General features: G+C 33.3%; 1 protein-coding gene across 1 annotated transcript; it reads right to left on the bottom strand.

Annotated features, from left to right (window-relative positions):
- Positions 1–26,768: 26,768 nt before the first annotated feature.
- Positions 26,769–48,160, bottom strand: LOC145276609 (uncharacterized). Its single transcript, XM_080127803.1, has 2 exons — positions 44,590–48,160; positions 26,769–26,839 (listed from the first exon to the last, which is right to left on the bottom strand). The coding sequence occupies exons 1-2, from the start codon at positions 48,158–48,160 to the stop codon at positions 26,769–26,771; spliced, it is 3,642 nt and encodes a 1,213-aa protein (XP_079983929.1).
- Between the last annotated feature and the right edge of the window lie 23,929 nt (positions 48,161–72,089).

The raw sequence follows: 72,089 nt of genomic DNA, 5'->3' as shown, positions 1-72,089 counted from the left end.
ATTAAGTTAGATCCATGTCCAAGAAACCTATATCTAAAATTTTAAGTGCATAGATAGACTAGCATTTCAGCCCAGCATTGCACGGGTGTTTGTATGCGTATGTTGAGCAAAAAAAAAGTGGTAGTAGGAAGGCAGGCTCATACCCATACCGCGAAGTAGGAAAACAACGGGGAAAACCCCTCTGAGGTCTTTGCGGTTACGACCACCGCCAAACCTGAAGTGAGTTATGCTAACATTTAGGCTAGACAATCGAAAGGAGAGGATGACTTTCAAAAATATCGGCAAAAAGAACGACCCCTTCCTGTAGAAAAGTGTCGAGTTGAATGTGAAGATATTTATATTTTTAACCAATTTTTCGATATTTGTCGTATGAAAGGTAGAACTTTAAAAAGATACTGATCTTGGTAAAATCCGTCGCCTCTGTCGAAAGTTTTAGGCAGACATGCAAACATACATACATAAATACATTTATATATTGGTACCTAAACTTTTTCGACCCAAACCGATGTAAAAGCTTGACCTATCTCTGAATTACCTTTGTGTAAAATTTCAAATATTTAGGTCATAAATTTTCTGAGTAATTTGGTAGAGGCCGTGGAAGTCAATTTTTTTAAACTTTGACCCTTAAAATTTATAATCTTTGAACTTTGACCTCTCAACAGCAACATTTATTGCCGAAAACGGATCACAAAGATTTTCCAAAATCTCAGTACCCTGTATATCAAGTTTCCAGTCTTTAGACTAAAAATTGACAAAGTTATTGCGGCAGGAAATGTACACACAAACACACACACACACACAGATACACACACAGGTTCACTTTTATAGATATATAGATAGACTAGCATTTCAGCCCGGCGTTGTCCTGGTGTTTGGAGGTTATTAAGTTAGATCCATGTCCAAGGAACCTATATCTAAAATTTCAAGTGTTTAGACCCAAAATTGTCGAAGGAGTTTCGTAGAGTTCTAAATCGTTGAACTTTGACCCCTTAACAGCCAAATTTCTGGCCGAAAACCGATCACATAGATTTTTCCAAATCTCAATACCCTGTATATCAAATTTTGAGTCTGTAGACTGAAAATTGGCAGAGTTATTGCGTAAGGAAATGTACACACACACACATAGACACGTTCACATATATAGATATAATAGATAGATAGATTAAACAAAATATATACGTATAGATAAATATATATGGAAACAATTTCGTGTTTACTGTAAACATTTTACGCAAATATTACGCAAGTATAAATCATGTAAAATATCTGCATGAATATAATTACCCGTAATAGTTAACTCTAGATGATCATCCCATAAGAAAACCGAAAAATTAATACGGAATTAATTAAAATGAATGTTTAAAAGAATATGTAAATTAGCTAGATCTTTTGCTAGTGAATCCAATTCCACAACCCATATATAAAAAAATTGTATTTTCTTTTTAAATAAATAGAAAAGAGGGTTTTAAAACGAATTTAAAGGAGTATAGATAGATATGAGACGATTTGTTTCATTTCACTATTACGTGTAATTCTATTGTATGGTTTCTACACTCTGCATAAGTGCGTGGAATTTAAGATCTCCTCTCCAAATAATTGATCTACAGAGTTGAAATTAGATATATAGGATATTTGGACTTGTAATACACTTTTCATTTGATTTTTAGATGGTAAAATTTGCTGCTCAGGTGTCAAAATAGAAAACAAAACAATTAACCTCGGTATGGTATATCAATTAAAACATTATGCTGCTGTTACTGTTGCATACACACACACATGCATATATATATATATATATATATACATATACTAGCAATTCCATGTTTTATGTACTGTTCATAACTTTATGTGCATATGGATATATGAAAAAAGTGTGAATATAATAGGCTTCCTTAACTACAATAAAGAAAAGTTGGTAGAGACTGCACACGTCAATTTTTTTAACTTTGATCCCAATTTTGACCCCTTAACATTTATTGTGTTGGGCGTAAATTAAATTAAAATGTTTGACTCCTGTCTAAATAATCACAATCTAAAATTTCAAGTGTTTAGACCAAAAAGTTGGTTAATAATTTGCTAATTACCGCAACGGTATAATATTTTGAACTTTGACCCCTTAGAATCCAAATTTTCAGAAAAAAAACGATTAAAAAGCTTACTCTATCTCTGAATACACTTTATGTAAAATTTCAAATGTTTAGACCAGAAATTGATTGAGGTATTTGGTAGAGACCGCAGAGGTAATTTTTTTAAAATTTTGCCCCAATTATGACCCCTTTAACATTTATTGTTTTGGGCTGAAATCAAATTATAAAGTTAGACCCATGTCCAAGTAACCTATATCTAAAGTTTCAAGTGTTTAAACCCCAAATTGGCGGTGAAGTAATGTAGAGTTCTCAAAGATCAAATCGTTGAATTTTGACGCTTTAACAGCCAAATTTCTGGCCGAAAACCGATTAAAAAGATTTTCCCAAATGTCAATACCTGTTAAATCTTCAGTCTGTAGACCGAAAATTGACAGTTATTTGGTAGGGAAAATGTGCACGGACAGACAGACATACACACACAGACATTTTAACTTTTATAATCGTTCGAATACTAATATATATATATATATATATATATATATATTTATTTATTTATTTTTACTGATATATATATATATATATATATATATATATATATATATATATATATATATATATATATATATATATATATATATATATAGAACGATTGATTGGAATCGGAACCGGGAATCGGAAAAATCAGAGCTTTTCGTGTTATCGTATTGGAATCGGAAAATTTTTAGACTATTTTTTCTAAATGAACGTAAATTTATAATTTCTCATGCCAAATGTTCTATAGGTATTTCTACTTTGGGCTATTGGAGGTATTAAAGGATAGAAATAAGATGCATGTCTAAAAAGTATATGGATTGTTTTTACAAAGAAATAAAACAACAGTGAAGAAAATGATAATAGCTACACAATTGTTTGATTCTGTTTCTAAATAATTTTTCTTATACCATGATTTTCGAATATTTATAAGGTTACTTGAAACTTTTATTTTATTATGGTGTGAATTCACGCATCATGTTTTAAATATATCGCACGTACATATTTCCTAAAATCAAAATTTCATTTCAATGAATGGCTGTCTGTGACGAACGAGACCCTAAAAAATATAAAGAAAATAATCTTTGAAGCATGAATGGAGAATTGTGAGATTCAGTAAGAATCCTATTTAAATTGTAGTAATTGTAATGCAAGAAAAATGGAAATAAATGATTTAGCCTTCCTTAATGTTCGTAATATTGCGAACGTTTCCTGAATATATTTAAATTTCGCACAAACATAATCTAACAATAGTATTTAATACAATTATTAAAGCTAATTTTCTCCGCAATGTAAACATTGTTTAGTTTTAAATTTAACTTGGTGAACTTAGAAAACCAGTAAAACGCAAACAAATATTTATTAAGCATAAATACTGCTTACATCGAGGAAAAAACTCCATTAATTCATTTCACACGCGAACCACCTGTTCCTCTGATTTTGAATGTTTGAAAATATAAATATCACCGTTGAAAAAGAAAACACGAACTTTATTTTTCTAGTGCTGTGAGGAAATAAAAAGAAAAAGAATAGTCAAAAACTGATTAAGGCCTTACATCCCCGAAACTTGGGTGATTTTAACCAAATAAATGTTTATTCAAAAGAAATTATCCGTTGTACTGGCTTTCTAAACTTACGAATTCGAGTTCATTGAAGTTATCGTTTTATTTCCTTGTTATATTATTAATTGTTAAAAAAAAACTAATAGCAATGGTCGACTTTTTATCAGAAATATTGTCAAATACCAAACGCATTTATGTTCTGTGATACTCATTTGATGGTCTTAACTGTAATGTCATCAAATCTGAAAGTTCATTCAAGATTATTGCATCGGTATTAACATGACATTTATAATGACTCTCTATATAAAAGTGATTTCCGGTCATTCAATCCTAGTTCATTAAATCGGTTTCATCTTCTTTTCGGAATGTGAATGAAAACAGATTACTAAACACACCCGAGTGCCTTTTGAATGCGACACGCCTAAAATGCGATATGTATGAGGCATTACATGGCTTAAAGTTTAAACAATGCTGAAACCAGAATGGCTAAAAAATAAAGCGATTGCAAAAAATGGGTTCATATTTAAAAAGAACGGTGTGTATAGAGGGCGATGCTGCATTATTTAGGGGGTACCATGATTGAAAGACATTGTTATGCGTATAAACGAAACTTGAAAAATATCTCGATAAACCAATAAAGGTGTCACTTAAGTAACATGGAGATATTTCATTGAATGAAATTTTACAATTAATAGATAACTTTCAGTTATATCGATGTTATACTACCTAAAATGACAATGTTACTTTACAAAGCCCTGCGTAAATCCATGAATGGTATAAGCTAAGCTTTCTAAGGTCGCTGAAAAATAGTTGAGTCATTTTACCGCTCCGAAAAGTTACTGGCACCTGACGCAATCTCCTCGCTATATTAAAGTGAAATACGTTTAAAGATGGAGTACAACAGCCACATCTGGCGAGGTGCTACTCAAAACACCCTTTCTTGCTTTGAAAGAGTACAAAATCGATTCGTTGAGAGGTGTGATCTTCTTCTCCATTGCGTTTCCCATAGAAGAGATGCTGCTAATGTGCTTTATTATATAGTTAATGCATGGTAGGATATAGCTTCAATGTCTGGAAAAACGTTCGCAACTATAAACGACCACTGCAAAGAATCCAGCCTTTCTCATTTAGTAAACCAAAAATCAAAAAGAAAATTCCATAAACAAAGCCACTTTCTAAAATCTCTCATCAGTAGAAAACAATGCCACGGGACCTTTTCTCTGCTGACTACAAAATGATCGGCTTTAAGTCTAATGCAAACAAATATTTGTCAAGTTATCATTCATAATAATTTAGTCCTGCCCTTTCGATCCATTGTTTTAAATGCTCTCATAGTTACTATTCAACTGGCAATCACAATAACCCTTATCCTCTAATGTTTTAGCCTTAATAACTGGTGTCTTAATAGCATATATATAAAAACACGTGAAAAACAGCGCTTTTGGAATAGATATAAAACGGTAGATCATTTAAGAGATGGAATTCTGGTCGCATTCCTCCATTGCATTACAACCCTATGCACTTATAGCATAGGGTTCGAAAAACACTCTGGAAAAAATATCCAGCGCCAATGTCCTTTACTCAATTTTTATCTGTATATTGCAATCTTATGACAACTTTTATGATTGTATTGGAACTATATATCTGCGATTTTCTTTCCAACAGACTATTTCAACTATATGATAAAAGGGTTTGCAGCCAGTGAAACAGGTTCTGCTTCTATTCAATCGGACTTTGCGCTGTAAGCATAATTTCATAGTCTTCTAAGATAATATAGATTAGATAATATTTAGTCTAATGAAATATTCGCCAACAATTACTCACGTTATATGAAATAAGCCAAACAAAAATTAAAACGAAATATTCTTTGTCAAAATAATCAAGGTGCAATTTTTCAGCTTCTTTTTTAAGTATTTTTCCATCAGTCATGTCGGTTTCTTTGTTTTCTTATTGGGATATTTTTTCTGGAATTTGATCTTATCTAGCATAAAAGATGCATCGACAAGATATTCATGTGAACATCCATTTCAAAGACAGCATAAATATGCAGGTTCGTTAAAATAAGTATGCGAGTACATAACTCTGAAGTAATTTTTTCACAAGTTTAGTAATGCTCAAAATCATTTATAATTCAGATATGAAACAATCAATGTGAATGTATTGGCGTACATTGAAAGTTCTTCAAACGTGTTCAAATTTCGTTTTCATTCTTAGGTAATATTAGCTGGTTCATTCCTGGACTTTGAGGATAAGATCTAAGCGTATTATTATTATTATTATTATTATTATTATTATTATTATTATTATTATTATTATTATCATCATCATCATCATTATTTTTGTTGTTGTTATTATTATTATCCTTATTATCATCATCATCATTATCATTTTTGTTGTTGTTGTTAATATTATTATCATTATCATCATTATCATTATTATTATTATTGTTGTTGTTGTTATTATTATAATCATCATTATCATTATCATTATTTTTGTTGTTGTTATTATTATTATAATCATCATTATCATTATTTTTGTTGTTGTTATTATTATTATCATTATCATCATTATCATTATAATTGTTGTTGTTATTATTATTATTATTATTATTATTATTATTATTATTATTATACTATACTTCATCTATTTTGTCCTCAGTTAGTGAATGAGGAATTCTTCTAGACAAAAATAATTTTTATTGCTACCCTAATACACACTGTCTCTTTTGCAAGTGCTTGATTTTAAACACATTGAAAATTGACCGTGTGTTTAACTACTCCTCGTGAGGATGCAAGTAAATAACTATATGGGTCACTTCTTCTGCTTCTTAGTCCAGTGTTAACGACATTCCTTTGATAGCTGGAACATAAAAACCACTCTAAGAATAAGGTGAATGATAAAAATTTACCGTTACTTTAATATTTGGATCGAGTTCCTTAACAGAGAGATGGCATTCACATAGACACTGAGAGGTGACTCAAAACGCCTCCGTCTATCCTTAAGTTAAATGATGAATCTTACATCAAAGTTTATAATTAGAAACAGATTTTTTAATTCCGTAATTTCATGTGATTAATCGATTAACTCCTTGTTATTTATTCTAACTGATTGCAAGATCAAGTCCTGTCAAATGCAATCACTAAACGACTATGTTTGCCTTTTGAAAACAGATTACTGATAACTTACAAGAATCATTGCACAATAAGGTCTATATACTTTTAACTAAAAAACTTAAACGTTGAAGCGCTACGAAAACGAGGTAGTCGCATTAAAACGAGCGACCTTTAGTGTTCCAGAATTCATTTTTGTGCATAATCATCATCATTTTCAATGCACATTTGCCAGTAATGAACGATACCGCGGTCGTAAAAATTCGATCTCGCTTTGCCTCTCACATTTCTGACGAAACTCTGGAATCGACGGACCCATCACCTAACTGTACTGATATAAACTGTATTGGCTTTGAAAACGTTCAACAGGAGGCGACGACTGTTGATGGATTTAATTTTTGCCAGCATGGAGGAATTCAATGACACATTTCTGTTTCTAACTCATGTCCATAACGGAGGTTGCTTTCTTAAAGCTTCATACTGACGATATGAAGGTTTTATCTCTCCGTTACGGATATTAACAATATCTGTAACAGAGAAATAAAAACTTGCCTGTCAAAGATGCATTAGTTCAGTCATGATAACAGCGCAATTTGCAATCCCCTCTGATTCATTCGCGTAAAATAAAAAATAGGAGGAATTACTTTTGAAACGTTCCTCGTAATAGTTTATATTTGAAAGAATTATTAAAGTTTTCTTCATAGTCCATCTTGAGTTCTAAAATAACATCCTCTATTAAAATATATTGAGATTTAAACATATAATATCTATCTATATTTAAAAGAACCCCATTTAAAACTTGTAGTGATATGCAAATTAAGTATAATTTATATATGAGCAGATAGCTCATATTTATCAACTGAGACCAACTAGAACAGGTGGTTGTTGAACGTTTGCTTAGCGTTATGCAGGACATATCAATGGCGTCGACGATAGGATACTCTCTGGTCTTTGAAGACCCGGAATACGTAGATACGTGGATTCGTTGCTTTGCTGCTAATGCGAGAAGCAAAAAGTTGAAAGACAACCAAAAACAAGGAAGAGGGAATGAAATCGCCGACTTGTTCATGGCTAACGTTGGTTGTGAAGCAATTATGAAGGTTGCTACAATGGTTTACCCTTGAGAACTAGAAGAAATGACTTTCGAAGAAATAAGTCAGGTTATCAAGGGAAACGTGAGGCCAAAGAAAAGACTGGAGATTGCAGAAAGGATCAAGTTTATGGCAATGAAGCAGGAAATGGATGGACCGATAGTAAAATATTTGCACCGGTTAAGAAGTGCGAGTAAATACTGTGAATTTGAAAAACTAGGAACAGAAGGACAGAAACTGAAAAGTTAATCCAACTAAGGTTAATTGAAGGTATGCATAATTCGGCACATAGATATAAGCTAATGGAACAGTTACAACTTACAAACATGCCCTTGAATATGTGTCTAGAATTTATACAACAGCAAGAATTAATACATACCTACAACCAAAATAAAAAAAACTCCTACGAAGAAAGAATGGTTGACACGTATACGGTAGAAACGAAAAGAAAAAAATTGTATGTATTGTGGAAAAATTCATGAAAGGAAAAAAGAAAAATGCCCAGCATTTGGAAGAATATGTTCAAAGTGTTTAAAAAAGAATCACTTCAAAGAAGTATGTAAAACGACAAATGTGGAAAGAATAGGGGATGAAAATAGACAATTTTTTAATGTAAGGAAGGATAATATACAAATACTGGATCTAAGAATGGAGATACAAAAATAAAAATAAAAATAAACAATTGTGTCGTTGAAATGCAAATAGATACTGGCAGTGAAGTGACTATAGTACCCAAAGATTTGTGGGAAAAATGGGAAAACCGTTTTTACAAAAAAGCAACGTAAAATTACGTCAGTTTTATTGTTCAATTATAGAAATTATGAGCTACTTTGAAGGTTCAATAGAACTAAAAGAAAATATGAAGTAGTTCCCATTCTAGTAAAAAATTGCCGAAAAACGCATGGACTATTGGGAAATGATGTATTAAAAATGAATTCAACGAAGTTGATTAATAAGATAGAAATGGAAAAAACAGAAAAATTAAAAAATTATGAAGCTAGCCTTAAAATAAAAGAAAATGTCCCCCCTTCTAATATGAAGCGAGAAAAGTACCAGTGTATTTATTACCGTTAGTAATAGCTAAGTTGCGAAAGTTAATAAAGGAAGATTTATTAAAACCTGCCCCTTCAGTAGAAAATAAATGGGCATCACCCATTGAGGTATTAAAAAAAAGACAGTGATTTGAGTAGCTTTACATAAACTTGTCGGAATGAAAGTATTTTCGAAAATAGACCTAAAATCAGCTTACCACCAAATTTCCATGGATGAAAATTTTAAAGAAGTGACGACCATAAACATACCTATAGGCCTGTTAAGGTGAAAAGAGACGCCGTATGGCATAAAAACGGCAAGTGCAATTTTTCAAAAAGCTATTGAAAAAGTAATAGGAAATGTTGAAAATACCATCTGTTATCAAGATGATATATTTGTTGGAGATTTAAATGAAGATGATTTCAAGAAAAAAAAACTGAAAATATACTGAACCGGCTAAGAGACGCTGGCATGACAGTAAATACAAAAAAAGTGTGTAACCAACAGTAATGAAATATCATTTTTGGGTTACTCAATATCAAAGGAAGGGATCTCTGCAGATGAAGCGTTAATAGAGAAAATTCTAAAAGTGGCTAGACCAAAAAATAAAAAAAGAGTTGGAGTCTTTCTTGGGTTTGGTAAATTTTTATAGAAAATATGTACCAAAATAAAATGAGTTGACAGAACCATTTGCGAAGTTAAGAAAAAAATGCGGAGTTCATTTGGTAAAACACCAACAGAAAGCCTTTGAAACTTAAAACATATTCGGCGAAAAACCAATAGTGTACATTTTTTTACCTTAAGAAGGACATAAATATAACTACTTACACTAGCGAGCATTCTGTATCCGGTATTTTGTCACAAGATGGTCATCTCGTAATGTACTTATCGAAGAGATTAACAACGACTGAACACAATTATTCTAATATAGAAAGGAAGGCATTAGCCATAGTGTGGAAAACGGATAGAGCAAGACCGTTCTTAATGGGAAAAAATTCTTGTTGAAAATGATCACAGACCACTGGAATTCATTTTCAACCCGCGAAAAGAACTACCGAAAGTTACAACGTCCAGAATAGTACGTTGGGCGATCAGATTAATGGCATTCAACTTTGACATTGAGTATGTTAAAGGGAATACGATACCGCACGTTGAGTCCTTATCTAGATTGATGTTTTATAGAGAGGATAAGGACAAAACCAACAAGGAATTTGAAGACACATTCCTGCACCTTGTAGAAACTGATGTAATATCTGTAGATAAAATGGCTACTGAAACTACAAATGACCCATTGTTAAACAGAATAGTGTTGAGGATAAAAGAGAATCACTGGGGAAATTGTTCAATGGCTGAAAGACCATTCAAAGAAATAAGACATAAACTGACTATAGAAAACGGGGTAATATGGAATTGAGACTTGGTAGTTTCTCAATAAACACAGAGGAGACAGGTTATAAAAAGTGTACATGATGATGTACATTGTGGAGTGGCAGCTACGCAAAGAAAATTAAAATTGGAAGCATGGTGGCCGGGGTACTCAAGAGATGCAGAGGAGTACGTAAAAAGATGCAAAAAAATGCACAGAACTCAGGAATTTCAAGAAAAAGAAAATACATGTGTGCCCTGAGAAGCAGAACGGTGGAGCAGAGTATACATGGATCATGCCTATGTCAACGAGATAGGACTATTATTGATATTAGTAGACGCATATTCAAGCTAGCCTGAAGTGGTGAGAGTACCTGATAAAAAAGTACCACCGTAAAACAAACATTTATAGTAATATTTTCGAGAAATGGGATACCGAGAACATTGGTGACGAATAATGCGCCAGAAATTGCGGATGCTGACTTGCATGAATGGTTAAGAAGAATAGGATGCAGACCTTACAAGACCCCTCCCTACCACTCTCAAAGTAACGGGATAGCGGAAAGGATGGCCCAGACGGTAAACAGGCATAAAAACATACGTGCAACAGAAGGAGGAGATCTATGCTTTCCTACCAAGACTATTACTAAGTTATAGAACAATTCCACATGCAGGCAGGCCAGAAAGTCCATCTACCTTAATGCGCAGACAATTAAGATCCCCTTTGAGCCTGTCATATGCCACGAATCAAAAGATGTGGTAGAAAAGAAATAGGAATAGAGAAGCTGAGACATCAGAATTTATTATGCAGAAAAGACATAATACTGCAATATTAAATAAAGAAAATGGAAACAGTGTTCTAGCTCATGCTGACCAAATAAGATCACAAGAAGAACAATCAGATGAGGATATGCCTTCAGAGCTGGCCATTATTGACGTAACAGAAGAGTTACTCCAGAATGAGACTGCGGAGGAAGAATTAGAAGAGGAAGAAGTAGAATGAGAGAAGGCAGAAGAGGAAGATCAGAATATACAGGAGGAACACTGTGATTATAGGGAAAGACATAATAGATCCAGATCTCCAAGGAAAAAGAGAGAGATAAAGGAAGATGTTCAGGAGGGTACGAAAAGAAGTACAAGAAATACTCGCTGCATAAAGCCCCTCCGTTATAGGGAGATGTAGTGGTATGCAAATTAAATATAATTTACATATAAGCAGATAGCTCATATTTATAAACTGACATTAACTAGAACAGGTGGTTGTTGAACGCTTCCTTAGCATTATACACGACATATCAAAGCATATTAATTAGAAAATAAAAGTATAGCTTACATGTTTGGGATAAATTAAGAAAATAATATTCGAATATCGCGATATCGCAGTAGAAAATCTGAGTGGGTATACAGTATTAAATTGTGATATAAAAATAATTATGGCTTTATATTGATAATACTTAGATTCGTGAAAGAGTCAATCATTATTCAGTGTTATAGTATAAATATTTGTTTTCTTTTTCAAATAAGAAATGTAGCATAATAGTCGAAACTGTACTGCGACTTTATTAATTCAGTCGTATTGTCAAAACACTAATCGAGATTTTCTAAAGTTTTATTAGACAAAGTTGGCTTATTCATATAAAGCGCTTTACATTACCACGAGATTGTTTCCCTACCGACAACAACATTTGCGATCGGATCTTAAGAAATACACCTTATAAAATGTCGCCACAAGTAATCAAACTCTGCTCATTTCTTTGATCATTTTTAATCATCTCATAATATTTTTCATAATCCAATTGACCATTAATCTAATTAATATTTATACTCGAGTAGATTTGGATCTAAATAATTGGTGATTCAATAGTAAATTAATTTCAACGGGCTAAAATTAGTGTGCATAATAGTGGACAAGAAAGCCTGCACATATAAAATGAGATTACATATGAAGAGTACGGACCGTGTTATTTACAAAACATTTTCAAGTTTCATTCGATTTTCTTTATTAAATTGTTAGATAAAAACGCAGGTTCGTTTTAAAAGACCCCCTCATATGTTAAGAATCGGTTTCTAAATAATGATATCATTTCAGCCCGGTTCGTATTCTGCATATGTACGAAAATACGTTATATCGAAACTAAGATATCGACAATTATACATGAATACATACATAAATATTACATAAATACGCGCGTGTGTGGGTGGGTGGGTGTACAAATGTGTGCGTGTTTATGTATTATTTTCTTTTTATTTCGTGTTATTAGCATTATTTTCATGAATAGAAATCTACATTATTTTTATTAGTTTTTACATAAGTCAACGATTTAATAATAAGGGGTTAAGACTTAGTCCCACGTTGAAACAGAAGTGACAAATTTAATTAATTACTTAACTATCTCAAGAAGTCAAATAAAAGTTTTGAGGTGGTTTTCTATTTACTTAACGCGTTAATTAGTTGAATCTATGCCTATCTTGAAGTTATTCTGACCGCTTCCATAGCAACGTAGGTCAACGAGCTTTGTGGTGTTTAAGGGCTTTGTAATGGCCACAGGATATACGTAATGCCCGCATCTTGATACCTAAGCAATTTAACACATTCTCATCTGGGCTGGCGAATCCATCATTCTTAGACAAGGAGTTAAAAGGCTTCTTGAATCTAATAGGTTCCAACCCTTGTCACATCACCGCAATATTACATCCCTTTGTCTGTTTCACAAAGATGTTAATGGAATGTATTTTGGTGAACTAATTGCACTTATACCATCTTGACGTACACACGCCGGACATATTCGTCTTCCAGTAAAATTCTACCCCTTCACTGTAGACGTAGTAAGATGCTGGAAAACTTTCTACTCTGATAGTTTCTTCTCCCCAACTATTATACTTTGGAATTCCCTTCCAGTGTCCTGCTTTCCTGGCTGTACTAGCATACAGAAGTTTATATGCAATATGAACAGACAATTCGCTCATTTCCTCACACAGTCTTCTGTAGACATGGTTCCAAATAGTAGCCTTTAACGTCCAAGTAGTAATATGTCTTGTTAGGGGGGGGATAAAAATAGTTTTAAAAGAACATCAGAGAATATGTTTAATCATTCATTGATATCTGCACAATATAGTCATTGATTTTTTTTCTGGAAGTTAAATTGAATATTCGCAACATTCTAACTTATTTTGTTGCCTTGTAAGATAGACATTTTTATTCTAATTAAATTTAACCTGAGTGAATCATTAGTATTCATGAGCATTTTTACATCTTAGAGTTATTTTTATATTCTTGTGTGAATATGCACACTTTATTTTTCCCCCATATGTAATAATTGACGTCATGTAATTATATATACATATATATATATATATATATATATATATATATATATACATATATATATATATATATATATAGCCTAAAGAAGCTTTGAGTAAAAACTGTAAAAATAAAGAATGCAGTTTATATTCCCAGAAGAAAAAAAAACAAAATTTAACCTATCGCATGAGCCAAATTCTAAAAAGTTTACAATTACAAAACAGATTTCAACTATATTACGTTATTTATTTGTCTGTTAAAAGAACAATATCTTACATCCACTAGATAACACATGACACGTTTTAATATATCATCTCCTCCAATATAAACTAATATACAACAGGATGAAAAAAAAGAGCAAAAACCTCAACTACAATTGTTAAATAGAAAACGAGGAATATCAGCTACCTTCCATGTTGCTGTTTCGAATATATATATATATATATATATATATGTGTGTGTGTGTGTGTGTGTATGTGTGTGTGTATATACGTAAAAAGACCACTTTTTCTATTTGGCAATTATTAAAACAAACTTTTAATATACTCAGTTATGGCTATCCGAGCGACGTCATGAAGGTTAACTAATTGGTATATTCCTTTAAAAAAACGAGTGTTAATTAATTGATTATTCATTTTTTTAAGATTTCTTATTATGTGATTGGTTTCAGTTCAGTATTACGCTTGGTTCTATTCATGCATGATTTCTACATTCTGCATAATTGCATAGAATTTAAAATAAAAGCGTTGTAACACATCGAAATCTCTCCCTCCCTCTCCCTCTCTCTCACCCTCTCCCTCTCTCTCTCCCTATATATATATATATATATATATATATATATATATATATATATATATATAGTAATTGTCTGTATTTTTGAGATGAGGTGTTTTCATTGATTGAGATTGTCGGACTGACTTCCTCATCTTGGTTGTTATTTTCACAACATTTCAGCCGTTACTGGGGAACCGTTTGTTTGGAGTCTCGAACCCAACCCTTTATTATTATTACGGGGGTACCGTGTTCGGACTCCAGCTAGACTTTGGGACATAGTTGCTGATTCCCTGTTTGACATATCTCTAGTGACATATGGCCGAGTGGTCCTAGACGTTGTATCAAAGTTTACAATTACCCAAAGGTGTTGAGTTCAATCCTGAACGAAGGCAGTGAAAAAGTAACAATCAAAAACAGAGAATCAGTAACTATGTCCCAAAGCCTAGCTGGAGTCCGAACACGGTACCCCCAAAATAATAATAAAGGGTTGGGTTCGAGACTCCTAACAAACGGTTCCTCAGTTCGATAAAAAAAAAACACCTGACGAAGGCCGGAGGACAAAACGGCCGAAACGTTGTTACAATAACAACCAAGATGAGGAAGTCAGTCCGACAATCTCAATCAATATATATACCAAGTTAAAGATATTCAGAAGATAACTCCCAAAAATCTAAAACGAGGTTATGAAGAGTGCTCAATAAAAATAGACAAAATATATTTTTATTTATATAGACAAATATTACATAATCTGTCTGTTTTCATTGGATATATTAACAGAAACTCTCAGATTATATCTCCACTACACCAGTCTTCATACAATATGGATCTTAATCTTTTTCAAGAATTAATTCTGCATTTAGATACCAATTATCATATCCTTTCTTTACTTTCTACATTCATTCTTATGATCTATGTCTCTAAAAGGCATTGCATCTTTAATGTTTTCTCTGTATGTGCTATTTAGCAAAATAATTGCGAACATATATTAGTATTTTGCTAGAATTTTTTATCTGAGAAGATATTATTATATTGAAAATCCATGGATTAAAGACATTAATTTAAACAGTGTATTCTTTGATTCAAGCAATAAATTTTTAATTTTATTTGAGAATTGAACTTTTAAATGAAATTTGAACATATAAACTATAATTTTTATTTGCTCTATTTAGTATATTGAGCAGTTTTATTTGGTTGGAATTGTCTTATATGAATATTTCCTTCTAGTATTTTATGAGACTTGAAACCACCGGATTCTGTGTAATCTAATTCATTTCAATGCCTCAATATATCTATATCTATATCTATATATATATATATATATATATATATATATATATATATATATATATATATATATAGATAGATAGATAGATAGATAGATAGATACAAACAAAATAAAATAGTACACAAGCAAGATTATATGCATTAAGAAGGACACAAACATAAAAGATAAATCGAGAAATTTGGGTCGATACATTCGGCTATATTCATTGGTAAAATGAGCTTTATTAAACAGAACCTAACATTTTATAAAGTGAAGTATGCGCGGAAAATGGACAGGGCAATGGAAATAGATGCTGTATTGTTTGTCTGACGAGAGGATGTAGAAATGCAAAGCAGTGAAAAGGTAGGAGCAATAAGAACTTCAAGAAAACAAAATGTATGAGGCATATATTATTCTTCTTACATATGAACTGTAAAATATCCCGTGTGATAAGTCTGATACAACATTATTCAGTTTACACGTCAATATCTTGTCCTCTTAGCTAAACAACATGCATACGATTTATACGTTTATTATTTGTCTGTTAAAAGAACAATATCTTACATCCACTCGATAACACATGACACGTTTTAATATATCATCTCCTCCAATATAAACCAATATACAACAGAATAACGCAGGAGTGGTTGAGTGGTTGAGTGGGTGTAAATAAAATGCGCAAGAGGTGATGAGAAGTATTGGGGAAAAATAAAAAGACGTTGTACTCAGGGATACTCAGGTGAAGAGAAAAAAGAAAAGTACGAAACATATTTAATACATAAAAAGTACAGTGAAATTATACAAAAATACTGAAAATACATACAATAAAGTGAGAATAGAATAGAAATAAAAACGAACATATTTCTTTTAAATATAAAAAGAATAAAGGTAGTCCAAAGTTTACATGATTGATAAAATAAATAAATATGTATATGTGTGTGTGGGGAGGGGGCAACACTAAATGAGTTACGTATTTAGTGACTCCCATCCCAAAATAATAATCCTTTGTGCAATCCGATCATATTTCATACAAATATCTCTTATGTCTGAGTTGCTCACAAAGTTCTTGTCATAAATATCTATCATTTTTTTAATCACACTTATTAAATAAGTGTGATTAAAAAAATGATAGATATGTGGGGGACACTTCGGTCGTAGTCTTACAAGTCAATTGTGTGAATTAGTTTAACGCCTACAGCAGTGTTAAAACCCTAGATTTTTATAAGTGAAGTTATCTCAAAGATAATGTCTACCATCAGACAATGCCTGAAGTGAAGTAAGCTTCACTGACAAAATAGGCCGTACCCAGGTGCACCTGCAACGCAGAGGTGGATATCTGGAATTTATAATTCACCGCCGAGAAAACAAAAACTCGTTGACCTTCACGACTGGGACTAGGTTGCATTTTTTATGAGTCTCTCTCTCTCTCTCTCTCTCTCTATATATATATATATATATATATATATATATATCAGGAAATCTAAAAAAAAAAAAAATCTTAATCTACGCATTAATATTTTTCTAATAATCTTTCTCCGTGCTTTATTAACTTATCTCTATAAGTTGATATCTATTTAAGCGTCTGTCTAGCAATCAATCAAGCCAATTCGGCGTGTCATCCATTGCTTATCTTCTCATCTTGCGAGTGGCGCCCTTCCATCGTTATCTTCTCTTGTCTTCAACCTGATTCCACCACCAGATCATTTAAACCATTTTCGTTTTTCTTGCCTTTTCCAAAATGTGAACCGGATGCTTTGGCGCGTTCGTTGAAATTAATATGACATTTATTCTACATATTTTTACAAATAATAAGGAACAAAAATCTGTTTATCTCTCGTTATTATTTCACAGGAAAATGTGACATTTACTGGGGGCGATTTGACTGTTGATGTGACACGGCTAATAAAGGGGACGTCATTCCATACTCGATTCCCCGTCTTTTTCAGACATAGGCAGCACCTCGTATAATTACGGTAACATTAGAACATAAAATTGCTCTATTTACCCTTTCGGTGGGCAATTATTTCTCTCTGTGTTTCGTCATCCGTATCATTCAATTGTACATGCTGTACAGATAAAACGCCTTCTATGCTACGATTATGTGTGTCTCTGTTGTTTGGTCTTTGTTCTTTGAATTATTTACATGAGAAATCCATTGATAAAAATGCACACTTTCGTGCGGCTGCTCAACAGATAAGAGTGAATAGTGTGCTTTACAGATGTCGACTGATGCCATACTGGCAAATAAAGGGGGCAACTACGGACTCCAGCTCCCTGATATGAAACTAACATTTCTATGGTTTCCTTTTTATGTTTAATTGCTATAAATATCCAAGTTATAAATACAATAAAGTAATATAAAATAAACTTTTATTTATGTAACTAGTAATTTATTGATGATACTGATGTTTAATTATTTTTACCTAAGTAGAGCATACACACACACATATATATATATGTGTGTATGTGTGTATACGTTCTATTTATATGCGTATATATACATATATATACATATGTGTGTGTATATATAAGCGAATGGTACTTTGCTTGAAACAGTTAAAATTAAACCAAATAATGAATTGATAAATAAACAAAACAGAGATAATAATAATAATAATAATAATAATAATAATAATAATAATAATAATAATAATAATAATAATAATAATAATAATACGATATTTTCCTTTTTTTGTTGATTTCTATTAGAAAAAGAGGTATATTCTCGAAATATTAAATATGTCTACCATGTTAAAAAATGAGTCCATATTTACTGAATAGTATTTGTAATTTTTGGAAAAAATAACTATATACACAAACATAAAAAACATACAAAACCTGCATTAGTTTGTCTATTTTTTTTCATACGTCACATTACTTTAAGGCCTGCATTTATATACTCTTACACACATGCGCGCGCACACACAAACACACGCACTCATACGTATATATATATATATATATATATATATATATATGCATACTTAAAATTACATTAATTATTGTTTGATATATCTTTAATTTTAATTGGTTTAATAAACTTTACTATCGTCAATTCCCATCTCGTTTTTTCCCCGTTTTTACCTTAAAGAATACAACTTTATTGTTTTATGCACTATCAACTAACTGACATTTTGGATTTCAATATAATTCATTCTGATTTCGAATTCCTAGTTTTTCTTTTTAAAGCTCACTCAGTACAACTCTATTAATTAATTTATTGGTTAGTTTATTGATTATTTCATTTTTACTTTCACTCTATATTTAATATTATTCAAAATCTACTTTAATTCAAAAACGTTTTTATATCTTTTTATAAATGTATGATGATGATTGTTACATTTACTAATGTGTATCGTCTTAAAAATCCATCGGTTTATGACTTTTTTTTATCATAATCCTTTCTTTGAATTTTTTATGTTATAATTTATTCAGTTTTCATATATTTATACTCGAATAATTTATTCAGTTTTCATATATTTATACTCGAATAATTTATTCAGTTTTCATATATTTATACTCGAAGAATTTATTCAGTTTTCATATATTTATACTCGAAGAATAAAAATGGCGTAATACTTCCAAAATTCGCATACTGCTGCAGAGCATTTATAAGCCACTTACTGATCTAAAATCCTCAAATGCAAATTTCATTTATTTAGGGTTTTAGGATCTTTTGATTTTTACGACAATTAGATTTTTTTAACAGTATTAAATATATCTTGGCAAAATAATCCCACGAAGCAGCAACTGTATGGTAACCTCCCTGTCATATCTAATACCATCAGAGAAAGTCGCCTACGATTTGCCGGTCATTGTCTGAGGAGCAAACATGAATTGGTGAGTGATATATTGCTATGGAGTCCACGACACGGACGCGCAAGCAAAGGGCGACCTAGATCCACGTACATCCAGCAAATAGAACACGACGCCAACGCTTTATTTTATAAGCACTATTGAATATTACAAATATCTAATAGTAAGCATCATATTTGCCTTTTAGAGTTGATTCGATATGACAATGAATGTATTTATTTAGCACTTGTCATCGAAAGACTTCGATTAACTCTTACTCGATATCGATGACCTTTCGGCGTGGTGTCTGTGTCAGCTAGTTGTATTGCATAACATTTATGCTCTCTTAATCATTTCGCCTTCATTCTTTGTAAATGGATGCAGGCCATCTGGTGTCTTTGGTCACTAAAGGTCAAATGTAGGTTCACAAGTCCTGTCATATTGCTAACCTATGGTTAGAATGCAGTGTTCAAATTGCGAAGAGAAAATTGCTGCAAACTTGTAATTTTGTATTCAGTGTAGATTTTAGACATCACTATGTAGTTATAAATTCTATTAAGTCCATCATATTGTAAAATATAAATCATCTCATGCCATTATTACGTGGAAGGAAAGTTATTTTAACATATAAATTATTATGGATTCCCTCCTCTCTGGTACGGCATTCACTCTAAGTTGTTTGAGCCAACTTCCACTGCAGAATAAAGTTTTAGGGATTATTGAATTTAATGGAAGCAGGGGACATCTGATGTTCCAAAATGGTACCTCTTCTGTTACTTATCAAGATCAATGTTGCTTAACATCTGTAATCTATTGAAAACCGACGTATCAACATGATTAGGCCGTATAAATATTTTGGATAACTCAAACATCTATCAAATACAGCATAAGAAATATATCTCTTACTAAATACATTGATTTAATTAAGTAAGATATTGACTGTTGGATCTTCCTCCAAGTAAGTAAAACTATATTTGATGCCGATTAGTAAAGCTACATTCACTGATTATAATACTCAAAATACTGTAAATAACATATATAGAAATATTGTTCAGTTCATAACGTAGCCAACACAAAGTGCTATGGCAGTCGAGTTTCCGAGTAATTACTTATGGGCATAAAATATTTTAATTATCCGATAGTTTTCAATGAAAATTTATAAAATTTAGCACGTTATATGGCAACACTAACACAAGCAGAGATCTAAAATTTTCAGCTAATCTGCACAGTAATAAACAATTGGGAGCCAATTTGGTGATTTGCATTTTTTTTTTTTTGCGTGCCAACTTTATATGCAAACCAATGCTAAAATATGGTGAAGTGCTAAAAGATCATCGAAACATTGATTTTTTTTTTACATAAGCGTCACCACTTATCAAGGCCGATCGGCCACTCAAGGATAAGGGCTAAAGAGTGTAGAGTAGTCAAAAGGACAATATAGCAATCAATAGTAATGGAAGTTCGGTAAATTTGTTAACTTAAGTGGAACGGCTCATCAGAAACTTGTTCACGTTGGACTTGAAGACAACCATATTATAGACAGCTGGAAAGCAGGAAAACGGAAGACAATTCCACAGGCGTGCAGTTCTAAGAAAGAAGCTTTGATCATGGAATGTTTAGGTTTAGGCACAGATAAAGAGTGGGGAAAATTATTGATAATGTTTTCAGCTAGTCTAGTGTTTCTTGTGAAAGTTTGGCGAGGGGGGACCATAGATTGAAGCTCAGTCGAACACTTTCCATGAAAATAACGATAAAGCAGAGACAAACTCGCAACATCTCTTTTGTGAGAAAGAGGTTGCAGCGAAAGAGAAAAGGACATCTCCCACCAGGCCACGAAGTCTATTTTGAACCCTATCAAGGCAGGACAAGTCTTTTCTAGCGGCTCCTGCCCATATGTGGCAACAGTATTCCATCCTTGGACGTATCTGGCTCTTATATTCTAGGAATTTGTAAATTAAAATTTTTGTAAATTCCTTGGGGTTGTACTGCCTTCCTCCGGAGTAAATGTTTTGTTTCAAGATACTCCCTAGATTTTCGATGGGATTTAAATCAGGAGAACAGGCTGGCCATCGCATTATTTTCCCGTGCCTGGCAAAAACTCTCTCCAAATATTCAGTGGCTATCCTTGCAAAATGAGACGGTGCATTATCAGGCATGAAATTCTTCTACGTGTCAGAGTTCCAAGTGTTCTTTAATGAATTCAATAGAGAGTTTGGCCGTAATTTTCACTCCATCTGCGAGTCTGAATGGTCCTACCAACTCATTGCCAATGATTGCAGCCTAGAACCTCACATCACCACCTCCTTGGCGCCTGATCCTTTGGGGACGTAGACCCTCAGGGTACCATCCTCCCCTCCACCCATCGGGTCTATCAAGGGTCGCTCGACACTCATCGGTGAAAAACAGCTTGAAGATTCACCTTCATGTGGTCTCTTACGCACTCCATCCTCTTTTTCTTGTGGATATCATTCAAATGAGGGCGGAACTCTGGCTTTCTAAATTTTGCAATCGTCCTCAAGATACGGCAACGAGTTGATTTGGGCACATCAGGAACGCCAGCTTTTTCAAAAACTTGTTTGCTAGTTTCAAGTGGGTTATGGCGAACTTCTCTCTTGATCTTGTTCATTTTCGACATGGCAGATATGATTTCTTAGGACTTTTTCCTTTGTCAGAAAGTCCGTTGCAGTTGAAGGTTAGTACAATATTTTTCGATTGTACTATGATCACGGTGTAATTATTTGGCAATTTCTAAGGTGAAAATCTTATTATGGAGCCTTTGAAAAGTTTTAGACTTCTCTGATTGACTTAAAGCACCTTTACGTCCCATCTTACATATAAAGTTGGCACGCTGCAAAAAGCTGCAAGTCACCAAAATGGCTACCTTTTGCTCACTATTGCGCAGATCAGCTTAAAATTTTATATCTGCACATGCGTTAGTGTTGCCGTATAACATGCGATATTTCACCAATTTTCATTAAAAACTATCGGAGTTGGAGTTAGAACAAAAATATCGATTTGCATATAATTCTGAACGGGGTGTATATATATATATATATATATATATATATATATATATATATATATATATATATATATATATATATGTATATATGTATATATATGGTCCTGGTCAAAATCATAAGACCACTTAAGAAAGTAAGCGTTTACGCATATTATCGAATTTTTAATCAAACAAATGGTTGAAACCATTGCCAAAAGGGAAAATCTGATGGAAAAAATGAAATCTGCTTCATTCGAAACCTTAACCCTGATCTAATAATTATTTTTTTAAAAACAAATATTTTCACCTGGTCAAAATGATAAGACCACTGATAATTTATCTAATAAAACGCAATTATAAACTACTAAAAAGGGTCTCAGTATTTAGTATAGCCTCCGTTATTACGAATCTCTTCAAAAATTCTCTTCGGTATGCTTGCGACTAAGTTTTTTATCAGTTGCGAAGGAATTTTATCCCATGTACTGAAAACTGAATCAAAAAGTTCCTTTATCGAATCATACTGGGTTCCATCCTGGAACACTTCTTTTGCCATCCAACCCCAAAGATTTTTAATGGGATTGAGGTCCGGAGAACACGTTGGGTGATCTAACAATTCTATATTATTTGAAGAAAAGTATTCTCGTGTTTGTCGAGAAGTGTGTATCGCAGCGTTGTCTTTCTGGAAAATCCAATTTCTTCCACACAGACATGGACCTTCAGTCCTGATAGAAACATTTTCAAGCATTGAAATGTACTTCAATCATGTTTGTCGGCCTTTCACTACTTGCAACTTTAGGGTCCCAGCTGACAAGAAAGCACCCCAGATCATTAAAGACCCTCCTCCACTATGCCGAGTTGAAAAAGTCTCTTTGGGCAAATTTGTATCATGCCAATAGTGTTGAAATCCATCTGGACCATCTAGATTAAACTTTTTCTCATAGGAGAAAATTACATTTTCCCACTTCTCTTCATCCCGTCTGGTATTTGGCGGAATATTTAAGTCGGTTAGTTTTGTACTGTTCAAGAAGACGTGGTTTCTGCAGTCGCTTTAAATGATGCCTTCTGATGGTTTTAGGACTACATTCTGCTGCTGTTTGGCTTTTAAATCGACTTGAGCTCATACTGGAGTTTTTTTTTTTAATTTCTTCTCATACGGCGATCCAGTGATGGGGTTATTATTTTATTTTTTTTTTTTTGGTCGACCTGGACTCTTTTTGACCCCATATTGAACTGGATTTCTTAAAAAAATTTGTGATGACCGTTTTGCTATGATTCACTTCGTTTGCAATGGATCTATGGGAGACTTCACCCCTATTAACCTCAAAGATCCTTCCTCTCTCAAACTCTGATAATGGTTTCCCTTTGGCCATTTATAATTTAGTAAGATGTTTTTTATTCACTAAAATGTTGCTTTTAGTAACATAGAAAGCTTTTCGTATTCATTTTTTCAAAACTAACCGATTTTATTAAAGTGGTCTTATCATTTTGACCAGGTGAAAATGTTTTTTTTTTTTTTAATAATTATTAGATCAGGGTTAAGGTTTCGAATTTCATTTTCCCCATCATGTTTTCCTTTTTGGCAATGGTTTCAACCATTTGTTTGATTAAAAATTCGATAATATGCGTAAACGCTTACTTTCTTAAGTGGTCTTATGATTTTGACCAGGACTATAATTATATATATATATATATATATGTGTGTGTGTGTATGTAATGAAATGAAAATAATAAAAATAGGATGTAGTGTTTACCTGATGTATGCAATGATGAATTATAATCTAATATAAATACTAGTATAGACAGTTTAATCCTAACTGAATGAAAAAGCTCAATGCTCAATAGAGAGTAGAACTTATTATAAGAGAAAGAAAATTAAAACTGTAAGTTGAACTTTACAATCAAAATTTATTGTTCGACTGAATATTCAAAACAACAATTTACAAAGTCCTTATTCAAGGGAGTTTCAACGAATGCTATTCTTCTCATCAGACGACATATTTCTTTCTGATGAGAAGACTATATATATATATTCTGAAAAGAATATATATATATATATTCTGAAGAGAATATATATATATATATATATATATATATATATATAGATAGATCATAAAATACTAATTCACACTTTGTCAATTTCTCTTATTAAATAACTAAAACTGGTGGTTGTGGGAAATGCTTGTAGACAAATACTAGACTTGTTGATATAAGCTAAATAATCTATCTCTCTCTCTCTCTCTCTCTCTCTCTATATATATATATATATATATATATATATATATATATATATATATATATATATATATATATATATATATAAGTGAACGTGTCTGTCTGTGTGTGTCTGTGTGTCTGTGTATATTTCCCTACGCAATAGCTCTATAAATTTTCAGTTTGCATACTCGAAATTTGACATACAGGGTACTGAGATTTTGGAAAATCTTTGTAATCCGTTTCCGGCCAGAAAGTTGCTGTTAAGGGGTCAAAATTCAACGATTTGACCTTTGATCACTCTATCAAACTCCTCTGTCATTTTTTGGTATACATAATTGAAATTTTAGATATAGGTTACTTGGACATCGATCTAACTTAATAACTTGATTTGAGCCCAAAACAATAAATGTGAAGGGGTGATAATACGGGTCAAATTTATTTTTAAAAAATTGATCTCTGCAGTCTCTATCAAATTACTCAGACAATTTCCGGTCGAAACATTTGAGATTTTACATAAAGGATATTCAGAGATAGCGTAATCTTTTTAAGTGGTTTGGATCGAAAATTTGAGCTATCAATATATAAATGTATGCATGTGTGTTTGCATGTCTGCGTCAACTTTCGACAGAGGCGACGGATTTTCACAAGATCAGTATCATTTGAATCCCGACCCTTCAGACGACAAATACTGAAAAATTGGCTAAAAACATTAATTTCTTCACCCTCAACTGGGCACTTTTTTACAGGGAGGAGTCGCTTTTTCGCCGATATTTTCGAAAGTCATTTTTTCTCTCTTTTCGATTGGCTAGCCTTAATATAAATTTACGTCACTCCTGGTTTTACATCAAAGACGTCAGGTTTTTTTCCCGTTCTTTTCCTCCTTCACGGTACGGGTTCGAGCCTGCCTTCCTGCTATCACTTTTTTTTTGCCCAACACATACCTCCAAACACCCGGGCAACGCCGTGCACCTATGCTAGTATATATATATATATATATATATATATATATTATCACGGCATAATCACGTTGACACACCGGTTCCCGCTGGATCACCGAAGTTTAGCAACGTTGAGCCTGGTCTGTATTAAACGGGTGACCATTTGGGACTTCCAGGTGATGTATGTACTCTCCGCTTATCTCGGCATTGTTTCCAGTCGCACTGGTCATCTCCTTGCCACTGGACCCAAACAGTCGATTCAGAAGAGATGTGGTTAGGAACTGCGCAATCCTTGCCTCACAATAACACGCGCAACTGCCCCTACAGGGGTATCCTTTGTCTTTCGAGACTGAACGGAGGCATTGATTGATATATATATAGTAAAGGAAGTCAATCAGATTACGCAACTTCTGTCATCGATATGTTTTCTAATAAAATACATATAACCAGTCTATCTTGGTTCTTTAGAATTATTAAATGCTATTCAATCTGGCCCGTTTAAAAAAAAAACGCTTTACCCGATGGAAATACTTTTCTGAGGTGTGCCATTATTGTGATCTGCAACAAATTTAAAATAAAATAAACACCATATTTGTGATCAGCCACAAATTTAACAAACGATACTACAGTTGCAAAAGTATAAATTTCTTGACTTACTACTAATAAATAACTGTGAAGTAATATTATATTTTCATTTATATAGAAAGAGGCGTATAATCATGTCTTGTAAACTTCTATGCTGCACCGCGTGACACACACACACACACACACTCATATGTGTGTGTGTGTGTGTGTGTGCGCGCGTTTAGTTATTCACATATAGGTCTTCTAGCGTTTTACGACTCATTAACGTGCCTAGGTGAGTAGCAAAACTGATATGTGTAATATTCGAAACCCGGACCACTGACGAAAATAAATATACTAAACGTTATTAAATGCTTTGGTTTACTTAACTAAAGTAATGCCACTGCTCTGTATTTTTTCTGAGAACGATTCAGTTTGGTGTATTTCTTCGGTAGTAAAAGAATTTAATGATTTCTCTACTTGACAAAATTCAGTTTTCGGTGCAATGATAATAAATGAGCTTTGAAATATATAAAAAATAATTTAAGTTCGGTATTATGTTTTCAACTGAAAAAACTCAATTTAACGGCTATAGCAGTAGTTATGATTTTTTTCCACTAACTCTAATCCGAGAAAATCACATGTAATCGACTAAATAAACTGATAATTCTTCGCCCACCTTCAAAAAGCAAGCAGCAGATTTAACTCCTATAGTAAAACAAAAAGAATTTATTTAACTACACTAAAACGCAAGACTCGTCCGGAAACGGGGGATTATTTTACATTGAATTCATATCCGGAAATTTCTTCCACTTATAAATTCTAAGATAGTTGCCGTTTTTTTTTCTTCTTTTTTTTTTGTCCAAATTTCAAACATAATCACCTAAAAATGTGTAATTGATTTTTCTTATTTAGCGGAAGATTTTAATCTATAATTATACCAAATATGGATCTATTTTCTTTTTCGTAAGTTGAACAGATTAGTGCTACTAACCTTTTGTTTTTATTCATCAATTAGAATATGGGTTTGTAAAACTTAATAAACTGGTTGTTAAAGTTTACAAATGATGACTTTAACTTCGCTAATTTAAATGAGTATGTTTTTCAAAGAAAACGTAAAAACTGCAAAAAGAAGGAGAGGAAGAGAGAAGGAAGGCGAAAGAACGAGTCAAACACCTCTCCCCCACTCCCTTTTCTCTTCACTCGTAGTGAGTGCAGCTTGTTTATCTTGAGTCATTTATCTCATTTATTTGTTAAATAATCTAAATTAATTATTGTGAATATCGATGAAGCTATTCCATATATAATGACAATGCAATTCCAAATTAATAACAATGAACATTAATTTATTACAAGATGTTTTAAATATAATTATGCAAATTCTATTGCCATGAAACAATCCCTCAGGGTATCAGCTCCTCTTTTGAAGACAGTGTAATATCTGTTAGACTGTCATTAGACCACACATGTATTACCTCTTCCTTTGAGGGGGTAGAGTACGCCAACAATAAATTGCCCCAATCGGTAATTCATCAACATAATATATAACTGGGGTGTCATATTATTGTTAATATTTCGATGTATACATAAATACGTTATATTAAAAGATGTGTTATTTTTACACACCTGTGATATGCTACTTAGTATAATAATACTACTACTAGTTTTTGTTTTTTTTCTTTCACTTCTGCAGGTAATATATCCAGATGAAAATACTGAGGAAGGGGCTCATTTTTTCGTATGACGTAGAGATGGAACAATCTACTATGATGAAAAAAATAGGAAAAAGACAAGCCACGTTCACATTGCCAACTTACATTACTTAAGTCATCACATTGTTTATAAAAAACAGGCAGACACATCCTTCCCAAGCCTAAACAGTAGCATAAATATTAGGACGGGGAAAAAGCCAAATATCCGTGGTGACATTTCGCCAAAAGAACGACTCCACGTGTGACATTTTACTGTAACATTCGCCAACGTCGTTGACTCCTTCCGATTTTTCTTTTCCTTTTTGGGGTGCTATATATATATATATATATATATATATATATATATATATATATATATATATATATATATATATATTCGTTTTGTTTACTATTGAATTTATTTATTTATTTTATCCTGTGTCAATTCGACTTGATTCTCTTTAAAAATCTACTGAACCTTCTCTCATCAATGTGTCGCCCCGGTTTTACCCAGTATATTTCTTCAATGATTTACTGGGTGTTAGGCAAAGTTAGTGCGTTTCTCTCTTTTAAAAACAGACATCGGTCCTATAACCGATTGGGCTAATTTCTTATTGCTCAAATGTGGAGGTAATACTTGTGTGGCAGTCTCCTGAGCTTGGCAGACATTGTGGAACCCAATAGGTTAGAAATTCTTATTTTCTCATACCAGTATTTTATTCGACTTCGTTGTCTAATTGATTTTTGACGCATGAATACAAACGAATAAATCGATAACAGAGCAGATTTCGATTAAATCAGTATACATACGTATATCTGGCCAAATATCATGCGATCATTATGATATATTTCTAAAATATGTGAATTATTGATAAAATATAATACGTTGACAAACAAAGTATCTCTATCTTTATATAGTTAGGTAGATTGATATGTTTATATTTCTTCTAAACTCATTAAGCGGTCATTATGATTCTTTAAACACAACTTTTATGCGTAACTGGTTCAATTGTTGCTTATATTTGGTTTAATTTGGGTTTATGAAAAACAGATTAAATGAGGGTAAAGTCTCTTCATAAAAATTGAGGCTTCACCATTTTTGTGACATTTTATCAACATGTATGAACATAAATTAATAAATATTCCCCAAATTTCATACGACATTCAACATCAATTAAATATGATTCTTTGATTTTCAATTTATTCTTAAAATCCCTTAAGCTTGAGGCTTAATTTTTAAGAATTGAATGAAAATTATATATTGGATGTTGCTCAAAATAAGAATAAAGATTCTAGACATAAATGCTTTGCTGTCTCTAGTTAGGCCAGATTGCACGCTAATATTTTCATGACAGTTGTCTAGATCTTACAAATTCCTTGCTGGTTCATGACAAATTGAAAGGAGATGTGACACTATCATTAGAAACTTGCCCTAAAAGATTAACTCTCTCTCTCTCTCTTTCTCTCTCTCTCTCTCTTTCTCTCTCTCTCTCTCTCTATCTATCTATCTATCCGGTGTGGCGTTTCACAGAACTCCACTTTCTTGAATGTATTGCCTCCATCACGGTTGAGCAACTCCATCTATCCTCTGTATGGTAATAATCCAGAATATGAGAGAGAGGCTACAGGTGCTACAACTTGCCTAAAGATAATCTGGAATTGTTTAAGGCAGTTCATCTCCCTGGACAATTATACATTTTATTCGAGGATTTCATTTTACCTCTCCTGCAACGTGTATTATTTATTTATAATAAATGAGAAGATGTCTTGTTTTTGCCTTTACAATATATCTAAAACCAACAGTTTCTAACGTGGATAAAATTTATTTATTTAAGGAAAGGAAGTGTTTAAATTATTTTTAATGGCAGTTAATAAATTGAAACTATTCATTAAGCATTTTTATTCACAAAGCCCTTGCCGTGACATTGGCGAATTTTACATCCAAATGCTGATCCCTAATATTACTAGCAATAAAGAAGGAAGATAACTCTTTTGTATAAATTATACTAACATAAATTTCTTTTTATATTTATTTAATAGATACTAGATTATTTACATTAAAGCTTATACTGTTATTTCTAGTTACGAAGAAAAAGCCAACATAAATAAACGGAACAATATACACATCATCTTATTTGTCGATAAACACGATGCTTGTCACTATACTTATATTGTTTTATATTTTACATTCAATAAAAATCACGATAAATTTTATTTATTTAATTCTATGAAGTAATCAAATGGATCAGAGATTTATAATTTTTTTTTTCAATTGCCATAAAAATCAAAGTAGATAAGATTAAAATAATATTAACAGAAATGTAAATAGAAGTTATCAACGTATCCCGAAATCATATAATTAAAATAAAAACTTTCTTTGTACAACAACTAAAAATTAGGCACTTATTTTAGATTTTCTATACCTACAACATATCTACAACATATCTACAACATATCTACAACATATCTCAACATATCTCAACCTAGTTGTGTAGCCAACTGCTTGATCCCATTCCATTTTAGATTCTGCGTGTTGGTACAATAAGGGAGACAGAGTTTGCAAGGAATTTTCGAGGCAAGTGGTTGAAGAAAGAAGTTATTCAAGTAGATTTGATTTGAGTTATTCAGAATTTAAGGATCTTTACAGTCAAACGTTGGGTGTTGCTGCCTATCGGGTTAGTCGAACGTTGAAAGGTACAAGCTCAGACAGCCTTTCGAGTATATTCCGTGGAAGTACTTGTAATTAAGTGATGGGATGCAACATTGTAGCGATGTGACAGGAACTTGAGCTTAGTAGACATCGTCGTGGGACCCAATAAGTTAGAAATTCTTGTCTTTTTGTTTTGTTCTGGTTTTGTTTTTGTTTTGTTTTTTTTTTTTCTTCAATTGGGAGAAAGTAGTGCCAACAATACTCCATACATGGGCGAAGTGTATCTTTATAAAGATATATGCGTTGAATGTTTTTATTCCAGTATTCCACCTTCTTTGCAACAAATTTAGCAGTATTTTCTATGTATTTATTCTAAGTTTTGTTGCCAGTGAATGTTAGGCCAAGGGTTTAAACGTCAGACTCTCAGAGAGGATGCTATCTGCTATGAAAATTCGCGGTTGGAAATTTTGTTTATTGTTAAAGGAAAGAAGTTTTATCTCGGTGACATCCATTTTTTACTCCATTCTACTACAAACTTGTTTGTCATTTTCTAAGGAGTCAGTTATTTCTTTAAATATTGTGTGTTTTATCTTCACAAATGGTGAGAATAGAGCACAGTGTTTTTAGCAATGTTTCCATCCAGGACGTGATTGTATCAAGGAGGTCGTATACACAAATTAAAAATAATAAATGTCCAAGTACACTCTCACATTAATGTGATAATGTTTGGATGTTCGGTCACCGAGAACGACCTTAGTTTTTCCTTTAGCTAAGAACTAGCGGGGGTGCCCGGCGTTGTCCAGGTGTTTGAAGGAGTGTGTTGAACAAAAAAAAAAGTGGTAATAGGCAGGCTCAAACCAATACTGTGAAGGAGGAAAAGAAAGTGAAAAATAGAAATGTGACGTGTTAGCTGTTGCACCCATCGCCAAACCGGAAGTGATGTAGATTTACATTAAGGCTAGACAATAGAAAAGAGGGGATGACTTTTGAAAATATCAGCAAAAAAGTGCCCTTTCCCTGTAGAAAAGTGCCCAGTTGAGAGTGAAGAAATTAATGTTTTTGGCCAATTTTTCGATATTTGTCATCCCACGGATTGAGCTTCAAAATTATACCAATCTCACGAAAATCCATTGCCTCTGTCAAAAGTTTTTGTGAGACATACAAACAGAAAGGTGAGATTTATATTATAGAAGACTAGCGGGGGTACCCGGCGTTGCCCGGGTGTTTGGAGGTGTGTGTGGTGCTAAATAAAAAAGAAACCGGGGCGGGGGGGTAAAAGTTGGTAGGATTGAACCCGAAGCCCTGAGGCGAAGTTTGAAAATAAAATCGGCCAGCCAGAATGAGTTACTGAAAGATGTTTGAATTTATTTAAGTAAGAACCAACTTGACAGCTGCGTGCACGGAAGTCGGCGAGCGTTACGACAATGACAACGACGTAAGCATTGTTATAAGCGAACTAAAAAAAGAAAACAACGTTAAAACTTAAGTGGGGGGGGTAATCAAAACATCGAAAAAAAAAACACAAAAAAACTAACGTAAGGCAAACGAACGATGTTAAATGTAAATATCGAAAAAAGAAAAAAAAACAGAAAAACGAACACGTGAAAAATGGCTTAAATAAGCCTGTTTCGATACTAAAATTTAAAAAATCTGTGGATACCCGGGTGTTTTTGGGTGTGTAGTTGGAGTAAAGCGAAATAAAAAAAAAAGCAGAAAAATGAACGTTACGTGAAAAATGGCTTAAATAACACTAGTTCAATATTTAAATTTAAAAAATCGAAAAAAAAAGAAGACATCTCACACCACGATTTGAACCCAAAACGTTTAGATAACGAACCAACATGCTAACTAACTGAGCTAATGCGACGTACATGAAATTTAGTCAGTTCTTCATGTAGTTAAAGTAAATCAGGTCATGACGTCATCTGACGCATGTGTAGAACCGGTCGTCGTCATGAGAGGACCGTTTTTGTTGACCTCCCCCCTGTCGAAAATTGTCGATTTCGGGGTGAAAAAATTAACGTTTTTGGCCAATTTTTCGATATTTTTCGAGCGAAGGATGGGGCTTCAATATGATACCGAGTTTGTGAATTTTCGTTGTGTCTGTCGAAAGTTTTTAGCAGACCCACAAACATACACACATACACACATACATACATACATACATACATACATACATACATACATACATACATTTTCGCTTTTATATATATAGACTAGCGAGGGGTACCCGGTGTTGCCCGGGTGTTTTTCGGTGTATGTGAAAAAAACCCGAAAATGTGAAAAAAAAAACAGGTGCCCGTGAAAAAAAAATACGAAGCCTTCACGACGCGCAGTTGGAAAATAGTAAAGTGTTAAAAAAAAACAGGTGCGCGTTTTTGATTGACGTGACGGCGATAGGTATTCAGCAGTAAGCATTTTGTGCGGGACAGTTTTGAATTAGGTGAATAAATCAGTTTGTTTGTTTTTAAAAACCCGCTCCCTGTTTATTAGGAGGAGCGAAATGAAAGCTACAGTCTGATATGACGAAGTCGACATTTAACAAACGTTACTTAGCTCTCTTGAGACAACTGGCTAGAGTCGAGTTTCGCTTTTTTTTATACCGAAAACCGAATGTAACGCGTGCCGATGCGGGAAATGTCGAATAATTAACGTTTGAAAGTCAATAAAATTAAATAGACAGGCGAGCTCCGTGGGTAACTCTGAGATATTACAATTTATAGATGACTAGCAGGGCTACCCGGCGTTGCTCGGGACCATATAAACAATGAAAAAACAAAAGCAGATATTGAACATATGTTTTATTCTTTGGGGAGAGGAATCTTTCATCTCAAGTTTTAGCGTTACAAACAAACATTTGTCTTTTATATATATAGATAATGACAGGTTTTTTTGGGGCCCCCCTCAAAGATAACTGATCAGTTGACCAACTTCTAGTGGTCCGTTTGACGTGAAATTTCGATATTTGTCATCCAGGTGATGGGGCTTCGATATGATACCAAATTTGTCAAGTTTGGTTCCGTCTTTCAAAAGTTTTAGCGTTACAAACAAACATACATACATACACACAGACGTTTGGCTTTTATATATATAGACTAGCAGGGCTACCCGGCGTTGCTCGGGACCGTATAAACAATGAAAAAACAAAAGCAGATATTGAATATATGTTTTATTCTTAGGGGAGAGGAATCTTTCATCTCTATGTATTATTTGTTTTATCTACCCTAGGACTGGTATTGTTCATGTTTTTTCCCTAGCGTAGGTAATTTACAGCATGTATATGAAATTGTTTTACCTTAGGGAGAAGAGAACAGGTAATATACAACATAATGTGTCTATATTACATCCCTGGCAACGCCTAGAAACCAGCTAGAACATGTATTTCAGTCAATCTTTATTACATCCTGGGCTATGCCGGGAAACCAGCTAATCTCTATTTAGTGACTTGACCACCAAAATACCTCCCTAAGTGTGTCCTTTCTTTTGAACTTATTAGATATAGGTATCTAGAAATTTGTGTGAAATTTTGTTGAATGCATTGTTCACTATAATTTTCTTATTGTTCTACACAATATCAACTGTAGCGAAATAACACAGTAAACTTAGTGTAATGTTAGAATAAAGAGCAAAGGAAAAAATTAGAATCATATTCTGTAATTGCAAATCTAAATTTGCTAGCGTGTACCAGTATTTGCCAGGTTGTGGAAATTTGGAATTTATAACATATGTAGTGGCCTTTTCCTAGATACCTATTTTTATAATTGTTTCAGTACATTGCTACAAAATGTGACATTTGTTGGCGTTTGTAAAAAAAGCATGAATTTGCTTATATTCCAAAAAAGAAAATATCAGTGCACAGTATTGAAAGTGTTTGAGATTTAAAAGTCTGTAACATTTCTACTAACTTCATAAGATGTCATGTGAGAAACTGAATTGAATATCAAGACATTATCTGAAGCGTTTTTATTTTGGTGTAACATATGTGTTTACAGTGAACCTTAACTTTTAATAAACAGATTGGTATGCAATGACATAGGCTAAGAATCTTTAACAAAATATATATAAATTGGAAAAATGTGTGAACAAATGAAAAAAAAATGATCCGCTCCACTTGATGACATCAAGCACAGTAATATTTTAGTGAAGAAAATATGAAATTGATGTTCAGTGATTAGTTTGGATGAATGAGAAAATGTAATTGTTTGATGCATAAAAAATAAGTCATTTGCTGTATTTGATATTAAGCAGCAAAAAAATAGTGATTTGAATATTAAGGAAAACATCAAATCAGATTATGTAAAAAAAAAAAGATGAAATTAGAAAATATATATTTTCTGTTTATGAGTTTTGCCAATCAAAATTTTGTGGCAGAAATTGGGTGATTACAATGCAATTTTATTTTGGTAAAATTCTTAAATTATTTCAATGTTTATTATAATTTCTTATTAGTGACTTGTTATCATCAAAATCCGCTCCAAAGAGTGTCCTTTCTTTTATTAGGTATCAGAATAGGTATCCAGATTTCTACTTCTATACAAATATGATATTGTAGTACAGTAAATGGCAAATTGTTTTTCAAGTATTAGTTTGTAACGTTTGTACTGACTTCATCAGATGTCATGTAAGAAACTGAATTCTATGTAAGAAGACTTTATCTAAAGTGTTTTTATTTTGGTATATCATGTGTGATTACACTGTAGTAATTGCGCTGAAATCATGTTAATTACAAATGACAAAAGTTAAATCAATTTCTTATTCAGCTACACAATATAAACTAAAGGAAATCAAATTTGCAAAATAAAAGAAATATGTAGTTATGGGTTAGTTTGGAGTTAGAATAAAAAGCCAACAAAACAGTTAGTTTATATTGTGTAGATTGTTCATTTCTGATAGTATTGAGAGTCGTCAATGAAAATCTTAATTTCTGACAAAATACTGAATGTTTCTCGGATACCCATTCGTAAAAAGTACCTTTTTTGAAAAAAAAAAAAAAAACACTCCCCGGACCACCTTCACCACCTTAAAAAAAAAAAAATTTATTCTTCAAAAAATGTGCACATTGTTAGTGTAAAAAACAGATTCGCACCACTTGATGAAATCAAGCATAGTAATATTTTAGTAAAGAAAATATGAAATTGATTTTCAGTAATTAGTTTGAATGAATATCAGAAAATGTAATTGTTTGATGCCTAAGAAAGAACTCATCTGCTGAATTTGATATTAAGCAGCAAAATATTTCAAAACATAAAATGTGAAACATAACATGAATACTCTCCGTTGTCACTTGAAAACATTGATCTTGGTAGGAAGTTTATTAGATAATGAAATTGTGGTCTTGGTATGGTGTGCTTAATATTATTGTATGCAAAATGTAAAAACAGAAAAGAGGGTACAATCAATATTGAAAAAGTAACATCTGTCACAGAAAATAGTAATTTATAAATGTCAAAAGAAATATTATTCTGTACTTAAAATGCTAAACTTACTGTTAACAATAATTTAAAATGGTGATCAGGATGAGTCCAACAACTTAGTCCTTGAGCTTTCTTATTGGTCATAGTAAAAAGAAATTGTAGTCTTTCAAGTTTGTTGGTCGCATTGGGATTCTTGGAATGTATCAACAGATTTCTGCATATGAATTTTTGTTAATTCCACACAATACAAAATATATATACAAAACAAAGTAAAGCAAAGTATAGGGTTAGTTGTGTCCTCTAATTATCAACCAAGTATATGTATTGATAAAAAGATAAAAGCAATGGAAATATTTATTACAATGTATCAATATTAAATTTTTATCATGAACAACAAATCGAAATTATGATAGATATTTTGTGCTTATACGAAACTGGAATCAAGGATTGTCACCTGTGATTTTATATATGTCAATAGTGCATGCCACTACAAATGATATTAGCCAAATTAAGTTTTGTTTATTTCACCCAATATAAAATATATACACAAAATGCAGTAAACAAAGTTTAGGTTTAGTTAATGATAAGTTTAGGTTCGAGAAATAAGCAAAGAAAAGAAAAAAAGATACATTTGTTTATAGTGTGTAAATTGTAAGTTTGTAAATATTTAAAACTATCCACACTGGTATGTGGAAATTCTAGATACCTATTGTTATAAAGTTCCAATTCATGTTTGATATATCACTCTACATGTTCCCTGTTGCACCCCAAAGATGTAAATGATTATCGAGAAAGTGAAATGAAACAGTATTTGAAATAAAATAAAATAGAAACAAATTCTGATGTTTACTATATAAAACACTGTGTTCAATGGAATTGAGCCTTATACAATATTGGTGGAATAAAAAATTTCATTTTTTTAATTCAATTTAAGAAATGAGCAAAAATTTGATATTTAAAATATTTGGCATGAAGAAAAAGAAATATAAGATAAAAGGTGATAAAGCAGTAAGAATCATGTGCTGAATTCAATTAAAAACAAATATGATTGTCAAAGAAATATCATGAAAATTTTGTAAGTGAAAAAAATTTTTTTTTGATATATTTGGTTTCGAAGTATTAAGAAACATGTACAACTTCATTTTAAAGACAAAACGAAAACTGTACTAATAATAATGACAATGGTGAAAGGAAATTGGAAAAAAATATATCAGAGGTAAAATGTTGGTCACATATACGTTTGTGTGGTATGCATGAAACACGTGTAGAAAATTATATTTTCTGATGCTGAAAGTAAGAAGAGAAACATTGTTAAAAAATGATCTAAAAGGCAATAGTAAAATCCTCATTTTTAGTGAGGGATATGTTGTTTGTTTCAATTGAGAAAGGAAACTTTAATTTATACAATTCGATGTTATAGATCACAAGTTTTATTACAATAAACATTGTGTTCTTTAATTATCAACCAAGTATATTTATTGATAAAAAGAGAAAAGTAATGGACATGTTTATTGTAATTCATCAATATTAAATTGTTATCATGAGAAACCAATGGAAAGCGTGAATGTCATTTGGTGTTTTTGAAAAGCAGCTACCAATGATTGTAACCAGTGATTTTTGTGTATGCCAACAGTGCAAATGTGGTGGTGAAATGAATTTTTGTTTATTCTTCACAATATAAAATATATACACAAAACTAAAACATAATTTACGGTTAGTTAATGATAAGTTTAGGTTAGAGAATTAAGCAAAATTATAGATACCTATTGTTATAAAGCACCAATTCATGTTTGGTATATCAATATACATGTTCCTTGTAGCACCCCAGAGAGGTAAATGAGTGTCAAAAAAATGAAATTCAACATAGTATTTGAAATAAAATGAAAAGGTGCTTGAAAAGTGAAATATGCTGATGTTTACTATCTAAAACATTGCGTTCAATGCAATTGAAACTTATACTATATTGGTGGACTAAGAATTAAAGAAATAAAATTTAAGAAATTAGCAAAAAAATTGATATATAAAATATTTGGCATGAAGAAAAACAAATATAAGACAAAAGGGGAAAAAGCAGTAACAATCATGTGCTGAAGTTCATTGAAAAGTGAAATATGCTGATGTTTACTATATAAAACATTGTGTTCAATGGAATTGAAACTAATACTATATTGGCGGACTATGAATTAAAGAAATAAAATGTAAGAAATGAGACAAAATTTGATATATAAAATCTTTGGCATGAAGAAAAAAAATATAAGACAAAACGGGAAAAAGCAATAACAATCATGTGCTGAAGTCAATTGAAAAAAATAGTTTGTCAAAGAAATAAAAAGAAAATTCTCAGAGTGAAAAAAAAAAAAAAAATGAAATTTTTACAAATCTGATTTTAGTCCTCTAATTATCAACCAAGCATATTTATTGATAAAAAGAGAAAATTAATGGACATGTTTATTATAAATTATAAATATTAAATTGTTATCATGAAAAACCAATGGAAAGCGTGAATGTTATTTGGTGTTTTTGGAAAAATATCAGAGGTAAAATGTTGGTCACATATACGTTTGTGTGTTATGCATGAAACACATGTAGAAAATTATATTTTCTCATGCTGAAAGTAAGAGAAACATAGCTAAAAAATTATGTAAACGCAATAGTAAAATCCTCATTTTTAGGAACATAGTGTGGGGTATGTTGTTTGTTTCAATTGAGAAAGGAAAGTTTAATTTTTAGAATTGGATGTTATAGATCACAAGTTTTATTACAATAAACATTGTGTCCTCTAATTATCAACCAAGTATATTTATTGATAAAAAGAGAAAAGTAATGGAAATGTTTATTAAAATTTATCAATATTAAATTGTTATGAAAAACCAATGGAAAGCGTGTTGGTTAATTGGTGTTCATTAGAAAAAACATCATGGGTTGTCACCAGTGATTTTATTTATGCTAACATTTCGCTGCAAATGTGGTAGCGAAATTTTTTTTTTTTTTTTTTGTTTTTTAATTCTACACAAAATAAAATATATACACAAAACAAAGTAAAAGAAATGTCAGGGTTTGTTAATGATAAGCTTAGAACCAAGAAATAAGCATAGAAAAAGGAAAAGAAAGATACATTTGTTGATATTGTGTCGATTGGTGAATTTGTTGGTTCATTTTGTTTTATGACATATCAACACTATATCAGGTTATTTCATGCCAAATCCAGTGACATTTTTTTCCTTGAATATATTTGTTTATTTAATGTTGGTTTCTATTTAACTCATAATTGGGACCCTAACAGGTACTACCACTCTAGATCAGAGTGGACCTGGTAGCAATAGCAATTAAATGGTGGCTTCACACTTCACAAAGCCCCACGTTTGGATACAGTTTATGGTCATATCCAGGACCTGGTGAATTTGTAAATAATCGAAGCGATCAACACTGGCGAGTTAGAATTCTACATACCTATTGTTATAAAGTACCAATTTATGTTTTACATATCACTCCACAACGTTGCTGCAGAATCCAGACAGGTGAAAGAGTCTCAAGAAACTGAAAAGCTATTTAGTACTCTTAAATAAAATAACATGCATACAGAAATCCTTAGTACCAAGAAATAAGCAAAGAAAAGAAAGATACATATATATCCGTCTCTTAGTTGAAAGAGGGAAGGCTCCCTGGCCTCCCCTCCAGCTTCTGAGAGGAGAAGTTTCTCCGGCTCTCAAATTGGGGGGAGGGGCTTAGCCCGCCCTCAAGGCAAATAGAGTCTGACTGTCTGCCGTATATAAAAAGGCGATTTTAGCTTCTCAGGCGGTATGCCCTGCGTTGACTATTTTTCCTCCACCTATTGACCTTCCCTCCCTGAAGGAGGGAGCCGTGCTACGCAGATTAGGGAAGGGCTGAAGGGGTGATTTGCTTTTTTTTTTACCCCTCGCTATGGGGAGGTGGCAGTCATCCAACCAAAGAAGGAGATCAAGCAGTGAGCATTCTCTCTCCTGCATTAGGGAGGGGGTAGTTTTCTTGTTAAGTGTGCCCGGAGTGGAGTTGGGCAAACTCCCCGCACTTGGGGAGGGGTCAGGACCTTATTCGCACGGAGGAAATAGAGGCCTCAACTGAACTTGGATGGAGTGTAAACCTGTGTTCATGAGACCGGCTGGCTATAGCTATTGATCTCTTTATCTTTTTAAGTTTTGCCATCTGATGATGTGTATAAAAAGGCTCTTTTAGCTTCCCAGGGTGTATACCCTTCGTTGACCATTTATGTTTAAGAGTTTTCCTTACTCCTTCCCTGCCCTGGAATGGGAGGGGAGCTCTTTCCCCCTGTAGGGGGGGGGGGCGGCTTTCTTTTTTGGTTATGTGGGGGAGCCTTACCTCTACTCCACTTAAGGTGGTAGTTCTTTTTTGTAAGGTTGACATACTTTCGGATATTTCTTGAGTTTTTAACAGTAATTTTATCTTGTCCAATGTATTCATTGCGATGGCATGATGGATATTGTATCAGATGTTCAACGTTTAGTTTGTGGGTTCAATTCATGACTGTTCCTAATTTCGTTTCCTTTTAATTTCATTTTTGTCCAATCCAATCTGAAGGAGGCGGATGGTATACCCTCCGTTGTACAGTTATTTGTAAGACTCCCTCCAACATGTATGTAACACAAAGAGTTTTTTCCATGGCGCATTTCGCATTCTTTTCCCTCTGGGAAAAGTTTTGTAATCATGTTTGAATGATAAGTCAGAATTGTTAATGTTGGCTCAGTGTTTTAATCTTATAATCTGTGGAACAAAGAATCAATCAGGTGGGCTGAGCACTCTCCCCACAAAGATGGGATAGGGAAATTTCTTTTATTTGGTTGACTGGAGGGCGGGCTGAGCACTCCCATAAAGTTGGGAGCCGTGGAACTTCTCCTCCCAGAAAGGGGGCCCGGGAAGGCTTCCCTCTCCACATATTTTTTTTTGTGTGTAAGGTTGATCTCTTTCCGAAGGGAGTAAGCGGAACCGACAGAGAGGGGGGGGGAGATCAACCATACAAAAGGATATCTGTCTCTTAGTTGAAAGAGGGAAGGCTCCCTGGCCTCCCCTCCCGCTTCTGAGAGGAGAAGTTTCTCCGGCTCTCAACTTTGGGGGGGGGGGTCGGAGGGCTTAGCCCGCCCTCAAGGCAAATAGAGTCTGACTGTCTGCCGTATATAAATAGGCGATTTTAGCTTGTCGGGCGGTATACCCTGCGTTGACTATTTTTCCTTCTCTCTCTTGCCTTAGGGAGGGGGTAGTTTTCTTTTTAAGTGTGCCTGGAGGGGAGTTGGGCAACCTCCCTGCACTGGGGGGGGGGTCAGGACCTTATTCGCACGGAGGAAATGCAGGCCTGAAGTGAATTTCGGTGTAGTGTACACCTGTGTTTATGAGACCGGCTGGCTATAGCTATTGATCTCTTTATCTTTTTAAGTTTCGCTGTGTGTTGACGCGTATAAAATGACTCTTCTAGCTTCCCAGGGTGTATACCCTTTCGGTGACCATTTATGTTTAAGAGTTTTCCCTGCTCCTTCCCTGCCCCAGAATGAGAGGGGAGCCTTCTTCCCATGGAGGATGGGGCTTTCTTTTTTGGTTATGTGGGGGAGCCTTACCTCTACCCCACTTAAGGGTGTAGTTCTTTTTTGTACGGTTGACATACTTTCAGATATTTCTTGAGTTTTTAACAGTAATTTTATCTTGTCCAATGTATTGCCATGACATGATGGATACTATACCAGAGTTTTAACCTTTAGTTTGTGGGTTCGATTCATGACTGTTCCTAATTTCGTTTCCTTTTAATTTCATTTTTGTCCAATCCAATCTGAAGGAGGTGAGTGGTATACCCTGCGTTGTAAAGTTAATTTTAAGACTCCCTCGCACATGTATGTAACACACAGGGTTTTTCCGTGGCGCATTTCGCATTGTTTTCCTTCTGGGAAACGTTTTGTAATCCTGTTGTTTATATATTTTTCCTTCTGGGAAAAGTTTATTCTTATAATCTGTGGAACAAAGAATCAATCAGACTGTCTGTGTGTGTCGGTGTATATAAGAAGGTGATTTTAGATCCCCAGGGGCTATACCATGTGTTGACCATGTATTTTTAAATATTTTTTCTTTCTACTTCCCTTCCCTTCTGGTGGAAGGAAACTTTTGTTTTATGGTGGCTCAGAAGGTGGGCTGAGCACTCTCCCCACAAAGGTGGGATGGGTAAATTTTTTATTTATTTGGTTGACTGGAGTGCAGGCTGTGCACTCCCCAAAAGGTGGGAGCCGGGGAACTTCTCCCAGAAGGGGGCTCTGGAAGGCTTCCCTCTACCCATATTTTTTTTTTTTGTTTTTGTGTAAGGTTGATCTCTTTCCGGAGGGAGTAAGCGGAACCAACAGGGGGAGGGGGGAGACCAACCATACAAAAGGATATCCCTCTTTTAGGGGAAAAAGAAGGTTCCCTGGCCTCCCCTCCCGCTTCTGAGAGGAGAAGTTTCCCCGGCTCCCACTTTGGGGGTGAGGGAGTGCTTAGCCCGCCCCCAAGGCAAATAGTCTTACTGTCTGCCGTATATAAAAAGACGATTTTAGCTTGTCAGGCGGTATACCCTGCGTTGACTATTTTTCCTCCACCTGTTGACTTTCCCTCCCTGAAGGAGGGAGCCGTGCTACGCAGATTAGGGAAGGGCTGAAGGGGTGATTTGCTTTGTTTTTTTATCCCTCGCTCTAGGGAGGTGACAGTCATCCGACCAACGAAGGAGATGGGGCAGGGAGCCTTCTCTCTCCTGCCTTAGGGAGGGGGTAGTTTTCTTTTTAAGTGTACCCAGAGGGGAGTTGAGCAACCTTCCTGCACTTGGGGGGGGGGGAATCAGGACCTTATTCGCATGGAGGAAATGCAGACCTGAAGTGAATTTCGGTGTAGTGTACACCTGTGTTTATGAGACCAGCTGGCTATAGCTATTGATCTTTTTATCTTTTTAAGTTTCGCTGTGTGTTGATGCGTATAAAAAGAGTCTTCTAGCTCCCAAGGGTGTATACCCTTCGTTGACAATTTATGTTTAAGAGTTTTCCTTGCTCCTTCCCTGCCCCAGAATGGTAGGGGAGCTCCTGTCCCCTGTAGGGCGGGGGGGGGGCTTTCTTTTTTGGTTATGTGGGGGAGCCTTACCTCTACTCCACTTTAGGTGGTAGTTCTTTTTTGTAAGTTTGACATACTTTCAGATATTTCTTGAGTTTTTAACATTAAATTTATCTTGTCCAATGTATTCATTGCCATGGCATGATGGATACTGTACCAGATTTTTAAACTTTAGTTTGTGGGTTCGATTCATTTTTGTCCAATCCAATCTGAAGGAGGATGGTGGTATACCTTGCTTTGTACAGTTAGCTTTAAGACTCCCTCGCACATGTATGTAACGCAAAGGGTTTTTCCATGGCACATTTCGCATTCTTTTCCTTCTGGGCAAAGTTTCGTAATCATCTTTATATATTTTTCCTTCAGGGAAAAGTTTCGTAATCATGTTGTTTATATATTTTTGCTTCAGGGAAAAGTTTCGTAATCATGTTTATATATTTATGCTTCATCTTAATGCTTCAGAATATACAATATTTTTGGTTATTTTATCTGGTGCCAGAATGAAGAGTCCATCAGGGTGTCCAACTCTTGATAGGCCAACATATAGCTGTCCATGAGAAAATACTGGTTTTGACAGGTTGAGCCCAACAACTTTTAGTGACTGTCCTTGTGATTTGTTTATTGTCATTGCAAAACTTAGCTTGACAGGAAATTGCAGCCTTTCAAACTCAAATGGCAATTCTTGTGGTCTCATTGGGATTCTGGGAATGAAGCAGTGTACTCCTGCATACTTACCTGACACAATTGTTGCTTCCAGTACATGAGGCATCATATTCTTTATGGTGAGCCTTGTGCCATTGCAGAGTTTTGGTGGATCAAGATTGCGAAGTAACATTATTGGTGCTCCAAGTTTTAGAAACAGACTATGTGGAGGCGTTCCTGGTGGTTCAAGACTATTAAGAAACTCAGTCGGATAATTTGTTACTTCGTCCTGTGAACAGATTGTATCAACTGAATTGTATAATATGATTTCTCCAGGTAATCTATTCAACAGCCTGCTATTTATTTCATTTACAGATTCATTCTTTGCTGCTAAAATTGCACGGCTACTTAGCCAATTGATATCCGTATGCAAATTATGAAGATCTGGAAAAACTCTCATTATAAATTCCTCTTCTGTTTGAATTGTTGGAAAAGGCAACTGAATCTGGTTATAGGAGTCCTTGTCCAGAAGTCCATTACCCACTTGCAAAAGTTTAGTGGCAAAGTCACCAACAGCATCATCAGCATGTAAATGTACTCGCATGTTTAGTGTTAAACTCATTGTTTTAATATGATGCCATAAATAGGAGTTTTTGAGACATGCATTCATTTGATCAGCTCTGGTTCCTCGAGGAACAATTGGAAGGGTTTGTCTGAAATCACCAGCAAAAACCAAAGTCACTCCACCCATTATTTGTGTGTTATCTTTTAGGTCCTGTAGTGTAGAATCTACTGCTTCCATAGCTTTTTTGTGACTCATTGTTGCTTCATCCCAGATTATTAATTTACAGTTTTGCAGTAGTTTAGCCTTTGCTGAATCTTTTTTAATATTACACAATGGTTTTTCCTGTCTAGTAAGGTCCAATGGGAGAGAAAACATAGAGTGAGCAGTTCTACCACCATCCAAAAGTGTTGCTGCAATTCCACTGGATGCCACTGCAAGAGCAATATTGTTTGTGAGACGAACTTTTGCAAGGAGCAGATTTAACAGGAAAGTTTTGCCAGTTCCACCTGGGGCATCAATAAAGAATGTCGTTCCGTGATCATGATGAATGCTTTCCAAGATGCTCTCGTAAATATTCTTCTGCTCGTCCACAAGCCGAGGTTCATTTTCCTGAATGAATTGGTCATAGGCATCATAGTCATAAGTCTCTTGCTGTATTCTGTGGTTTACATTCATAATATCAGCAGGCTCTGGCATGCCACAATTCGTTAACGTACGGTTAAGTGCTTGTACTCGACGGGATAGGTCAGCAAGAGATAGATTAAATATCTCAGGCGAAAATGCAATTGCCATATTCTCATTTCGCATTTGGGCTTGATGAAGAAAATCTTCGGACATATCAGTTTTAAATTCATTCCAGAGCAAATGTGGTTGTTCAATCTCACAGGCTGTAAGCATAATTGCAAATAATTGTCTAATTTGATTGGCGATTTGTGAGACTGATGCTTCTTGTAAAGTTTTCCGCCAGTGTTCATCGTCTTTCAAAAGTCCACGTACAGCACATGCTTCTTGGTATGTTGTACACAGTCCAACTTCAAAGCGTCGGAGATCCTCAAAAGATGTTGGTCCACGAATAGTATGGAGAAGCAATCGTAAATAAAAGCATTCTCTGTTATTAGGATGCACAATATAAACACGGCCAATAGCGTCAGATGCTTTGATGTCATGACCTGGCACAATTTGTCCTTGCTTACGACGAAGCCACTTTTTTTGCTTACTCCAGGTATAATATGTAGGAATTTCAGTATACATGAGAGATCTAGCGAAATCATCTTCTTGGCATAGTTTAAAAAATGCAGTTAAGGTTGTTTCTGGTGGTGTCTGCGCCAAATTATGTGCAGTCTCTTCATTGAAATAAACTCTCTGTCCATTCTCAACATGTACTGCTAAATGTACAACGGTTGGAAATCGTTGGTGGATTTCAAATCCAAAGATCCTCCATATTGCTTCATTACTGGAGATGTATCTTCCTGTCTGATAAAACTTTATTTCATCCCTTGCACCCTCATCACCAATACTGAATGTTGCCATGTCACTACCCTTGTTTATGTATTTTGTTATGTACTTAAGGGCTTTGATGGAGTTGCAAAATTCCACATTGATATGTGCCTTCAGAATTTTACATAATAAACTATTATAAGGCACTATCCATCGATTGTCCACGGTTGTTATTTGTCCTCTAACAACTAAGGTTGTTGATTCGCCTCCATTTTCTGGTGAACGTCTGCGATAAAGAGGATAGCCATTATTGTCAGTCTGTGTTTCTCCAATAAAAGGCTTTGGATATCTTCTGGAGCATTTACGATCTTCCATACAGGGTGACGCTGGATTTAAGACTCCACATGGTCCATGGATTAATTGAGTTTTTATTATTTCGAAAAGTTCTGGATCCGTAGTTTCATTTGGCAGTTCAGCCGAAATTATTTTGTCTATATCATCAGCATTAATATTATCTTTACACCAAATCAGGGTGTGAGAGTGCGGAAGGCCTCTCTTTTGCCACTCAATCGTAGTTATATAAGCACTAAGTTCACCAAAAATTCGTCCTTCTTTGAGAAGCCAGAGGAGTTTCTTTTGTTTTTCATGGAACACTCGAGCAATCAAATCATGGCGATCCTTGGCTTTTTGATGTGGAAAAAGTTCATTAGTAATTTCACTCCACTTTGGATTACATGTGAATGTGATGAAAAGATCAGCTCGTCCAAATTTTCTTACATAAGTCATTGCATCTTGAGTCCGTTGTTGCATATATCGTGGTCCTCCTGTATAACTGGAAGGCAAGATAACTGGTTGTCCAATATTTCTCGGGTCACCATCACAATTCATAGCATCTTGCAGATGGATATATTCTTCCACCCTTAATTTTTTTTGATTTTTTCGTATAAAATGTAATCTTTCAGTTTCTATTTTTGCATACATATCCACCATGAACTGACTGGTCACTTCTTTTAAAGATAATACATGATTGAATCCATCTCGCACCATAAAATGAAATGCATAAAAACACTTAGATGTTACAGATCGAGTTGTATTGAGACCTGTTTGTGGATTCCTCTGCCACAGCTGAAAATGATATCCATCTTGTCCATTCCAGAACATAAGTGGGTATTGGAGTGCATCATAAGCTCTATGAGTTTCTGGAATACGACGCAGTTGTCCACTTCTTAATTGCAAAACAATGTCCCTGTATTCATGTTGTTCACCCACCATTATGATTGCAACTTCATCGGCCGTAGGTGCATTGTATCTTCGTGCATGTTCTGATGGTGGACGTTTGTCTGCTTTGATGATGACTTTATGATTACGACTATGTTGCATCTGTTCAATTGCATATTTCAAAATTCCAACATATTTATGGTGTTGGTGAAGCATGTTCTGCAACTCCATGACAATCTCCAAGTCTAATCCACCTTGCACATTCGTGCATCTTTGCTGTGCTTCTGATTCGTTGCCACCCATAAAATAAACCTGCACAAATTCATGAGAATGTCCGGGTAATGGAAGCAGATCACCCATCAAGTGATAACACTGACCTTGTATTTTGTAAGTGGTAAAGAATGCAAAGTCAGTAACATTTCTAGAAGCTCCAAAAGATGTCATTTGAAAGGCAGAGTTGTATTTTAGAAGACTTTTTCTGAATTGTTTCGCTTTTGTTGTATCCTGTGTCAGTAAAGTTTTCAGAACTTCTGGAGGATCTTGTATTTTTGGCAAATTGATTTTACCTCCCAAGCAACACAAACCAGGTCTTTCAGCAATCCATTTTTTGGCACCACAATGTCCACAAATGTTGTCCATTTCCCCAATTATTACTTTCGGGTCAGTGTTATAATGTTTCTCTGCATCATAAAAAAATGCTTCCATCAGCCAATTAATATGTCTCTCGTGTCTTAGATTCGTTCTGCGTGTTGACTGATAGGTTCGATCAGCCATTCTCCTATTCTGTTGTATTTCTTGTGTCATTTGTGATCTTACTGTAGCCATGTGACTGCTATTAGCCATTAAACGAATTTCTCTTTCGTCTTCAGTTTCATTTTCTCTCATTGCAGCAATGCGGCTGTTATTAGCCATTAGACGAATTTCTCTTTCGTCTTCAGTTTCATTTTCTCTCATTGCAGCAATGCGGCTGCTATTAGCCATTAGACGAATTTCTCTTTCGTCTTCAGTTTCATTTTCTCTCATTGCAGCAATGCGGCTGCTATTAGCCATTAGTCGAATTTCTCTTTCGTCTTCAGTTTCATTTTCTCTCATTGCAGCAATGCGGCTGCTATTAGCCATTAAACGAATTTCTCTTTCGTCTTCAGTATTATTTTCTCTCATTGCAGCAATGCGGTTGCTATTAGCCATTAGTCGAATTTCTGTTTCGTCTTCAGTTTCATTTTCTCTTATTGTAGCCATGCGACTACTGCTAGCAGTCAAACGTGTTTGTCTGTCGGCCACACTTTCATGTTCTCTTTTGTTTGCCATCCTGATTCGATTAAACATCAAGCGTTCTTCTCGAGCTTCTGCACTTTCTTCCGACCGCCTTCGTTTCTGTTCACGCGCTGCTGCTGCTGCTCTTCCATATGATGATGCTGATGATCTCCTAGGCATTTTTTGTTTTTTTTTCAATATAAAAACGTTTCTTATAAGAAATGTACGTTTAATAATACAATAATAAAAGTGAAATGTAGCAACAAAATTGTTAACGTAAAAAGCAAAGTCAAATTAACAAATAAAACTTTTATAATAAAAATGCTTATATATTTGTAACTGTTTCTATTCAAGATGGCAAAGATTGTGCAAACTGCAACGAAAAAGGAAAAAATGTATACATGTTTAGTAGAATGCATTAGCAAATGTGGGAGAGGGGTGCATTCTGTTATAGGTTTTCAGGGATGCTTAAAATGAATATCACATTTAAATATAATGCAGATAAGTAGTTTTCATAAAATAAATATATTTCTTTACTGCGAATAATAATTTTAATGTGTAAATTAAACATAAAATGATAACATATTTTCTGGCCACCAAGTTGGGGGGGAGGCAATTATGAGTATTTTGGGCTGAAAGTATTTTTTATTTGTTTCAATTAAACAAAGGTCTCAATTGTTTTGTAATTCAAACACAAGTGTTGTCATGCGGCGAATATTTAAAAATATGATTTTTAATTGTGTATGTTCTAAGAATATTTAATAAAGTTTACTGTAAAATCTGAAAAAGAAATAAATAAATGTTGCCAGAAACTAATGCTAAACGAAATGTTATACTAAAAGTTTTATTATAAATAAGAGTTTATTTGTTTGTGTACGAAGATTGTATCATTTGAAGTTAACGGTAAAAGTCAATATCTATTAATGCTGTGTATAAAAATTATATTATAAACTCATCACAATAATAATTATAAAAATAGGGTTTGTATTACAGTACACAGATTCGAAAAAGTTGTCAAAAAACAAATATATAACAAATAAATGTTATCAAAGGCAAGATAAGTTACTTTTCTGCCAAACTGGATAAATATGTTTGTGTTTTTATTCAATGTAACATGTTTATTCAGCTCGAAAAACACAGTGTTTACCGATGTATTCTAAAATTCAAGATGGCGTTTCACACCCTTAGTATGGAAAAATGTGTTATAAATAAAAACCTATATAAAATACTATAAAAAACCTGCCGAATATATGTCAACCTATGTCACGGTAACATATATTGAGCGAGTTTTTAACAGTATTTTATCCAGTTTTTTATTTATAACATTTTTCCCCACACTTAACGTGTTAAAGAGAGAATAAGACGCCATCTTGAATGTTCCAATACATCGGTAAATACTGTATGCTTTTCGAGCTGAATAAACATGTTACATTTAATAAAAACACGAAAATCTCGTATAAAAATTCTATAATTCTTTGCATTCTTCAATTTCTTTGCATAATCAATAGTATTCTTATTAAAAAAAAAAAAAAAAAATGCAAAAAAGTTGCAGATTTAAAAAAAAAAAAAAAAGAAAAAAAATAAACGTAAAAAATTGCAGAGGTGTTGTGCGCATCTCAATATGGCGAGAAAAGAAAAAGGCTAGATTGCGAAATTTGGCATAAAATGCTATGTACATTTCCAAAATGGCAAAGTTGACGACGGCGTGATAAATAATTGGTTTTCGCTGTAAAAAAAAAAAAAAAAAAGAAACTACTTGATCAAATGAAGTGAAATTCTTTTTCGGAGAACTTCAGTCTATAACAGTTTTGTACAATAAAATATTTTTTTCAGTATTTCCATTTTTTAATGTCGTCACTAAACTGTATAATTACCAAAAATTTTATGTTTTAAAGTTAATAACGAAAAAAAAAAAAAAAACTTTTTTATATTGCTTGTATAATAATAAAAAAAAAAAGGTTATCGTAGGTTAAAAATATGAAAAGTTCTATTTTTATGTCATATATGTCCCGTGTTTTTTTAAATGTCATATATGTCCCGTGTTTTTTTAAAGGTGCTAGTGCAGAGAGTGATCCGTGCTATTTTTTAAATCGAATTACCAAGATTAAGAATGGCTTTATAAACATAACGGAGCGAATGATAAACAATACATAAATAGAAATAATAAATTAACAGATTTTGTACTTTTAAGTGTAAACAATAGTTATTTAACTAAGAAATGAAAATACGTGAGTAGTTAATCGGAGAAGCTGTCAAAAAACAAATATATAACAAATAGTCTACACTTACGAATTTGAAAGCCCCACACTTACCGTGTTATGGAGAGAATAAGACGCCATCTAGAATGTTCCTATACATCGATAAGCAGTTTATGGTTTTAGAGCTGAATAAACATGTTACATCGAATAAAAACACGAAAAATATGTTATGGAAAGAATAAGACGCCATCTAGAATGTTCCTATACATCGATAAGCAGTTTATGGTTTTAGTGCTGAATAAACATGTTACAATGAATAAAAACGCGAAAAATATATCCAGTTTGGTAGAAAAGTAACGAAAAATCTATGTGTTTAATAAGAACGTCTAACTTACATGAAAATCCAGTAGAATCTGATATCATGGGAATGGCGCGAATGAAAGAATTCAAATTTTTATTTTTTTATTTTTTATTTTTTGGTTTTCATTGTAAAGTCTACATTTAATTTAAAAAAAAAAATAATGTATATAAAATATAGAAAAAAAATAGGTATTAGAGTTACTAATATAAAAAAGAAAATTACTGGTTTTGTTGGTTTCTAGCGCAATCCCCCCCCCACCTTTCCAGTTTTAGAGACAGGAGGTCACGTGGTAATAAAGGAAATGGCTAGAGAGTGAGAGAAGAGGGCAAACACATTTTAATATATGTTTAATATTAATATTTATTTAATAAACATAGTTTTAATTTTAATATTAATGTGTTATAAATTACAAACTATATAAAATACTATAAAAAACCTGCCGAATATATGTCAACCTATGTCACGGTAACATATATTGAGCGAGTTTTTAACAGTATTTTATCCGGTTTTTTATTTATAACATTTTTTCCCACACTTAACGTGTTAAAGAGAGAATAAGACGCCATCTTGAATGTTCCAATACATCGGTAAATACTGTATGCTTTTCGAGCTGAATAAACATGTTACATTTAATAAAAACACGAAAAATATATCCAGTTTGGTAGAAAAGTAACTTATCTTGCCTTTGATAACATTTATTTGTTATATATTTCTTTTTGGACAACTTTTTTTGCGAATATATGTGTACAGTAATACAAACCCTACAAAATATTTATTTTAAAAAAATTGGTACTTACACAGTTTAGTGACGACATAAAAAAATGGAAATAATGAAAAAAAAAAAGTTATAGTACGTAACTGTTATAGACTGAAGTTCTCCGAAAAAAAAAATTCACTTCATTTGATCAAGTATTTTTTTTTTTTGTTTTTTACAGCGAAAAACAATTATTTATCACGGCGACGTCAACGTGGCCATTTTGGAATTCCCCAAGGGCAGGTAACTGCCGTACATAGCAGAATACCTCCATTTTAGGCCAATCTAGCCCTTTTTTTCCCCCCACCAGAATGAGTTTTTTTTTTTTTTTTTGCGAAGAGAGATGCCATTTTTGGGGTGTTTATGTAACAGAAGTAAATAAACGAAGTTTCGAAGTTATCCATGCGTGTCCAACTACGCATGTTTCGAAAATAATCTCGTATAAAAATTCTTCAATTCTTTGCATTCTTCAATTTCTTTGCATAATCAATAGTATTCTTATTTTTAAAAAAAAAAAAAAAAATGCAAAAAAATTGCAGATTTAAAAAAAAAAAAGAAAAAAATAAACGTAAAAAATTGCAGATGTGTTGTGCGTGCGCATCTCAATATGGCGAGAAAAAAAAAGGCTAGATTGCGAAATTTGGCATAAAATGCTATGTACATTTCCAAAATGGCAAAGTTGACGACGGCGTGATAAATAATTGGTTTTCGCTGTAAAAAAAAAAAAGAAAAAAAAAAGAAACTACATGATCAAATGAAGTGAAATTCTTTTTCGGAGAACTTCAGTCTATAACAGTTTTGTACAATAAAATATTTTTTTCAGTATTTCCATTTTTTAATGTCGTCACTAAACTGTATAATTACCAAAAATTTTATGTTTAAAAGTTAATAACGAAAGGAAATTAATTCCATTTTTAAACGAAAAAGTCAGTTTAAATACTATTTTTTTTTAAGCAAGAAAAAAAAAAAAAGGTAAATATCCAGATACGCTACTACAGAACACCACCGACCACTCTAATCGAGGTCGCTGGCAACGAATCTGATAGTCAAACTTAACTTTAAAAAATATTTAGGTTTGGTTCACCGTAAATAATATAGGTGACTGAAATAGGAATGTAATTGAATGTTTAATATTCAGAATAGTATCCGATAATTCACGGAATAATTATTGTTACAAATTACGATGACTGTACACAGATTTGAAAAAGTATAAAAAAATAAATGTTATATTTATTCAGCTCGAAAAACATACAGTGTTTACCGATGTAATCGAAAAATAAATGAAAAACTATACGAAATACTTATGTCACGGTAACATATATGTAGCGAGTTTTTAACAGTATTTTTATCAGGTTTTTTTATGTATAAAAACAACTAAAAAAAAAAACAAAAAAAAAACTTCTTTTTTATATTGCTTTTATAATAATAAAAAAAGGTTATCGTAGGTTAAAAATATGAAAAGTTCTATTTTAATGTCATATATGTTCCGTGTTTTTTAAAGGTGCTAGTGCAGAGAGTGATCCGTGCTATTTTTTAAATCGAATTTCCAAGATTAAGAATGGCTTTATAAACATAACGGAGCGAATGATAAACAATACATAAATAGAAATAATAAATTAACAGATTTTGTACTTTCAAGTGTAAACAATAGTTATTTAACTAAGAAATGAAAATACGTGAGTAGTTAATCGGAGAAGCTGTCAAAAAAACACGAAAAATATGTTATGGAGAGAATAAGACGCCATCTAGGATGTTCCTATACATCGATAAGCAGTTTATGGTTTTAGTGCTGAATAAACATGTTACAATGAATAAAAACGCGAAAAATATATCGAGTTTGGTAGAAAAGTAACGAAAAATCTATGTGTTTAATAAGAACGTCTAACTTACATGAAAATCCAGTAGAATCTGATATCATGGGAATGGCGCGAATGAAAGAATTCAAATTTTTTATTTATTTTGTTTTTTTTTTTGGTTTTCATTGTAAAGTCTACATTTAATTTATAAAAAAAAAGTAATGTATATAAAATATAGAAAAAAAATAGGTATTAGAGTTACTAATATAAAAAAGAAAATTACTGGTTTTGTTGGTTTCTAGCGCAATTACCCCCCCACACACACCTTTCCAGTTTTAGAGACAGGAGGTCACGTGGTAATAAAGGAAATGGCTAGAGAGTGAGAGAAAAGGGCAAACACATTTTAATATGTTTAATATTAATATTTATTTAATAAACACATAGATTTAATTTTAATATTTTTAATAATAATAATGTAAGCCTTTAAACTGTCGAATATCATTTTTAGTATACTGTAATTTTCGTGTAATCAAACGTCCTCATACTGAAACCCACCCCTCCCACTTACAGTTGTACATAGGTAGTAGGAAAAAAAAAATCAAAATGGCTAAAGCCTTAAACTGTAGCAAATAGCAAACTCATCTTCGACGGTAAGAAACTTCAAGCAAAAATAATAACATTTTCCCCCTACGTCAATTTTTGTGTAATTTTGGGATTCTTGTTTTTGAAGTGCGATAAAACCGTTGGTAATAACGGTTCGACTCGATAATTAATATTTAACTGTGTTATAGTATCAATAACTCCTCGAAGGGAGCTTAATCTTTCTCAGCGCAGCCGACATTTTACTGAGCTGACGTCACGTCACGTGACACGTAATGAATAACGGTAAAATGTAAGGTTTTTCGGGGGCCCCCCTAGGAGAGAAATGATCAGTTCACCCCCTTTTAATGGTCCGTTTGGTGTGGAATTTCGATATTTGTCATGCGGGTGATCAAGGTTCAATATGATACATAATTTGTCAACTTTGGTTGTGTCTGTCAAAAGTTTGAGCTGACGTCACGTCACGTGACACGTATTGAATAACGTTAAAATGACAGGTTTTTTGGGGGGCCCCCCTAGGAGAAAAACGATCAGTTGACCCCTTTCTACTGGTCCGTTTGACGTGAAATTTCGATATTTGTCATCCGGGTGATCAAGGTGCAATATGATACCAAATTTGTCAACTCTGGTTCCGTCTTTCAAAAGTTTTAGCGTTACAAACAAACATACATACATACATACATACATACATACACACCGATTTTTGCCTTTTATATATATAGATGATTTGATTATATTAAATATTCGTTCGAATTAATAGCGTACGAATTAATTTTGTGTCAAACCTCTTCAACATTCTTGGCTACATAAAGCTTTACCGCTTTATCATCACCTGTCTTATCCAATGTATGGTATGTGCATTCGGGGATGACCGTTACGATATCTGCGGTAAAATAAAGTTGCCAAAATCCATACTGTTAGCCCAAAAGAAGTTGAGCATTTACAAGATGGTAGACTATCACTAGATTTTTAAAAAAAAATAACAGGAAGGGACTTATGGGGCGATAAATTTGCGGGTCAGTTCTTTCACCAGGGTTATTTTACTAGAGTTCGTGAAAACTGGTATCACAGAAGCAATTTATTAGTTATCAGAAAACAAGATTCGGTAAAATATTTATAGAAGTTAGAGGATAGAGACCAGCTCAGTAAATGATTTCTTTATTATAATAACAGAGATAAGATCTGGTTCACATGCTTTTGAGGTGTTAAATAATGTTGTGCAGAATATGAGAAAGGGTAATGATCGGATCGTCTATTATGATTTCCTTCCGTAGTAGGAAGTTAGTGTGGGTTTGTGTAATCCAAGAAGTTTAAAGCGACCAATGAAAGGTTTTACTCTTTTATGAATTAACTGAATACGCAGTTCAGTCTTTGTTGTTAATGTTCAAGCGATATCATAATAAGTGAAAAATGGGGAATCGTTGATTGCCCATTGTTCACTAGAATATTATAGATTTTCCAAAAATCATGGACCCATAATTCCTGTGACGGTGCGTTTTCTGATCATATCAGCTGTAACTATTATACCTTCTTAAAGTGTTTTATTTTTTATTTTTATTTTTATAAATTTTTATTTTTATTTTTTGTTTTTATAAATGTTAGTCTGTTTGTAGCTGACATATAACTGTATAACTTACAGAATGCTTGATGCGTATGCTCAACCGAAACTGCATAAGTCGAAGTCGACAATTCGGAGAGTGCAAATTATTTTTAGAATTTTCGCGTCGAAACAAATGTTTCTATGTTGCATTGACCTATTTAGCACTTCTTAACATCAATTCTATAAAGTCACTATTACATAGCTAGCTATATACTGACCAAACGAATCGCGACTAGTCTATTTGATAAATGTGCCGTTTAAAAAATAAGACATAGATGGAAAGATGGATAGATAGATAGATAGATAGATAATTAAATCATCGTCTCCATGCTAAAATCTGGGCCTCATTTCATTCGTCATAATGCAAAATAGCATTGAAATTAAAACTAATATGGAATGTTTTTATCTTTTTACGCAAATAGGTTGAAAAGCGATATAATTTGTTTTTGATTAATACGTTACATTTCGGGCTAATTTCTTGCTAATCACATCCGCACTTACAAAATGAGGTGTTTATTCCAAAAGCCGTTCTTAACATGGGTGGGTTGGGAGTTTCCATTCCGAATGACGTTCTTACCATGAGGAGGTTGATGGTTGGGCTACAACAACAACACCAACCGTACTTGAATTTTTTACGAGGGGGGGGGCTACTATCAGGCAACGCCGATTAACGGGTCCTGCTAGTTTGGGATGGTTACGTACCCAGACACTTCAAAACATTACTATTCTTTTTACAAAAATGTAAATTCTGAAAATGGTAGTAACATTCTGAAGTGCCTGGGTACGTATCCATCCAATATATACATATATATATATATATATATATATATATATATATATATATATATATATATATATATATATATATATATATATATGTATTAGCTTAGTGCGTTTAGTGCGTTAGAAGAAAAGGGTGAACTCAATTCTATAAGAGGAGACTTATCGGGACAATATAAAGTTCAACAAGTATCATTGGAGCTTATATAGGAGAACAATAGGAATGGAAAATAAATTCACAAAAAAACTATATATTGGTAAATATTGTTTGGTTCATTTATTCAATAAGGGAATACAAACAATTAGTTGGGGGATAGAATGGACTCTTTATGCCAAGGCATTTCGAAGCCTAATGCTTCTCATCAGAAGAGTAGAGAAGATTCTAGGTCACATAGTGGGGATGCAGCGTCTAGCGTGGCATCCATTAGGAACGAAATAGATCAATTACAATTATAGATGATGTCGAGGGGAGTTTTATCGAATTCTAAATAAAGGAGGAGCGTATTATATAGAGTGTCTATAGAAAGGTGTATAGGGTGTTTCTCATAGTCTTAAATGTATGTAGTATATGTTTTAAGGCTTAAGGGGAGGTATAGTGTGGATGGGTGTTAATTCTATTTCATCGGTGTGTAAGATGTCTATTATCTATGCAGGGGCATTTTAATGACAGATGCAACCGAGACGACAATAGCACTATGAAGTGGTGTATAATTTTGGAGTGGGTATTACGGTGATGATTTAAGGCGAAACGGTGAATGGGTGTATACTAAGCAGGGTTGAACAAAAGGGATTACATCGGGCGTCCTGTTCCAGGGTTTTAATTTAGTGAGGCGAGGGAGGGTTTGGAAGTGAGTTAAGGGAGCAAGTTATTTGGTGAGTCTGAGTGGGTAGTTGTAAGGCTATAATATTAAATTTCAGAATACTAATATATATTAGATAATATGTATCAATAATTCTAGGGTTTCTTTGTTATTAGATGTACAGTGAGGGACTGGGGTATAAGGCAGAGGTATAAGGTTAGGGTAGCAAATGGTGGAGGTGTATAAAAGGACAAAAGAGAATTTAGACTGTTGATTAATGGCTTCGTGTGGTAATAGGGGGAAAATGTACTATTAATAGTGATAATAACAATGACAATAATAATAGCAACAATACTACTACTACTACTACTACTAATAATAATAATAATAATAATAATAATAATAATAATAATAATAATAATAATAGCGAAAAGGTAAATAAACTTAAGCGATGAAGGTAAAGATAAGGTCGACATTAACACATGAAATAAAATTAAAGGAAAAAGGTTGTAGAGTAAAGCGAAAAGAAAAAGAAAATGAAAAAATAAAAAAAATAAATGAATAAATAAATAAAAATAAAAAGATAAAAAACAAAAAGATAAAATAATGGAAATAAAGGAATAAATAACTAAGTTGAAATTCTAGTTAAACGGGGACAGGTTGGATAACTAGGGTGCAGATAGGATAACTAGGGTGCATGCATACAATAATGAGGCACACAAAAAATAATATATATATATATATATATATATATATATATATATATATATATATATATATATATATATATATATGGGATTAGCCAGCAAGGCAGAGAGTTAAGTAGACAATACTCCGGAGAATACAAATCTCCATGACAGGGAAATGTCTGCAAAAGTCAACAATATAGTCCTGAATTTCTCGACTGCAAGGACCATTAATCTACGTTATTTAGGAACAAGCAAGATATAAACAACAGAATACATATATGCTCGTATATAAGCGAGGAGAGGGTTCTTAATGTGGGGCGTTTCGGTGAATTGTGTTATTACTCTTAGAGAGATGTGGAGAGAGGCGACATTACCTCTGTCCTATAAAAGATGATGAGGAGGTTAAGGTTAGTTATCTTCACGTTGGTATTTCCGTGTGTGTCTTGTATATTCTTTATTATATGGTTCCGTGAGTGTTCCTTAGTTAGTGTTGATAAACTGTAATCCTTATTCGTCTTTCGAAAGAAACTCAGTCGAAAGTACTTGCAAAAACAACCAAAAGACAAGCAGATGGACTCGTGCGCCACCACCGAGAACGGAAACCAAAACCATCAGCTCACGATTTATTCTTGCCGCTGTCGTCAATGACTGGGCTATGAAGACATTTATACTGCGAGGCTAAAAATTAAAACATGAACCAATAGCTACTACATTATGCATTCGTAATGCCGGCGTTCGCCCTTCACCTGGCAAGTTTGCTTTTTTTTAATTTTCACACTTTTGCACCGATTTTTCTAAACATAAAGTTTCGTATGGATTAAAATACCCTATATAAAAAGCTAGCCATATCTCTGAACATCCTTTATGCAAAATTTCAAAGGTGTAGACTACAAATTGTCTGAGTAATTTGATAGAGACCGCAGCGGTCAATTTTTTTTTAAATTTGACTCCTATTATGACCCCTTAACATTTATTGTTTTGGACTCAAATCAAGTTATTGCGTAGGGAAATGTACACACACACGCATACGCAGACACACAGACACACAGACACACAGACATGTTCACTTTTATAGATATACTAGCATTTCAGCCCAGCATTGCCCGAGTGTTTGGAGGTGTATGTTGAGCAAAAAAAAAAAAGCGGTCAATTTTTTTAAATCTGACCCCTATTATGATCCCTTGTAGACTACAAATTGTCTGAGTAATTTGATAGAGACTGCAGCGGTCAATTTTTTTTAACTTTGACTCCTATTATGACCCCTTAGCATTTATTGTTTTGGGCTCACATCAAATTAATAAGTTAGATCTATATCCAAGGAACCTATATCTAACATTTCAAGTGTTTAGACTGAAAATTAGTGGAGGAGTTTGATAGAGTGCTAAAAGGTCAAATCGTTGAAGTTTGACCCCTTAACAGCGAAATGTCTGGTAGAAAACGGATTACAAAGATTTCCCCAAATCTCAGTACCCTGTATATCAAATTTCGAGTCTATAGATTAAAAATTGACATAGTTATTGCGTAGGAAAATGTACACAGATACACACACAGACACACACACACAACCGTTCACTTTTATAAATATATATGGAAACAGTTTTGTGTTTACTATAAACTTTTACGCAAATATTATGCAAGTATAAATTATGTAGAATATCTGCATTAATCTAATTACATATTATAGTTAACTAAAGATGATCATCCCATAAGAAAATCGAATAAACTAATAGGTAATTAATTAAAATGAATGTTTAAAAGAATATGCAAATACGCTAGATCTTTTGCTAATGAATGTAATTCTACAATTCATATATAACAAAGTTGTATTTTCTTTTTAAATAAATAGATGTTTTTTTTATATGAATATCAATACGCACACAAACAAACAAATTTATAGGAGTACTAGCGTGGGTGCCCGCCGTTGGCCGGGTGTTTGGAAATGTATGTTGAGCAAAAAAAAACAAAAAAATATTATCTTTGAGCCCTAATATGACCCCTTAACATTTATTGTTTGGACACAAATAATGTTATTAAGTTAGATTCATGCCCAAGACACCTATATCTAAAATTTAAAGTGTTTAGACCCAAAATTGGTGGAGGAGTTTGGTAGAATACTCAAAGGTCAAATCACTGAACCATTACCGCTTAACAGCGAAATTTCTGGCGGAAAACCGATCACATCGATTTTCACAAATCTCAGTACCCTGTATATCAAATTTCAAGTCTGTGGCCAGAGAATTTGCGATTAAGGGGTCAAAGTTCAACGATTTGACCTTTGAGAACTCTACCAAACTCCTCCGAAAATTGTGGGACTACACACTTGAAATTTTAGATATATGTTCTCTTGGACATAGATCTAACTTAATAACTTGATTTGAGCTCAAAGCAATATATCTTAAGGGGCCATAATAGGGGTCAAATTTTAAAAAATTGACCGCTTTTTTTCTTTTTTTGCTTAACATAACCTCCAAATACCCGGGCAACGCCGGACACTCATGCTAGAATATATATATATATATATATATATATATATATATATATATATATATATATATATACACTAGCATTTCAGCCCGGTGTTGCCCGGGTGTTTCGAGGTGTATGTTGAGCAGAAAAAAAAACGGTCAATTTTTTTAACTTTGACCTCTATTATGACCTCTTAATACACAGACACGTTCACTTTTATATATAGATATAGATAGATATAGATAGATTGGATGGAATCTATAGTAATGATTTAAAAAGTTAAAAACAATATAAAGACTCGTGCGCCACCACCGAGAATCGAAATCAAAACCTTCAGCTTACGACTTATTTTTCCTCTGCCGCCAATGACTGGGCCATGAAGACATATTTATTACAATGCTAAAAATTAAAACATGAACCAATAGCTACTACGTTGTGCATTCGTAATGGCGGCGTTTGACCTTCACGTGACAAATTTCATTTTTTTTTTAATTTTCACACTTTTGCACCGCTTTTTCAGGGCTAACCCCCAAATATAAAATTTTGCACGGATTCGAATATCTTATATATAAAGTTTCATGTCTGTAGACCAAAAACTCTAGGAGGAGTTTGGTAGGCAAAATTTGTTAGACAAAAATATATACGTATACATAAATATATATGTAAATAATTTTGTGTTTCCTGTAAACATTTTACGCAAATATTATGCAAGGATAAATCATGTAGAATATCTGCATTCGTATAATTACACGTAATAGTTAACTAAAGATAATTATCCCATAAGAAAACCGAATAAACTAATAGGTAATTAATTAAAATGATTTAAAAGAATATGCAAATTAGCTAGATCTTTTGCTTGTGAATGCAATTAAGAAAATTGAATATCAATACACGCAAAAAGAAAAACGAATTCATAGGAGTATATATATATATATATATATATATATATATATATATATATATATATATATATATATATATATATATAGCTATACTAGCAAAAGTACTCGTCGTTGACTGGGTTCAAAACAGCCTACAGAAAATGGACTCTGATTTATGAAAGTATGATAGGTTATGAAAAGGAAGGGTTGTAAAGAGATAGTTTCCAATTTGGGTGTATCAAAACCAAAGCAAAATATGATGAAAGTAAAAATAAAATAGATAAACCTCATACCTGTTCACACTGAAACACTTGTCACAATATTCTGTGGATCTATATTAAAAAAAAACTTGTTAAACTGTGTGACATATTTCCATTCTATGGAGGTCAGGCGCGAACGAATACTTCATAATTTTATTATACCATATTTCTTCAAACTGAAACATAATTATCAAAGTATACTGACGCAGATAAATATGAAAAGTTTTTATTAAAGTGTGTGTCCATTTCCATTCTATGTGGGCCAGGTGCGAACGCAGATCCCACAATTTTATTATATCATCTCTATTTAAGTTAAAACATACTTATCAAAGTATTATTATGTACATCTATATCAAAACACTTGTAAACGTGTTTTTTTTTTTTTAATTTTTTTATTTACATACTTTGTGGACCAGGTGCGTAAGCAGACCCCACAATTTTAATGAATCATCATTATGGCGGATCAAACATATCCATTCCTGTGTCTCGATACATCTTCTATCATTATATGTAATCAGTTTTCTATAATAGTCAATCATATCGGAGCCTATTCGTGACCAGATACACACACAGACGTTCAGCTTTATATTATAGATATTATTTATATGGTCGGAAAACTGGACATGTTAATGTTTCGGACAAATGTTTGATTAAAACAATAATTCCTCGTCAGGCGACTAAATAAATGGTTGCTTTCCACAGAAAAAACCCGTCCTCAAATTGAGAACTTCTGATTTTAACCGACTATTTGTGCGAAATATTAGCATGTCCGGCGTCATGACAATTTGTTTATATTAATAAAAAATTATCTTGCTCTTCTTTTTGTTGGATACTCTTAATGATCTCGTAAAATTCATTAGCTGTGACTCATGAATACCTTTAACTTCATATATATATATATGTATATATATATATATGTATATATATATATATGTATATATATATATATATATATATATATATATATATATATATATATATATTTAAAGGAGATTAGAACAATAGTCTAAAGAGCAGAGTGTATTTTCATGTAATAGTAAAATTACTAGTTTACTTAAAATACAGAGAAAGAAAAAGTGCTCGTTGTAATTTAGATATATAATAAGCTCGATAGGTAAATATCCTAGAGCTTATTTAATATTTAGTTATGTGATTTATAATTTAAAAATCAAATTATAATTAAATTAAAAATCCGTTTCATAAGAAGGAACAACAACAAAATCAAAATCAATGATTTTGTAGTTGTTCCTTCTTATGAAACGGATTTTTAATTAATTATAATTTGATTTTTAAATTATCAATCACATTACTAAATATATATATATATATATATATATATATATATATGCGTGTGTGTGTCTGTGTGTGTCTGTGTCTGTGTTTATGTTTATAATGTCTGTATAAATTGGTTTCAAAGATGTAAATCCAATATTACCTGCATGATTGTTAAAGAGTGCTAAATGGAGCACAGAGCTGGTATATAATCTGTTTATTATAAAAACATTATTGGTTACATATGTGCATCCATGTTTCAGTGGAATCTCAATTCCAAGAGACCACCTCATCAGACCAAAAAGGGATAATATTCACTATCGTCTCTTTTTTTTCCAATGAAGTGATATCTTTGAATTGACATTCCACTAAAACATGTATGCACATATGTAACAAATAATGTTTTTTATAATAAACAGATTATATATATATATATATATATATATATATATATATATATATATAGCGGTTCCCATAGTGCGTAAAATTCGAGACTAAGTATGTTTAATAGATGATCGTTTCTTTGCGTCGTGTTACTTTTCTATATCGTTTATTCTTCTTGTCTATAATTTTTACTTTATTTTTTTATGATAGATGGTTTCTCTTTTCCTTCCATGTGTGATCATCAATACCCGACTGTTTCACGTATTACTGCATTTCGGTGTTCTTTTAACCTAAATTAAGTGGACAACCTGTCTCACCTCCGTATAATTTGCCTCAATTAAATGGAATCTTTACACCCAGTTCTTAGTCAACAAAAAAAAAAACTAGAGAGGTTGTACACGTTTCAGAAGCATCGTCATTTTCAACAGAAATAAATGACCCGAAAGTTCAGTAAAATTCCAGGAATTATCCAGGTTCAATGAACTTTCAGCTTCCTTTCATTACTGAATACATTGATCAATAAATTGTAGATTTTATGAGATCATTTTTGCTGATTACATTAGAAGACACACCTTTTGTGCTTGTGATTCACTACAATTTATATGCAATCTATACATTATATTCTATAATAAATAGATGACTCCACAAATATACGTCTGAAATTATTAATAGTGTAATGGTTAAATTGAAAATGTGATACGAAATCTAATAAACACAAATTGTATACACTAAGTGATGACGTCATCATAGCACACCATATGTTCGAAACAGAAGGAAGTGATCATCTTATATAACACTTATTTGTGTTCCACTGTATGAATAGCTACAAATGGATTTGTGCGTGTGCATGTATATATATATATATATATATATATATATATATATATACTAGCTGTACCCTGCCACGCGTTGCTGCGGCTCAAATTGGCGCAATGGAAAAAGTTTCAAAATGAGAAAAAGCATGTTTCTCATAGGTTTAATTTTCCATTTCGTATGGGTGCACAGTTTTTGTTGTTCCATTTTCTTAGCTGATGTAGAGATTTTCTGGTTCGGTGAATCTTGAATACGTAACATAAATTGTCCATGTGAAAAAACAGTCAGTGTGTAACTGTAAGCCACACAATTTTAAAGATTGTTCCCTGTGCTTTGTTGATGGTTATTGCAAACGACAATAAAAGTGGAAAGTGCAATTCGTCATTAAAAAAAAACATTGTGGATGTGGACCTAAATGTAAATATTTACCCAAAAAATTATCCACTCATGTAAATTAAAAATGTATGTAAAAGTGAGAAATTATCAATACATAGTTAAGTTTTTTTTTTAATATTCATGAAAAGAGTTAAGCCAACGTAAATAAATACATCAATTACAAATGTTTGTAAAAGTGAGAAATTATTAATAAATGTTTCGTAACTTTTTTTTTTAATATTCATAAAGAGTAAAACATTTTTCCAATATTCATGTAAAGAGTTAAGCCAACGTAAATAAATAAATGTTTGTAGAAGTGACAAATTCAGGTTTAGTTACTTTTTTATTCATGAAAAGAGTTAAGCTAACGTAAATAAATGATATTTGTAAAAGTGCGAAAGGCAACGTAAGTAAATAAATGATGTTACGTGCGCATGCGTTAGCCTTGACTAAGGGAGCGATCATTAAATAAGTGTGCTGGTCGCCATGGAACTCAACGCCCAAGGAGTACCCACTTTATTTTAAATATTTCTTTTCCAAAGGACTGTTTGAATAAATCAACAATGAATAAAATGGTGCTTCTACCCTTTATTGTCGAAATTTGAGACGCCATTTTTTTTCACGCACTTGCTATCCAAATCTAGGGGAGAGATCATCGAACGATTGCTTCCGGAAAGGGAAAGAATAAATTTGCCAAAATTAACATTTATTTCTTCCGGAAACGTTAAATTAAACTAAAATTATCACTGATTACTTCCAGAAACTTGGTAAACCGATATTACTGGAGAAAATGAATCTTGACAATTCAAAAAAATGTTTAAAATAATTTATTTGTTCGAACAAAAACAAACTTCCGAAAAGATTTATGAAAAAAAGTAAATAAAGAAAGTGAAAAAGAACATATATCCATAATTGTTTAATTGTAAATGTTTCGATTTAATTAATGAGAACGGGAAAGTTTGTCATGGAACATTTTTTTTTTTTATAAAAAACAGAAAATTGAAATGACATATTCATAATAGTTTAAATTGGGCGAGCGCCATTTGAAAACCAAAACATTGATTAGTTTTTTGGTTTGTTTATTATTTCGTGTGTGTGTGTGTGTGTGTGTGTGTGTGTGTGTGTGTGTGTGTGTGTGTATTTTCGAACAAATAATTTTATACATTTATTTTTTTAATTAAAGCAACTTTGAAAGACCAAAAACAAATTAATTTAAATGATTTTTTTAATGGAGAAGTGGGTTGTTTTTTATTTTTTTTTTTTTACTGGGAATAGAAATATAATTTTAAAAACATTGATTGAAAGGTTTGCGTAAAAATATAATTTTTAAAAACAATTTTGAAATGAAATTTTGAAAGCAACATTGGATAAAGTATTTTTTTTGTTTTGTTTTTTTTTTTCGAACAAATAAATAATTTTAAACATTCTTTTGAATTGTCAAGATTTTTTTTTTGTCAAATAAATAAATTTTAAGCAATTATTGCCATAAATAATAAATAGCAACTTCGTTAATTTTACGACTCGCCCCAGCATATTATAAACACCCTAACCTCCGCATGTTAAAATGGCTTTTGGAATGAACACCCTCAACCTCCCCATGTTAAGAACGGCTTTCGAGGTTTGTGGAAGGGCGTGTTTAATTTGAAAGCCGATTTTAACATGGGGAGATTAGGGTGTTTATAATATGCATGTCGTAAAAATGAAACAGTTTAGAAAAAGTTAAAACAAACTTTTTATGTAAACAATGCCGTAAAAGAAACTAAACAATTAAAACGTAATATTTGATGACTGAAAAGCCTTAAGATAAACAAAGGAATTTAAAATTTTTAAAATTGGTAAGATACATAAATGTATTTAAATTTAAAAAATATTTTTTGTGCTAATGCAGAGAGTGGTCCGCGCTATTTTTTTAAATCGTATTTCCACGTTTACTTTAGTTTACGTTAGTTTTATGATGTTTTTTATTCAATTGTAAGGTTAAAGTACAGAATAGGTACAAAACACCCTCCCCTCCCCATGTTAAGAATGACTTTTTAAATAATAACGTTATTATTTCAGCATGGATCATTCTCTGCATGAGTACCTTTCTTTACTTATCTTGTAATTCGAGAGTAGTTGAAACGGAAGTTACCGGAAATAAAACCGGGCAGTCTCGCAGAAACGACTTACGAAAAATATTTTTATTTTAATTAATATTTTTATAATTCGCAATGTTAAATTATTTTAATAACATGCAAACATTCCTTGACTTTACAGATAGATTTTCTGAAAATTTCAGTTAAATTGGTAATGTAGAAATATGGTTTTATCGATTTAGAACGAACCAAGAATCACACACACACTCACACATATATATATATATATATATATATATATATATATATATATACATATATATATATATATATATTGGATGGGCAAAGCTTCTTGCTTATTGAAATTTGGCACCCTTAAGCGATGGTTACTCCAAGGGTGGTAGGGATGGATTTATTTGAGAGGATGGGGTATACAGTTTGGTTCTTGATGTGCGTTATTTATTTTTTGTTTATTTTTCAGGAACCCAAATGAGCATCATGGAGTGGACGAAGTTTGAATGCGCTTTCGTTGCTAAGGAATATTTTTCAAGCGGTCGCTTAATCGTCGCAACGCAACATGCATTCCGTAAACATTTCATTATCGCCCCCACCCTCCGTGCTCATGTTCTTGGCCGGTAGTCGATTATTTCATAGGTAAACAACTTCAGAGAAACGGGTGATGTAAAGAAAAAGATACCTTGGTCTCCTACGAACAGTAAGGTCACCTCAAAACATTGACGCGGTGAGACAATCTGTTTTTAGATTTCCCTATCAGATCTTGGGTTGTCTACTCGTGCTGTGAAACACGCATCGGATCCTGGGTTTCTACTCCTGCTATGAGACAAATCCTCCATTGCTCATAAAATGCATGTGAGGCACTTTTAGGCTTGCCTGACGACACACTTGTTTTCTTCGGTGATGAGGCTCACTTAAACATTTAACTATTTAGTCTGCATGATTGAAAAACGAAGAAAACGAGCAGGCAGTCTCAATAACATCTGACCGTTGTGTCAACAGGATTAATGTTTCCTGCCAACACTGAACCAGGTGTTCACTGGGTGTGGAAAATGTGTGATTCCAGCAGCAGTACACACAGCGCCAGACCATTACATTCCCACCACGATTCTTGGCTGTAGGCATGACACATTTATCTTTGTACTCCTCGAATTTGTGTGCATGGCTGTAACCCCAGGAGGAAGCTTCTTCTAGATGCAATACACAAGAAATCCCGCAAAACAGTTTGTTGAAGACATGTCAACAAAGCCTATAGATTACTGGAACTATGTCTTATGGTTTGATGAGACGAAATTTCATTTGTTTGGTTCTGATGGCTTTAAGCATGTGTGGCGGCGACCAGGTGAGGATTACCAAAATATGTGCGTCATGTTTACAGTCAAGAATGGTGGTGGGAATGCAATGATCTGTGACTTCATGGGCGCTGAAGGTATTGGAGTGTTACATTTCATTGAGGGAAACATGAACTTCATCATGTACTATCAAAATATGTGACCACCCGATATGCAAATGAGATGCTCCTGGTTGGAGATAAAAGAGGGTTGATTTTTTAGAGAGAGGTTCATTTTGAAGTTGGATTTCGAAGAAATAAATTGAATTAGCAGAAGTTCGTTTGGTGTTGAGAGAAGGTGCGTTACGTATACAGAAGTTTGGAAGTTGGAAGTTTGGACAACAATGTCAACCTTACCCAGGAAACTATTAGTGTGACGGGCGGAAGAAATAACACTCAAGTTATTGAAGTTGACATGTTAATATTGACAATTTTTCGTAAGGGGTGTACTCACCTTTGTTGCCAGTGATTTGGCTATATTTTGAGTTATTTTGAGGGGAAAATAAATTAACTCTGTTATATATGCTGCAGAAAGACTACTTTTCATTGTGTAAAAAAAAACAACATTTTTTCAGTGTTTTCCCATGAAGAGATATACTAAAATATTTTACGAAATGTGAGGGGTGTACTCACTTTTATGATACTCTGTATGCATTTTCGTCCGAATATCATAGTTCTCAATATAGAAAAGAAGTGGAAAAATGGTGGGATCTTTCTATCGATCCGGTAGATATCTCACTGCTGATGCAATTTTCTATCTGTATAAGAGCCAGGTACGTCCAAGGAAGGAATACTGTTGCCACATCTGGGCAGGAGCTGCTAGAAATGACTTGTCCTATCTTGATAGAGTTCAAAATAGACTTCGTAGCCTCGTAGAGGATGTCCTTTTCTCTTCCCTGCAACCTCTATCTCACAGAAGAGATGTTGCGAGTTTGTACTTGATGTATCGTTATTTTCATGGAAAGTGTTCGACTGAGCTTCAGTCTATGGTCCCTCCTCGCCAAACTTTCACAAGAAACACTCGTCTAGCTGAAAACACTATCACTAATTCCCCCCCACTCTTTATCTGTGCCTAAACCTAAAGGTAGATTCCATGAACAAAGCTTCTTTCTTAGAACTTCACGCCTTTGGAATTGTCTTCCGTTTTCCTGCTTTCCGGCTGACTACAATATGGTTGTGTTTAAGTCTAACATAAATAAGTTCTTGATGAGCCGTTCCATATAAGTTATCAAATTTACTGAATTTTCAGTACTAATTATTACTATATTGTCCAATTTCTACTGTACAATCTTTAACCCTTATCCTTGAGTGGCCTCTTGGCCTTGATAATGTGGTGATACCTGTGTAAAAAAAGAAAAGAAGTGGAAGAGACAGCTTTCTGAGTTTCGTAAGAATTTTAGCCATTATCATGAAATGAGTCCTTTTGTCGCTGGAAAAAACAATTTGGGCTCTGAATAGTCGGGGACATTGTTCACATTGTATTGTGGGGGAGTGCAATTGGTTGGCTCTAAGGGCCCTTCGTTGTCGTTTGGTTATTAGATTGGCTCTTCTATTATCTTCGATTGGCTTGTATCCACTTTGACTGTGTCTTCACTCATGTGTGCTTTTCGATAAGTTTTCAAAGGTGTCTGGATCTATGTTGGCCTCACGTAGAAATTTCTTCAGCTGGTCTTTGAATCTGAGTATCGGGCGGCCTATGGGTGGATTTTCTGCATTTAATTGACTGAGAAGCACTTTTTAATATGAGGGTTGAGGTGTGTCTTCGCAGGAAGACCACCTTGTGTGAGGAGCTCTGTTGTCGGGTTCGCCAGCTTTCCTTTGGCGCATTTGTGCTACACTAAACTCTTCGAAGGTTGGCGAAAGAGACATCCACAGGTGGGGTGGATGCTGCGGCACGTTCCTGAGGAAATCCTGATGGGCTGATCTGTTCTTTATTTCGGTTTTTTCTGTCAGGATGATGTTAATTGTTGACCTGAGAGAACCGGCAGCAAAGCGGTTTTGTCCAAAGATTTTCTTAGTGCCGGCAAAAAAAATGTCTAATGGTCCTTCTGTCTGCGAAGCTTTGCAGGTTTGTTGCAACCACTCATTTTGTATTTCTCAAAGCCTCAATTGGCACAGACTCATTGTTTGAGTATACTTAGCTCTTTTCGTGTGGTTAGTTCTATCTTGTGCATAGGCTATTCGAGCTTTTTTTTCCATCGATGAGAGCCTTTATTACCTCATCGTTTTCGTCGGATCAATGTTGGTGTTCTCTGTTTTGATAGCCAAGTATTGTCCTTGCAGCCTTGTTGATGGCAGGTTGAATGTTGGTCCATTCCGCGTTGGACTCCAGTTCGGAAAGCACGTGACATTTCTTAATCTTTAAGTTTATCGTATCATATTTCCGCACAAGTTTCATTTTGCGTTGCTTCTTTTTTATTGTTAATTTAAGCTTTATTATTAAGAGCCGGTGGTCTGTCAAAAAATCGGCAGCTCGCAGCATGCTGATTGTGATTAAAAATTCATTTTGATATTGTTTTACTACGGCATAGTTCAAGATATGCCAGTGTTTTGATCTCGAGTGTTTCCAGGTTAGTAGTCTAAACTGGGTGTTCGTGGTAAACAGCTCCTGTTCAGCACAAATGACTGGGAGGAGGAAGCCATTATCATTGCAGTTTCACACTCCTTATCTGCCTATGATGTTACGCCTGAGTTCGTGGTCTCTCTCCTCTTTGACATTGAAATCCCCCAAAGGAGGAGTTTGCCCTCTACTGGTATATGGGGGATTGCAGTTTCGAATTGTTGATAGAACGGTCCTTTGACGTGGTCTTCTGCGTTTAGTGTTGTGGTAGATACTGACACTATGGTGATGAGCTGGTTCCTTGTGGTAGTTTTAGTGTTATTAACTAGTCTCGCCTTACATTATACTGACAGCATGAATTTGTATGGAAGTATCCTTCTTTATAACCTTTGCCTAAAGAGGTAAGTTCTAATAGGCAGCAGGCGAATGGGGTCTGTTTTTACTGTCAGCCGCTCGGTCACTTGCATTCATTCTGTAAAGCAAAGGTGGGGACCACGAGAAGGTAGTATGCAAGTAATTAGTAGGCAGAGGCTGTAGACTATATAGGCCTAAGACTATCTTAATCACCTATTACGCATGCACTCTAATGACCCCTAATATATATATATATATATATATATATATATATATATATATATATATATATATATATATCCAAAAGTAAAAAACGTTGTATATCAATGAGAATGTAGATAATGTTCAGTTGAAAGAGCAATATATTATTTTATTCAATTTGGGTTAATAAAATTACCATAAGTCGCTACAATTAATATACTGTTTTAGTCTTGAAAGGCATCGTTAGACGACAATATACTTTTCAAGACTGAAACAGTAAATTTATTGTAGCGACTTATGGTAATTTGGTTTGCATATAATTGAATAAAATTACATGTATACATATTTTTGTGTATATATATATATATATATATATATATATATATATATATATATATATATATATATATATATATATATATATATATATATATATATATATATAAAATTGTAATATATTTGCAAACAGAATGTCCTGGATATATTTTTTCTAGTAAGACTAGTTCGTAAATTACTAACATTAATCTGATTAAAATAAAACAAAATGTTTATTTCAGAAAGTTTGTGACGTACACAGACATAACAAAAAAGAATAGACGCCTATAGAAGCAGTTTATTTAAATAAACATATAGTTTATAGATCAATAAAAAAATAGTCACATATTTAATAACTAATAATTGGTTGACATTTGCTGATTTTATGCTAAGACATATCTTGGCATGACGGTGATGATTTGGCGAATATTATCTTGAGGAATTTCTTACGATGTTTGACGCAATAATGCTAAACATTCAGTCTTAGAAGATGGCTTCCTTTTCTTTTTGCAACGGTTCTGAAGAGACGTTGCGAGCCTTTGTTTTATCGTTATTTCCATGGCAAGTACTCGTCTGAGCTCCAATCTCTGGTCTCCCCTCGCCAATATTTCACGAAAAACACCCGTCTAGCTGAAACCACTGTCAATAATTACGTCCACTCTTTATCTGCGCCTAAATCAAAACGTAGATTCCATGAACACATCTTCTTTCTTAGAACTGCACGCCTGTAGAACTCTGTTCCGTTTGCCTGTTTCCCTCTTGACTACAACTTGGATGCCTTCAACTCCAACATAAACAAATTCCTGATAAACCGCTCCTTTAAGTAAGACACTTTATCAAATCTCCATTACTAACGATTACTACGATATTATCCCATTGATTACTGTACACGCGATAACCCTTAACCCCGAGTGGCTTCCGGGCCTTGATAAGTGGTGACTACCATGTAAAAGAAAAACGAGAAACCCCCATGTTTCAATTTTTGCTGCAGTCTTTTTTTCAGTCAAACTCTTACTGAGGGGGCCTCCATACCCATACCCTTCCAATGTCGAGATATAATGAAACTCTTGACTCATTAGTGAGAATGACATCATTCCAAAAGAT

The sequence above is a fragment of the Euprymna scolopes genome, chromosome 5, assembly GCF_053919585.1.
Source record: "Euprymna scolopes isolate OS-2025 chromosome 5, ASM5391958v1, whole genome shotgun sequence".
NCBI lineage: Eukaryota > Metazoa > Mollusca > Cephalopoda > Sepiida > Sepiolidae > Euprymna > Euprymna scolopes.
Note: the sequence above shows the minus strand (reverse complement) of the source record. Positions and strands in the feature narration are given on the sequence as shown.

Bases quoted from the DNA above. Each gene is read 5' to 3' on its own strand.
- LOC145276609 (XM_080127803.1), bottom strand. From the start codon at position 48,160: ATGGCAAACAAAAGAGAACATGAAAGTGTGGCCGACAGACAAACACGT. The intron at 26,840-44,589 runs GTAGAACTGCTC...GTTTTACTATAG, and splicing joins AGCAACACTTTTGGATGGTG to GAGTTAAATCTGCTGCTTGC.